Below are 72,089 nucleotides of genomic sequence, written 5' to 3'. Positions count from 1 at the left end.
TCCCCCATCCGGATTTTTTCAAGGATGAGAGATTCCTATCCGCCTGCGGGCTTAGCACAATGTTTCCCCAGGGTAGATCCCTATACTTGAAGAACTTTGCCTTGCTTTCAATAATAATTTTTCATATGTTTTTCTTTGACTGACATTCCGTCTGACCTTGCAGCCGAAGCTAAAAGGATGGTGGATCCGGCAAAGACTCCGGCTAAGCCTGCTGCCCAGCTGCGCAAGGAGCAGCTGATGGCTAAAAAAGTGTCCTTGGAGGCCAAGGATGCAAAGAAAGGCGGGGTAAGACCGCCTGTCCCAATGCTTATTTTAATAAATTTGCTTAAGTACTCTGCCGGCTACTAACATTTTGCTTTCCTTGTTGCAGGGCACCAACAAAGTCATTCCTCGCTCCTTCTCCAAACATGTAAAAAGAACTGGAGAGGAGCTCAAGACTCCGGCTGCCAAGGTCCCCAGATGGACCCCTTCCCAGACAACCTCTGCTGCCAAACCAGATCGTCCCACGACTGGTGGCAAATCCCCCTCCAAAGTGCAAGCTTTGAGCGAGAGCTCAAAGAAGACGGAGGATAAAATGCCGGATGCCTTAGAGGAGGCATCGAAGAGTGGCGTGCCACTCAATGCTGCAGCCGGCACTGCAGCGGCTGGGGAGGGTTCAACTCCACAACCCATAACTCAAGGTAAGGCTACCATCGAAATCCCTTACCCACTTGACTTTATGAGGGTCAAGACTAAGGTAGACCCATCCGGTGGCTCAGTGAGTAGCTGGGGACGGATGAATGCTGCATATGCTGCTTCCCTCTCACCAAGTACTTCTTTTGGTGCAGATGCTACCTCCGGGGCACCTGACTTCCCGGCTTTTGCCAAACGGATGGTGAGGACCCTCACCCGGACAGAGAAAGCCTCAGTACCTGATTTGCAGGTAGTGGACTTTGACCGGATAATGGGTCAACTGGCGGAGGTAAACTGCCTTAACTCTTAGGCTTATATTTTCGTTTCATTGTGTTAAGTACTAACTTTCCCGGCTGGCTTACTCAGGTTATGCTGAGAGTAGACGGGCTCCGAGTGCCCTTCAGGCGGAAGCAGGAAGAGGTAAATGACGCCAAAAGAAGGGCAATTGAAAATCTCAACTCTGCTGAACATGCATATATGTCTGAACTTTCAGTTAAAGCAGTGGAGTTGAAACAAGAGGAGTTGATTCAGACCCTGACGACTGCTAACGAGGCTGCGAACAACCGGGCCAACGACCTTGAGCAGAAGCTGAAGACTGCTGAATCTAGCCTCAAGGAGTTGGAGGGTGCTGACACAGAAAATACCCAACTCCGGGCTGATAATTCCCGGTTGGTGGTGGCGCTGGCCAACCAGAAGACTCAGCACCAGGATGAGCTTGCCAAAGAGATTGCCAAGGAGCAAGCCCGGCTGGTCCAGGAGAATGAGAAAGATACTGAAGCCCGCCTGCGGTTAGCCTGGAAACTCCTCAACCCAGAAGTGGACTTTGAATACTACAAGCTGAGGTACGATTATGCCACGGCTGTGTATGATGCTCAAATTCTGGGAGAGGAAGCACCGCCTCGCTTCAAGATCTGGGCTGATGAGCAAGGATATGATGTCTCCGATGAGGAAGACGAGCAGACGGGGGAGCAGGCAGAAGGTCAGGTCTAAGAAAACCAGCCTGAAGAGGCTGCGAATGCTGAAGCAGACCTTCCCCCGGCACAGGACCAGCCGGAACTCCAACAGCCAGAACAGCAAACTCCCCAAGAGTGATCAGACTCTTGGACTCAGCGGCAGTATGCCAATCAATCAATCTTTCTTTTTAATTTTCTTTTGCATTTCCGGCCTGTGTGCCGAGTAACCGATGTATCCTTTACCGACCATGGGGTCGGGTAACAATGATTTCCTTGCCGGATGTGTTTCCGGGTAACAATTATTTTGGCCTTTTGAGCCAATTTCTATTTATGAAGTATACCGACTCAGTCGGTTTTTCTTATACTTGCACAATTTTTCAATTTTGCAATTTTTTCACTTTTGCATATATGCTCAATATATATACTTGTGAATTTGCCTAACTTATGAAAAGCATGCGGCAGGTACATATCCGGCTGTCCTTGCCCCTGGACGGCTGTGTGGTTGGTTTAATCTTTTAAAAAAGAGGATTGATTGCCTTGGAAACTTCTCATACTTAAAAGAGTATGAGATGTTTGTAAGGCAATCAATCACAATGGTGATTGCCCCAAACCAAGTACACAACCGGTCAAATAACAGGCATACAACCTCTGCCCCAGTCGGCATCAAACCGTCTGGGTATGCTTTATAGCCATTACGCAAAAAAAAGGGGTTTGCCCCAAAAGTACGCAACTTGAAGAAAATTTCTCTAAGTAAAAGACTTACGATGATACTCCGGCTGATACTTGTAGACAGCCGGAGAATTCTCAACCAGAAATTACTTAAGAGAAATAATATGGGCAGACAGCTATGAGTTGACTGTTTTAGCCACTCAATTGTTGCCGCCTGCATGGGCTTATAGAACAAGCAAGGTGACTGTTCTCTGCGACGATTGCACCCGGAGGGGTGTCGCCGGACGCCTATAGCCATATTGGAATAGACGAATTTGAGAAAATGGACAGCCATCTGGCCCTTGGCCTCAGGTCTAGCTGTAGACCGGCTGATAGCTACTAAACGGTTTTGTGCTTAGTTTAAGGATCCGGCTGTTAGCCTCTTTTCACTATAGACTTTTGATTTCATATACTAAGTATCAAACTTAGTTTTTATCTGGCCATTGGCCTCAAGTTATTCACATATTAAATTTGCTACTGAACTTTTCAACATTAGTATGGGTAAACCCAGACGGAAATAAAAAGACAATAAATGAAACAAAAGCATTTCTCATTAATACTTCTTGTTACAAAAACTTTACAATACTCAGAAGTAGTACTTTTTTAAGTTGCCTACATTCCAAGTTCTAGGCAGGCGTCTACCGTCTGGGGTTTCCAGGCGGTATGTACCATCCCTAACCTCTTCATAGATCCGGTAAGGGCCTTCCCAATTAGGAGTTAGCTTTCCAAGCTCATTGGCCCTACCGGTTGCCTCCATTTTCCGTAACACAAAATCGTCCACTTTCAAAGGACGTTTGTGCACTCTTTTGTTGTAGGCTCACGTCATTCTCAGACGGTATATCTCATGTCGCAGGGCAGCATTGCCCCTGCGTTTCGGGAGGGAGTCCAATGCCAGCCGCATGGCCTCCCAATTTACCTCTTCATCATAGAGCATCGCTCTGAGCGTAGGCTCATAGTGTTCAATGGGTAGAACGGCTTCAGCACCATATACCATGAGAAACGGGGTTTCTCCAGTTAACCCCTTAGCAGTTGTCCGGATGGCCCATAAGACATGAATTAACTCTTCAGCCTATAGACCACCGGCTCTTTCAATTTTCTTTTTGATGCCGTCTGAGATGAGTTTGTTGAATGCCTCAACCTGACCATTTGCTTGAGGACGGCCGACTGAAGCAAAGTAACTTGAGATGCCCTGATCTCCTAACCAAGTCTTGAGCTGAGGCGTCTCAAACTGAGGGCCATTGTCAAATACCATAGACATAGGTACCCCAAACCGGGTGATAATATTCTTCCATATGAAAGAGATGACGTCCTTTGTCTTGATATTCTTAACTGCCTCCGCCTCCACCCATTTGGTGAAGTAATCCACAGCCACCAAAATATAGCGCTTTCCGCCTGGAGCAGGCGTATAGGGACCCAATATGTCCATGCCCCACTTAGCAAACGGGACTGGGCTGTGGATTGCCGTCAGATCAGTAGTCGGGCGATGTATTAGCTTGCCAAACCTCTGGCATTTATCACATTTCTTCACAAATTCCTTGGCGTCTGCCTCAAGGGTAGGCTAAAAATAATGCCGCCTGACTCTAACGGCTAGGGACTTGCCGCCTATTTGGGAGGCGCAAAATCCCGCATGCAGCTCTTCGAGTACCTCCTTCCCCTTTTCTGGGGTAACACATTTCAACAAGGGCTTGAGAAAACCAGCCTTGTAGAGTTCTCCGTTCCTCAACTCGAAGTTTGCTGCTCTCTTTTTCATGACGGCTGCTTCCTGAGGTGAATCAGGGAGCGTGCCGTCTGCAAGATACGCCCGGATGCCATCCATCCAAGTAGAACTTCGATCCAGAATTCCAACGGGCTCTTCATAAATACTTTATTTTTCAAGAACTTCCCAAAAGACTGACCGAGGCGTATCATGGCAGGCGGATGATGCCAATTTTGACAGTGCATCCGCCGGGTGGTTATCTGACCGGGGCACTTGATTCAATCTGAATTCCTCTAGTGTCCCAGCCTCATTTTTGACAGCCTGAAGATATTTGATCATTGCCGGATGGGTCGTTTCATAAGTGCCCTCATAGTGGCTAACAACCAACTGAGAATCAAAATGGGCGTCAATCTTTGTTGCCCCTGCTGCCTTACACATGCGGATTCCGGCTAGCAGGGCTTCATACTCCGCCTCGTTATTCAAGGCCTGAAACTTGAACCGTAATGCATACTCATATCTATCTCCTTCTGGAGATTCACAAACAATGTCTGCACCACAACCGTTCTTTGTAGAGCTCCCATCTACATACATCTTCCAAACCTGAACAACATTATCCGGGAGAGCCGGACGGGTCATTTCAACAATGAAGTCGTCAAACGCCTGACCTTTCACTGCTTTCCTTGGTTCGTAGGAGATTTCAAGACTTTGCATTTCAATAGCCCATTTCAACATTCTGCCGGATGACTCCAGAGTGGACATTGGCCGCTTGAGGGGATAGTCGGTGTAGATTACCACCGGATGTGCCAGAAAGTATGGCTTCAACTTTTTGAAGGCCATATATAAAGTAAGACCAAATTTTTCCACCATGGGGTACCGGAGTTCAGCATTTTTTAACACATGGCTAATGAAATATACCGGGAGCTGCGTACCGTCTCGTTCAGCAAGGAGAACGGCACTGAGAGCATGGTCTGAGACGGCTAGGTACATGTAAAACTTCTCTCTTGGCAAAGGACTAACAAGCCTTGGCAAAGAGTGCAAGTGTTCTTTCAATTTTTGGAATGCCGCCTCAGCATCATCCCCCCATTCAAATCTAGTCTTCTTCCTGATTGCTTGGAAGAAGTAAAGGCATTTGTCACCTGACCGGCTGAGGAACCTCCCCAAGGCGGCCAGGCAACCGGTGAGTCTTTGAACTTCCTTGACAGTGCGGGGTGACTTCATGTCAATTACCGCCTGTATCTTCTCAGGGTTAGCCTCTATCCCCCTTTGATCAATCAGGAATCCGAGAAACTTCCCAGACTCAACATCAAAGACGCATTTCTTAGGATTTAACATAACCTTATGCCGCCTGAGTGTGGTGAAGGTTTCTCGGAGATCAGCAAGGTGATCCGCCTGCTGCTTGGATTTGACTATCATGTCATCGATGTACGCCTCTACATTCCTCCCAATTTGATTAATGAAGACTGTATTAATCATCCGTTGGAACGTAGCCGGCGCATTCTTCAAGCCAAACGGCATCACAGTATAACAGAATAACCCCTTATCAGTGACGAAGGCCGTCTTTTCTTGATCTTTTTTCCACAGAGGTATCTGATGGAAGCCGGAATAGGCATCCATAAAACTCATCAAGGCATGACCGGCTGTTGAATCGACCAAGCTGTCAATTTTTGGAAGTGGATAACTATCCTTTGGGCATGCCTTGTTGAGATCTGTGTAATCTACACACATCCACCAGGTACCATTCGGCTTCTTTACAAGCACAACGTTTGCCACCCAGTCGGGGAAATTACAAGGTCGAATGAACCTGATCCAACAGCTTTTTTACTTCGGCAGCTGCCGCCTGACTTCTTTCCTCACCGTGGTTTCTCTTCTTTTGCCGGATGGGCTTCATTTTTGGATCCACGGCGAGTTTGTGGACAGCGAGATCCAGGCTGATGCCTGGCATCTCTTCCACTTCAAAGGCAAACACCTCTTTGAATTCTTTCAGCAGAAGGTGCAAGTCTGCACCCAGAACAGCATTAGCAACCGTCCCAACCTTAACAGTTCGCTCTGGACGGCTGTCGTCCAGAGCAAGATCAATACTTTCACCAGCCGGTTGTGGACGGAGCTCCTCTGACCGTTCACCGGTCAGTGATTGCTATTTCTTTTCTTTCTTCACCACCACCAGCTCTGCAGCTTTTCTCTTTTTTCCGGCTGCTGGTGGAGGTGAAGGAGCATCCTTGACGTTGTCAAGGTCTATTGGTTCCTTCCCTTGGCCGTCTGCGGCCACAGTATCCTTGACGGCTGAGAGGTAACACTCCCTGGCCGTCTTCTGATCCCCGTTCAAGGAACCAACAGATCCATCATCCCTCTCATACTTGATGAGCATGAGAGAGGGGATGATTACAGCCTTGGATTCGTTGAGGGTTGGCCTCCCAAGAATGATGTTGTAGGCAGTCAACTCCTCAACGACCAAGAATCTGACGACTATATGCCGTCCCTGGCCCTTCTCACCCAGCCGGATGGGTAGGTCAATTCTACCGGCTGGATAGACCATCCCACCCCCAAAACCAACCAAGGGGTGGGTGACCGGATGCATGCTGCCGGAGTTGTATTTCAGCTTCTGCAAGCACCGGAGACTGATGATGTCTGACGAGCTGCCGGTGTCGATAAGGATGCGCCCAACCAACTGGCTGGCGACCTTGCATTCAATAACAACCGGGTCGTCATGCGGGCGGCGGACGCTGCCCCGGTCCTTCTCAGTAATGAGGACATCCGGAAAAGTGGAGCTGGCAAACGCCTGCTCCTCATCATCCTTATCCATCTTTCGAAGATGGCTTTTGGTGCCCCGGATGGTAGGGCCACCACATGAAAATCCGCCTGCTATGGTGAAGACCGGATCCCTATCGGTTTCCGAACTACTAGCAGGTTGGGGGGCAGCCTTAGAGGACTGACCCTTGTTTTTCTTCTTTGCCCCGGCTGGGGACTTAGAAATATAGGACTTCAGATGTCCTTTGTCAGCCAGACGGTCCAACGTCCGCTGTAAACTGAAGCAGTCGTTGGTGTCATGGCCAACCTCCTCATGGAATTGGCAATATTTGTTCTTGTTCCGAGACTGGACGGAACTCTTCATTGGATTCGGCTTCTCAATGGACAGCCGGTCCTTTACCTCCATGAGGATGGAGTTACAATCCTTGTTAAACTCGTACCAGGGAACGTACGGTTTAAACTCTTTCTTCTTCTTCTGGGACGGCTGCTCAGAATCACTGACCGCCCAGACTTCTTTTCTTTTCTTGCTCTCTTCTTTTTTTTCTTTGCCGGTTGAGCAGACCGGCTCTCTTTTTGTTTTTCAGACTTCTTAGAGTCTGACTGGCTACCAGGCGTACAGAGGTCGGTTGCTTGTATATAGCTTTTCGCCTCCCTCAGGCCGCCTGTAGCGTAAATGCCCCTTTTCTGACAAGGTCGAACTTAAAAGTCAACCCGTCTCTCAAACCCTTGAAAAAGTCTGTAAATTCTACCTCGTCAGACAGCCCCTGGATCTGAATTCTGACCAGGTTGAACCGCCTGACATATGAGCGTAGCCCTTCTCTCTCTCCCTGCTTAATGGTGCTCAAGTCTAAACTTGTTTTCTTAGCAGGGATGTTCATTGAGAAGTTGGTGGCAAACAAGAAGGCTAGCTTCTTGAAGCAGTCAATAGATCCGGCTGGCAAGTTGCCAAACCATTGCTGGGCAATGCCCTTCAATGTAGCCGGAAAGCAACGGCACCAGGTGGCATCATCCCAACCTTGTAAACACATTAGGTTGGTGTATGCCATCAGGTGATCTTCAGGGTTGGTGGTGCCATCATAAGCACCAACCAAAATGTTTTTAACCTTGGCCGGCTGAGCCGCCTCGGTTATATTGGCTGCAAAGGCAGACGGCTGTTCGCCTAGCCTCATCAGTCGGAGCTGCCAGTCCAGTGGCTGGGCATTAGTATATGCCGCCTGACCTCCGAATGGGGGTGGCTACATGAACTGGAGGCCATATTGCCCATACTGCGCCTGGGGTGCGTATGGCATAGACCCTATCATCAGCTGAGGTTCGGTGTTGACGGATTTACCGCCTGTCCGACTCTCATGCAAGGACATAGAGTTCCTTGCAGAAGCTTCCTTGAAGCTGTCTGGAAAGCTTGAGGTAGAAGCTGACTCAGACTGCTGCTGCCTCCTTCGATTGATGACTTCTCTAGCATCGAAGGTAGACGTCTTTTTGGCCTCCGGCTGGGGTCGCCGGGGCATCAGAATCTTAGACCAGTCAAGTTTTGCGGCTGCCTTCTCCTTGGGATGAGGAGTTGGCTGCCTGTCCTTGGCCGGCTTCTTCTTCTTCCCATCATTGGGAGTCTTTTTAGCCGGCTGACTCTTGGAAGAGCCTGCCTTGTTGTTGATCATTTCCTTGATTTCACCCTTGAAGGAGTTCATGAATTTCATGAGCTCGTTCCGGGTGACTGGAGCTTCTCCTCTAGTCCTCCGGGTTTCCCCGTCTGACCTCCCAGTGGGCCGGCTGCTTGGGCCCGCCTGGTCCAGATTTCGTTCCAGCTGGTCTCTGGAACGGATGGATTTAGAGATGAGAGAACCATCTTTAGATATGTTGGTCTCCACATCATTGTCTTCTTCTTCTTCCTCCTCCTCAGTGAATACCTCTGGCTGAGGCTGAGGTGGAGGCTGGGGGATTTCAAACCCTACCGGCTGAATAACCGGTTGCAGGTCTTCCGGGTTACCCGTTTGAGTACCCGGACGCAGAGAGGTAGAATTGAGAATTGGTACAGAATTTTAAACCATCTTGAGGTACTCTCCCCACAGACGGCGCCAAATATTTTGGGTGTTTTTGTCCCTCGGGAGAGTTACAACTCAAAGACTGGTCCTGCTGGCTTCTGTACCTGCAGAATCAACGAAGACACCGGTTGGGTGGTGCTCCGCCTCCAACGCTCAAGTTAGTAACTTGAAGGAGAGTAAAAAGTGCGGAATTTAAAGTGGGGATCTGCTTGGATTCCAAGCTCAGGAGTTCTTTGATGAGAGAGAAAGTAGGGTGTAATAAATGATTGTGAATGCCCCCAAAATGGGGGAATATCTCCCTATTTATAGGGTCATGGTGGAAAGTGCCCTCCCTAGGTCATCTGACCTAGGGCAGGTGGGCTGCGCCGCAATCAATGCATTTGGGGAATTGGACCTCTGAAAGCCGCCATTTTGAGAATGTATCTGGGGGAGGCCACGTGTCAGCTGGGGATAGGTCAGAGGTGGCCTGCCAGCCCTTGACACGTGGCAGCCCCTCATTGGTCCACGTATCTAGGGTAAAAATCCCCTAAACAGGTTTAATATTAATGCAACATATAATTCTAATTATTAGTGATCACTTCGATTTAATAGTAAGATTAAAAGGAACCTAAGCCGGTTGTCCAACTTATCTTATTAGTCGTGATTTTCAAATGCATATTCCCTTTAAACATGCAATATGGTGATAAAAAATATAGAATAAACAAACATTAATATTGGAAGCAATATAGCAATAAATCTAACAATATAAAATCGTTAGAAAAATAATAGAAATAAAAGGAACATGATTCCTTACTTTGATTTTGTTTGCTTGCTACTATAAAAACAATAAACGCGTTAGTAACTTCAAGGAAAATTAATTAAACAATAATTAAAATAGAATTAAATTAGAATTGATTTGGGGCCAAACCCTCAAACAGTTCTACCTTTCACGCCGTGGTTTAAGGATAGAACCCCGGGTAAAGTACGGACTCCTTGGAGTGCTTAAGGAAGGTATTTTGAAAGAGAGAAAGGTGGGCTAGTGTTTAGGCTAGAGCATAGAAGAGAAATGGGAGAATTATTGATGCCCCGTACATCAGAAATGAGGGGGTATTTATAGAAAAATGTGCTGAGGGAACACACGGAACCCTAAAATGACAGAAACCCTAAAACAGTTTCCCGTGACACGACAATTTGTACCTTGACACGGTAAACTCCACCGTCAGACGGGAGAGAATCCCATGACACGGTGCACTTTTGAGTGACGCGGGATACTTTTAAACAAACGGGGGAAGAAAACGCGTTAGGGTTTACACGGAAAAGACACGAACTGTGCCCGTGTCACATCAGGTTTCCCGTGACACGGGATTCCTTACCGTCAGACGGGAGAGAATCCCGTGACGCGGGAATTCATGCCGTGGCGCGGGACAATTTTTGTCATTTTTCCGTCTAAATTCATTTTTAACCCTAATTTCATTCAGCTTTTAAATGCCGATTGATAATTTCGGGCCATTTTCTGATTTATTAAAATTGGGCTAAAGTAATTAAAAAGAAATAAATAAAGGGTTTGGGCCAAAAATAATAAAACAATAAAATAAAAAAGGGTTTTGGGCTGAAATTAAAACTATGCTTTTACCAACCACCAAGACTGATCCATGGACTATTCAGAAATACGAATCTAATTAAATATGATTTTTAAGCACTCTCGGGATTAAATACTAAACCCGACCAGTAATGACAGTGAAAGGTTGTTCATCATCGGGTTTGGTTTTGGGGAGACATTTTTAGGTGTCTACAGTATGAAATGTTGATACAAACATATTTTATTGGATTGGTTTGTTAATCACATTTGGATTATTAAAGGATTGGAATTGAATGGTTTAAGTGGAATGAATTTATTAATTATTCCACAAGGTTATTATTTATTTATTTATTACTTAATCATGACTTATTAGTATGTTGAGTAAATGTGGATTAAGCCGAAATGGCTAGGTGAGTTGACTATGTTCAACAATTTTGGATAATTTGGAAGTTTAATGGAATTAAAGGTCAATTTGTGATGTGATCACCATTGTCCTAAATAAGATTAAAAGTGAATTGATGTATGATTGTTATGTATGGTCTACTTGAATGAGTCGGATATTAATTAAAATTGTAATCACATAAAGTGAAATATGGATGAGCAATAAAACTCTGGAAAGCGTGCACTTCTAGAATATTGACAATTATGGGTTGGGGTACACGGTGGTAGCCCGTGGCTTTTCGAGGCTTGTTTGATCAACATATCCTCTTCTCTTTTGGTATTTAAATTTTATTTTATTATGAAAGTTAGATGGGATCCTAGACTAACTTTGTGAGAATGGAGTCGCGCCCATTCTTGCATCGCGCTAAACTTTTATTTCAATCGGTCATTTGGGACCAAAATGATTTGGTAGATTGGACAACCTCGTCTATTGCTTACTCCAATTAAATTAATTGAATTAAATATAAAGAGTTAAGTGTTTGGAATTGGTTAGTAAGTATGTTGAGTCAATTGAATTGTCTAAGTGTAGAGTCTTGATTAATGGATTCGTGTGGTATGTTTAGTTACTTCAATTAGTTGAGCATGTTAGGTTTTGTGCGTTGTAGTTTGTATGTACTCAGCTTTGCTGATTGCGTGCTTTTGTGTGTGTTTTCTTTGGTTATGGCCTTCGCCTTTCAATGACCCTGTGATGATCCAATTATTATACTTGTATTATTGGGGAGCAGTATTGCACAGGTTAGCTTGATGATGTGAAGTTCGGGATTTGACAATCGCATTGTCAAGGGATGGTGTGATTGAGTGTATTCGTTCTTTGTGTTGAACTTATTTATGCTTAGCTATTTCGTTTATGTTTTGGGATTTTGAATATTGGTTTGGTTTTAATAAGGGCCTTATATGGTTCCAATTTGTAAGCTTTGACTTATTGATTTTCTAAACTATGTTATTTTAAATAGGAAAATTTCAATTTTAGTACCTTAAAAATGAGGGCAATTGAATTTTAGTACCCATCTAAATTTTTTTTAAAATTAGTACCTCCAAAATGACAAAACTATAGGTTTCAGTACATCCGTTACTATTCTGTCAGATTTGCCGTTTGTGGGCCCCATGTCAACGGCTAGTTTGTTCTTCCCTCTTTTTAAACCACGATTTTCTTCATTTTTTGCCCATTTTTGCTGCTGTTTAAATTGAAGAATCAAAACACCAAAATTTGTGGGATAGAAATTCAATTAGACTTAGGGATCTTGTTAATTGCTTAATTGCGAAGCTGTTGAGAGGATTATTCACGAATTTGCTGAAGGTGTGGTTGGCTGAAAAAAAAGGTCAGGTTGTTCATAATTTTGTCTACGAATTGTTATATTTGAAGTTGATTTGAGTAGAATTGTGTTGTATTTGTGGTTCATATGATATTGACATTGTAGTTTGTACTGCCAACTGTGTGTTTATTTGAATAATGTTGATGTAATTTGTATTTTGATGCTGTAGGAAAGTTAGGGTTCTTTAATTTGGTTAAATTGTGGATTTTTGGTGTTATTGAAATTAATGCTGCATGTGTGTCATATTTCTAAAATTGGGGTTTTTTGTTGCATATGTGTATTTTTATTTGCAGAATGGCTGAGGATAGGGTGGTTTTCAGATATAAGTTCTTGAGTGTAGTGATTGACATTGAAGTAGAAATAGGTAAAGACAACTTGATGGATAAATGCTTAGAGTGGGAAGACCGTTTGTGTGAAATGGACGATCCAGTAGAAGGATCTTTAGATATTTTGTTTCCCAAATTCCAGTACATATATAAAGGAAAATATAGGGATTTAGAGGATGATGGGGATGTGTTCAAAATGATTAGGAGGCTTGGTAATAAGGACATCTACACCATTCATGTGGGCACCACTGATGATCCTGGGTTCTTGGCAGATTGTATGTGGGAATTTAGGCAAAAACAGAATGGGAATTGGCCACCCCCTGGCTATCCCTATAATGGTGCTCAACCACCAGTTTAACAAGGTTTGTATGAGCTTGGTGTGTCTAAGTGGTGTTGTTGTTGTTGTTGTGTGTTTTGTCTAATGCCCCTGTTTTTATTTTGTTTGATGTTTGCAGGAGTCATAATGTCCTGGAATACTGAATCTCCCTCTAAACTGAAGAAGTGTAACTGTGGCTTGCCACTAGCAAGGCTGACATCTTGGACAAGGGAGAATCCAGGGCGCAAGTTCAAGGCTTGCAAATTTTGGGATCCAAACACTGAGACAAGGGGATGCAAATGTTTTGAATGGGTTGACTTAGAGCAAACTGAGTGGCAAAGGGATGTAATCAACCAGCTCACACTTGACAAGAAGTTAATGAAGTCTGAGATGAATTCTTTGCAAAGGGAGGTTGATGATCTTATTGGGCAAAGGAGGTGTTTGCTTAATGAAGTTGACACATTGAAGACTAAATGCAAGGCCTTGTCTGGTGATAGGAAGAAGATGACAGGCAGCAATGGTAGTGGTGATAGGCTTCAGTTGACTGTAGTAGTTGCATTTTGTGTACTTGTTATGGTTTTAGGAGTTTGTGTAGTCATAAAACTTGTTTAGGGGAGGGCGATGAATTCCAGGGTATTATGTCTAAGTATGGTGATACTAATTGTCTTACTCATTATGTATGGTTCTTAATTGTAGTTGTATTTGTGGTTTGTATTGAACTTAAGTTATGTATTGCACTTTATTTATGTATGAATTTCAAAAAATATTGGCCTTCAAATATATGTGCTTCATTTGTCTAATAAAATAGAGTCATACTATATATACATAAATATGTCTACTTACAAGGGACTAAGTCCAAAAAGTGACTACTAAATATATAAGTTCATCAAAATGAATACATAATGGATATTGTTAGAGAAATAGGTTCAACAATGTTCAGAAATTGCACTTAATTTTTTTTCTTGCTTGGCCTGGTTGATGTGGTATTTTTTGCTGTTGTTGTGGTTGATGCTTGGCTGTGAAAGGTATGGCTCAGCTCCTGCACTTTGCCTTGACCTTGTATTAGGCCTTTGAGAAGGTGCTGCTTGTGAGGGTGCTGATGCTCCTTAGATGTTTTTGCTGCAGCAGTTTTTGAGGATGCCTTTGGTCCTTGAGATGCAGCAGCTCCTGCTCCTTGAGATGCTGCTGCTGCAACAGCTTTTGAGGAAGCTTTTGCTGCAGCAGCAACAGCCTTCTTCTTAGCCTCTTCTTGTGGGAACTTTTTATTGGCAATGCTGTTAGGTCTTGCTGATGCTCCAGGAGTAGTCTGCAAAAATTAGGGGATGTATACAAAATTAAGACAGAGAAAAACAAACTAAATGACACATAAATGAGAAAAATTTCAGAAATAACCTTGTATAAAGCTCTTGTAGCTTTGATTCTCCTCTGTTCTACCACCCATGGTGTCTTTACAGCAGGTTTTCCCTTAGAGTTAGGCTTGGAAGAAGGCTCTTTCACTTCTGCAGGCATATTGGAGCAAGTTTTGGCATAGTGTCCAAATTGAGCACATTTTTGGCATCTCTTCTACCTTTTTTGTGAAGTACCCTCAGCTGCGTCTGGTACACCCTCTCCCTTTTCCTTCTTTCTCTTTTTGGATTTAGGTCTGCCAGGCATGACTCTCACAGGTGGTGGTAGTGGCTCCCTTAGCTGAATCTTTTCCCAGTGTTTGGGACCTGGCATAGGCTGTATAGGCAAGTCATATGCCTCTAAATATCTCTCCCTTGTATAATAGTGGTCCACATAATCTTCTGGATCACTTCTCTTGTCTAATATACAAGCAAATCCATGCACACAAGGGAGGCCAGTTAATTGCCAGTGGTAGCATGTGCATGTCCTATTTTGAAGGTCAACTGTGACTTGGTCTGAATTGAGGTTGACCTCATAAGTGTCATCCCTAGAGACCTGCACTATGCAGTGCCTAGCCACCCTCTCCATTCTCTCAAACAGTTTAGTCACATAAGGCATGACTTTTCCTTGAATTTTTTTCACACCCTCCCACTTGTCATTGTGTCTTTTCATTGCATACCTCCTTAACCATTCCATTTGGGTTAGGATAGGTTTGTCCCTAGCTTCTCTAATGCAAGCATTGAAGGTTTCACACATATTATTCAACAGCATATTAGATTTGCAATTAGTTGAAAAGGCATGCCTAGACCAATGTTGGGCAGGGATGTTGTCTAGATATTCATAGGCATCCTCACTAAGGAACCTTATGGATTCCATTGCAATTTCAAAAGCAGCCTACAATAAGTGGTAGCAATTACTTATAAGTATACTGCCAGAACATTTCATATATTAGCTAATAAACTGAGCATTCAATCTGAGCTCCAAAACTCAACAGTCAAACAGAACACACACAGTGCCCAGTCATACTGTAATGACAAAATGAGCATTCATACTGACCTCACAAACTGAGCACACAAATAACACATAGACTGAGCATACATATAGAATAGGGCATACATAAACTGAGAATACATAAATAGAGCAAACAAATAACACATAAACTGAGCATACATATAGAATAGGGCATATATTAGCTAACATACTGCAAGAACATAACATACAAATCAGCATATACCCAAATTAAGCTTCCAAACAAAGTCAGCATACCCATAATAAGCCAGCAAACATAGTCAGCATACCCATATTAAGCTAGATGGTCACAAACAGTTCACAACTAAACTAACTACAAATTTATGCTTATAAACTAATCACAAGTGGATTTACCACAAAAAATGAACTAATACTATGCTAATAAACAAACAAAGAACAGAGCATACCAATGTTGTAGCTCTAGCAGCATTCCAAAACAACTCTTTGAATGTGGACCCTGTGAACTGTAATTTGAAGTTTGCCCATATGTGCCTCACACAAAACCTCTTCTCAGCAAAGGGCACCACCTCCTCAAATGCCTCCATAAGGCCCTAAACACACAAAAATTACAATTATATGTGAGTAAACAAATAAAACATAGTCAATTTAAAATAAATGCCACAAAATATAACTGAATTGTAAGTATACTAACCTTCTGCCTATCTGACATGTAAGTGAAGCCACCTCTCATTGCCAAGTCATCCAAACTTTGCTTCAAACACTCCAAGAACCAGCACCAAGTTTCTTTGTTCTCTACCTCTACAGTAGCCCATGCAAAGGGATAGATGCTGTTGTTCCCATCCTTTCCCACTGCCACCAAAATCTGACAAGGGTAGGAGCCCTTCAAATGGCATCCATCCACCCCTATTAAAGGCCTACAACCTTTCAAGAAACCCCTTACCAGTGGGGAAAGGCACACATACATCCTCAAGAATAGTGGTGGCTCTGGCCTATCCAATCCATCAACCACCACATTCACTACAGTCCCTGGGCTATATTTCTGCACTGCCTTCCCATAATCCCAAGCTCTGGCATACTGTTCAGAAGCAGAGCCATATATCATGAATTTAGCCCTAGCCCTGGCTAACCATGCCTTGTAGTACCCAATCTTAATGCCCAAGTCACTCAACACCCTATCCCTAAAGCTGTTTATCTTCCAACTAGGGTTGCTTCTCCACTCTTCCACATATCTCTCAGCCAAGTACTCTGCTGTAACATTGGCATTCATGTTGCTCCTCATACAATTGTGTTCCAACTTCAGATCTTGGATTTGCCAAGCACTACTCTTGAACAAAGGCCTTGCAATGACCTTATACTTGCACCTCCTCACTTCCTCACTGCACTTACAAATAGGACGCTTACTCCTCTTTGAATCCCATTCACAACCACATCTCTTCCTGCAGAAAGTGGTTAACTTTTCTTTGTTGTTGTGTAGAAAATAGAACTCATATCTATTTTCAATTGCATGAGTTCTTAGTGCTTTCCTAAGCACCAAAATGTTAGTGAACTTCTGATTTTTCACCAACACAACAGGTTTCTTGAAATCTGTATCCTCTCTAAACCAAGGATTGTCATCTATGTCCTCATCAGAACCATGCTCGCTTCTCAGCTCATCATCATCAGTTTCATCTTCCTCAAGTTGTACTTCACCCTGCCCTAGATCTTTCACCAGTTGATCCAACTTATGCTTACTCCCCTGCCCTGAACACCCAGGCTGAACCAATGCCAAACTCTTTTCCACCTCACCTAGGATGTTAGTAGTGCCCTCACCCAATCCCTCATCTTCAGAATAACCCTATTCCTCCTCACCTGGATTCCAATCTATGTCTATGTCACTTAAATCCTCACTAGAAGAACCTGAATCACTCTCCTCATCATCAATGAACAACTTCTTTTGTGCCTTACCCTTCCCTTTCCCCTCTGATTTGGCTATCCTTTTTCCCAACTCAGCAGCTTCACTCAGCTTCCCTTTCCCTTTATCATTTCCCACCACCCTCAATTCACTTCCTGAGGAAAACTTAGGACTCCTCCTCACTAATGGCTCACTAACTGCACTACCAGTTTCTGTTACTGGGTTGGACTGTTGCCACCTTGGGCTCCTCCTCAAAACTAATAAAGTACAAGCTTTTTTGGGAGTGTGTTTACCAGGGCTTTTTTGTTGAACTTGGGGTTTACTTCTTTTTCCAGTAACTGTAGATTGAGGTGGGCTGACATTAGGCAGAGTTTCAGTTTGTTTGGGTGGGCTTATGGTTGGATTTTGACTTGGGCTTGCATTCCGAGCTGGATCTGTTTGGTCAGGGGGGTTTTGCTCACTAACAGTCACAAACAATTCAAAGTACCCATCTTTGTGTTTAGCCTCTAGAAACCCCCTCACACCCTCATCATCCTCTAATTTCCTTTTCCCATTCATCCATGTTTGTCCCTTCTCTTTGTACCACAGGACATAATTGTAAGGGACATCCCACCCCTTTTCCTTAAACCCTTCAGCACATAACCATCTCAAGTAGCCCACTCTTATAAAGGAAAGAGGCACAGCTAACCTCCAATACACAAAACCAGCCTCATACACTTGATACTCACTACCCTTTCTCTTTCTTTTCTTAAACACAAAACCCCCAAAAAGTCTTATTTTAATGTCAACAGTGTTATCAAGCTCATCCATTTGTGATTCTACAAATTAAGGAATAAACAATCTAATTAACCAATAATCTATATCACAAACAACAATAACAACAACTGTAACATTCATTATGACACACCCTACACCAATTACCATAAAGCAACAACACAGTAACTGCAACAACACAAATACCCTAACACATGCATCTGTAACATTCAATTATAAATCAATTTCAATTAAATTGATACTTTAACCCAAACACAGTAATCTAGGGTTTACTTATTTTTTTTCCAAAAATACCCACAAATTCTGAAGGAGTTATGTCTTCGATAAGTGCAATTACTAGATATATCAAAGGATCACAGTTATGGAGATAATAAGTTCATACCATAAGGTTGCCAATGTCTATTGCTAGATATGACAATTGGTCTTTGGGCTTGTCAAATGGTCCAAAGCCTTATAGGATGGATCCAACAAGGTCACACACTAGAGTATTGGGTTAAACAAGTTGGAGGCCCATTATTGGGCCTCATGAGTATATGACACACCTTATGTTTGGGCTTGGATTGTAAGTAGAGTTTAATTAGGATTTGGACATGGTTTTATTTCTAGATATGATCTATAAATATAAACCATGCCTAGGGTTGTATGACATAACAATTTACACACTGTGAATTGTCAGACAAGCAACCAAGAAATCCCAAACCCTAATTCGCTCTCTCACTTTCGGCCCTCCCTTTCTCCTCCCCTTGTCCGTGCGTTCCTCCTCCCTTGGTGGTGCGTGTGGTGGTGCGTGGGTGGTGTAGTGGCGTGCTCGTGACTCTAATCTCCGTTGAAGGTTGATTGAAGCGTTCGGTCACAACTAACTAGCATTAGTGGAGGTTTAATCCGTGCTCGTGGACTAAGTAGAGGAATCACACGTGGGATTCTTTGTCTCCCTTGTTCTTGCTCGATCACTAGTGGAATCACGCTTCAAAGGTATAATTCTTACTTCTTTATGTGTTATGCATGAGATCCTTGGTTTGGTGCTATGTGAATATGATTCATGTTATTTCCGCATTTAGTACCTATAATCTCCTACTATGGTATCAGTTAGCCTCTTGCATTTACATATATTGAGTAATAATTCTTTAATAATCCACAATTTTAATTCAATTAGGAGGGAGAATAATTTAATTATGGGTCAATTGTTATTTTAAATGTGATTTAACAATATAGAATCATTAAAGGTGTTTAATTTGCTCCATATTAGCCTAGAATTGATCCGTTTCTTGCCCTATAAAAATCGAAAAATTCGAACCCCATAAACCCTAATTTCGAAAATTTCGAAATTTTAAGCCCTAATTTGTGAAATTTTGTGTTTAATTTTGATTTATTTCGATGGTAATATGTTTAAGGAATTTAATCTATTTAATTACATGTTAAAATTATGAATTTTCATGATCAAATTATTTAATTTAAGTGTTAAATTAAATTGGGGATTAATTTCATCAAGAACCCTAATTTCAAAATTGAATATGATTTAGTTTTGGAATTAATTGGACCACATAAAGTTTAATTTAATTTTACAAAAATCTGTTTTGTTTTATTTAATTAAAAATCAAAAAAAAAATAATATTTACAGCAGCAACCACCGCGGCTGGGTGGCTCTGCCACAGCGGTGCTGCTGGTGGTGGTCCGGAGGGAGGGGCGAGGAGGGGCAGCAGTGGATCGGAACAGCAGCAACAGCAGTGCGCGCTGCAGTTGCACGGTGCTGCTGCTGCCCTGCGCCGCTGCACAGCAGCGTACACCTTGCGGTGTACGGCAACCGTGGCTGGCTTCGGCTAGCCACACCATGGTGGCTGGCGGTTTTTTCAAAAAAAAAAAAATATTTATTTTTGGATAAAATCAGATTTCAAATTTTAAAAAGATAAGTTTAAATTTTGAAAAGATAATTAACAAAATTAAGGTTGTTATTTTTGTTAAGTTTGGATAATTATGGAGCAAAAGATTCTTTTTGGATAATGATTGATTAAATAATGTGATTATCCCATGATTATTTATGGATAATAATTGATTTAAAATATGTGATTGGTTAGTAATTAGGATAGAATTTCCTAAATTAATAAGGATAATCACGGAAAATAAATATGATTTATCTTCCATAATTCAAATAAGATTTGATTCTATCTCATACCTAAATTAAAATATATGATATTTTATGGTTGGTCATGAATAATATATAATATTATCTAATTACAGTAATTAATTAAAATATAAGATATTTATAGCCATGTTTCCTTTATTATGATCATTTGATGTTATAGTTTAGGAAAGCATGATGAGTGATTTATTATATGACACTTTATAATATATGATATTGTTTATTGCTATGTATAGACTAGTATGGCCCATAGATTCTAAATACGATGCGCATCGTGATGTATTTTTGTAATCTAAATACGGTTTGCGTACCGTTAAGTATTTTTGTAATTTATTTTATTTTATTTAAGTAGTAGATAGAGTAGAATAAAATTACAGGTTGCAGTTGATCCAAAAGCCAATGAAGTGAAGGCCCAATGGAGCAAGATGGATGAGATCCATGAAGGTTCAAGTGGGAGCATTTTGCTTTATTAGTTTTCTTAGGATTAAGGGGCCATACTATGTCATGTTTTATTGCATTAGTAGATTATGCATGTTTAGGTTTATTTATGTTGCTTGATGATGCGCTAGAGTTCACTATATAATCACAACATAATAAATCTAGATCCCAGTAATATTGAGGCAGCTTTTCCAATTAAAAACCCGATGAAACCTTTGACATTTGTGATGGGTCATGCCAAAGCTGGGCATCATAATTTTCATTGGGGAGTGGGGGTAGGACAAATTCTACACTTTTAATTGGTTATACTCAACAGGGTTACCTAAAGATAAAGTTTAGAACCTTGAAGCTAAGGGTAATAATTAAACATGTGATGATTAATTATTCAACCAAGAATTACAAGAGTTGTAATCAGTAAAGAGTTTACTCACCTTGAAAATGTAATGGTTGATGGCAGGGCCAAAGTCCGGTCAATTATTGCACAAATAAAGGATCTTGGAATCATTTTATTCAATAGGGATCATTTAAAATTGAATAAATGCTTTAAAGTTACCAATAAATTCTGAAATTGCTTGTGGTACTTTAAATTTGTTAAACATAATTATTGAATTTTGCCTCCTTTTGTTTTTGTTTGTAGATGAATAACTTATATGACAACACAGATTTACCAATGAAACTCAATTTAAGGCTAAATCTCAGAAATTACAGGCAATGGGAGGACGAATTGAGAAATATTCTCACAAGCCATAAGCTTGAAGCTCGTCTGTATGTACCCATTGGAAACAAGTGTGCTCTTAGTCAGGATCCTGAAAAGCATGCGAAATTAGTTTCGGATGCACAAAGGGTCAAATACCTAATATTGGAATCTATTCCAAACTGTTGGTATAATAGGTTCAGATGGTATGAGGTGACCAACTTGTATCAATGTCTTCGTGCTATCTGTAGAGGTGGCATAGGGGCATTGGGTAGTGGAGGAAGCAACGATCCAAATGTAAGAGAGGTCGTTAACTCGATCTCTCAGATTTACTGTTCCTGGGCTGACAGTTTAAGGTATGAGACTTACAAGATTCATGGTAAGATAATGGCGAAGAAACTCTTACCTGGTCAGTCAGTGAAGAACCATGTCAATGAATTGATTGATATGATCAATCAAATGGATGTCCTTGGGAAACCGATCGATGATGACTCCGCGCGTGACATTATCTTGTTCTCGCTCCATGATGGTTTTGACATAGTAAGACTTTCTCATAATGATGAGGGATCATCAGCAAATTTGATCAACATCTTACTTAACCATGCAGAAGAGTACCTGATAAGGAGAGATTGCCATTGCTTCTTTTGTGGTGGATGGCAAGTCCATACACCAGGGTGTCCCCATTACACACCAGTGAAAACAGAAGGTAAGGAGTTACTTGATGTTTTTGTTGTAGAGATTAATCTTACTTCATCTTCCACTTGGGTTTTTGATACTGGTTATGGTGCTCATATCGTCAATGACGTACAGGGCTTGAAAGGAAGTAGGAAGCTAGATCCAGGGGAAGTAACACTTCGAGTAGGAAATGGAGCAAAAGTTGCTGCAATTGCTATTGGGAGTTATCATTTGAGACTTCCTTCTGGACTTATTTTAGTACTTAATAACTGTTATTTCGTACCCAGCATTACTAAAAACATTATTTCAGTTCCAGTTTTAGATACTGAAGGATTTTCATTTGAAATAAGAGACAAACGTTGTTTTATTTCGAAAGAAAACATGTTATATGCTAATGCTAAGTTAATCAATGGCTTGTATGTCTTAGAATATGCAACTCATGTCTACAACATAGATCATAAAAAGCAGAAAACAGATGGTTCAAACCCAACTTACCTATGACATTGTAGGCTTGGACATATTAACCAAAAGCGCGTCCAGAAATTACAAAAGGATGGACTCCTATCTTCTTTTGATTATGAATCATTTGAAAACTGTGAGTCATGCTTGCTTGGGAAAATGACTAAGTCACCCTTTACGGGTATAGGTGAAAGAGCTAGTGACCTTTTGGGACTCATACATACAGATGTGTGTGGACCAATGAGTTCAAAAGCTAGGGGTGGATATAATTACTTCATTACTTTCACTGATGATTTAAGTAGATATGGTTACATTTACTTAATGAAGAACAAGTCGGAATCCTTTGAAAAGTTCAAAGAATTCTAGAATGAAGTACAAAACCAACTTGGGAAAACAATTAAGGCATTGCGATCTGATCGTGGTGGTGAATATTTGACCCAAGAATTTGATGAACATCTGATTAATTGTGGACTACTTTCATAATTAACCCCTCCAGGGACACCTCAGTTAAATGGTGTGTCAGAAAGGAGAAATAGGACCTTACTAGATATGGTTCGGTCCATGATGAGCTTTACTGATCTTCACATATCATTCTGGGGATATGCATTAGGAGTAGCTGCGAATATACTAAACAGAAGCCCATCCAAAGCAGTTGAGAAGACACCATATGAGTTATGGACTCGAAGAGTTCCGAAATTGTCTTATCTCAAGATTTGGGGATGTGAGGTCTATGTAAAACGTTTACAAAGTGACAAATTACGCCCAAAATCAGACAAGTGTTTCTTTGTGGGTTATCCTAAAGAAACAAAAGGGTATTACTTCTACAATCGCGAAGATAACAAAGTGTTTGTTGCTCGCAATGGTGTCTTTCTAGAAAAGGAATTCCTCTCTAGAAAGCCAAGTGGGAGTAAAGTGGTTCTCGAAGAAATTCGAGACAAGCAACAAATGGATGTGGATAACACCACGTCAGAGGCGAGGGCGCATGAGACGATTAATCATGCATCGGAGCAAGCTAATTCCACTAGCGAGACTCCTATCGTCCCACTTGAATCTAATTCTTGCGAAAATCTTCAAGGAGTTGGAGAGAAAATTTCTAATGTTGCTCCTACCCCACGTAGGTATGCCAGAATCAGAAACAAACAATTTGTTGAGGTTCTGTTAACTGAGGATTCTGAAATCTTCCTATTGGAGAATGAGGAACCCACAACCTACAAGAAAGCTTTGGTGAGCCCCAACTCAGATAAATGGCTTGAGGCCATGAAATCCGAAATGGAATCGATGTCTGAAAATAAAGTGTGGACCCTGGTAGACTTGCCTAATGGGGTAAAACCCATTGGTTGCAAATGGGTCTACAAGATCAAAACAGACAAGGATGGAAATGCCTACATCCATAAAGCAAGACTGGTTGCAAAAGGGTACAGACAGATTCATGGTATTGACTATGATGAAACCTTTTCCCCAGAAGCAATGCTTAAGTCCATTCGGATTCTTCTAGCGATTGCCGCATTTTTCGATTACAAAATTTGGCAGATGGATGTCAAAACCGCCTTCTTAAATGGGTTCTTGACGGAGGAAGTGTACATGACACAACCTGAGGGTTTTGAAGATCCAGAAAATCCTAGAAAGGTATGCAAGCTTGAGAAATCCATTTATGGATTGAAGCAGGCATCCAGGAGTTGGAATCTTCGTTTTGATGAAGCAATCAAAAGGTTTGATTTTCTCAAAAGTGAAGAGGAACCTTGTGTATACAAGATGTCTAGTGGGAGCAACATAGTTTTCTTAGTCTTGTATGTGGATGACATACTTCTCATGGGAAATGACATACCAATGCTTGAATCAGTCAAGGAATGGTTGAAAAGTTGTTTTTCCATGAAAGACTTAGGAGAGGCCGAATACATATTGGGGATCAAAATCCATCGAGACAGGTCTCGAAGGATGATTGGATTAAGTCAAGAGACTTATATTGATAAGGTTCTTGATAGGTTTTCCATGAAAGACTCTAAGAGAGGATTTCTTCCCATGTCTCATGGCATCACTCTTAGTAAATCTCAGTGCCCTAAAACGGTAGAGGAGATGAGACGAGTAAGTGATAAACCTTATGCTTCGGCAATAGGATGAATCATGTATGCCATGATATGTACAAGGCCGGATGTTGCATATGCTCTAAGCATGTGTAGCAGGTTTCAGGCAAATCCAGGAGAAGCGCACTGGACAGCTGCCAAGAATATCCTTAAGTACTTGAGAATGACTAAAGAGATGTTTCTAGTGTATGGTGGCGAAAAGGAATTGGTTGTCACAGGTTATACTGATGCGAGTTTCCAAACAGACAGAGATGACTTTAGATCCCAATCTGGGTACATTTTCTGTCTGAATGGAGGAGCAGTGAGCTGGAAGAGTTCGAAGCAAAGCACTGTCGCAGACTCTACGACAGAATAAGAGTATATGGCTGCTGTTGAAGCAGCTAAAGAAGCAGTTTGGGTAAAGAAGTTCCTAATTGAACTAGACATTGTACCAAGTGTTCAAAAGGGAATCGAGTTGTTTGTGACAATAATGGTGCTATTGCTCAATCAAAGGAAGCTAGGTCACATTTCAAATCCAAGCATGTAGAGAGGAAGTATTACCTCATTCGAGAGATCGTTGACAGAGGAGATGTCAAGATGTGCAAAATTCATACGGATGAGAATATCGCTGATCCACTTACTAAACTCCTTCCAACTCCAAAGCATGAAAAACATGCTAATGAAGCTGGATTGAGGCGAATGATGTAATTAGAAGTTGTTTTTGTTTTGAGAAAAATAAATTACATATGTAATACATTCATTTGCAGAATTATGTTTAATCGGAAATTCTATTATTTCTCTTATTTAATTGTGGTTTTAATATTAAATAAAATGTCCAAAATAATTATGAATTGATGGGCTCACTAGGTTAATGACCTTTTGAATGAAACCCCACAGGTGAACAAAATTCATACATTATTTAAGTTCTTAGTTCGGAATCATTAAAGTGGACATAAATGATTTCAATTTGGACTAGCATGTAAGATTGATTGGATAGTGCAGTTTCATGGGCTATGGGAGCACAGTGATAATGCTCGGTCAATCACATGGATATGCATGAATGATGCATGATCGAACTATAGAACTACTTTGAAGTTCAAGTATAGAACTTCCGGATATATTAGTGGATTCCTTTGACATGAGTGGAACACTGATTCTATTCAATGATTGTTTTGACTGTGGTACATTCAAACGTCTTACCGTAACTGGAGATTATAAAGGATGTTTCTCGTTCACTTCATGAATTGAGTGGGAGCTTTTGTTGCCACAAGATTGGATTGAGTCTTACCTATTGACTAGGAATATGTCTTGGCCCCTTGAAGAGGGAGAATTCAGAGAATACATGGTCGTGCTCAAATGTGTTACATAGTAACCGTTTGTTTCGTAATTCTAACTCAGATTTCAAGAAAAGATTTGTAGACTAATATGATCATGACATGAGATGCAATCATATTATCAAATCGACACACATTGACTTAAGGAATTTGAATATTGTGCACTTGTCTCAGACAAGTGGGAGATTGAAGGAGTTATGTCTTCGAAAAGTGCAATTACTAGATATATCAAAGGATCACAGTTATGGAGATAATAAGTTCATACTATAAGGTTTCCAATGTCTATTGCTAGATATGACAATTGGTCTTTGGGCTTGTCAAATGGTCCAAAGCCTTATAGGATGGATCCTACAAGGTCACACACTACAGTATTGGGTTAAACAAGTTGGAGGCCCATTATTGGGCCTCATGAGTATATGACACACCTTATGTTTGGGCTTGGATTGTAAGTAGAGTTTAATTAGGATTTGGACATGGTTTTATTTCTAGATATGATCTATAAATATAAACCATGCCTAGGGTTGTATGACATAACAATTTACACACTGTGAATCGTCCAAAAAGCAACCAAGAAATCCCAAACCCTAAATCTCTCTCTCACTTTCGGCCCTCCTTTTCTCCTCCCCTTGTCCGTGCGTTCCTCCTCCCTTGGTGGTGCGTGTGGTGGTGCGTGGGTGGTGTAGTGGTGTGCTCGTGACTCTAATCTCCGTTGAAGGTTGATTGAAGCGTTCGGTCACAACTAACTAGCATTAGTGGAGGTTTAATCCGTGCTCGTGGACTAAGTAGAGGAATCACACGTGGGGTTCTTTGTCTCCCTTGTTCTTGCTCGATCACTAGTGGAATCACGCTTCAAAGGTATAATTCTTACTTCTTTATGTGTTATGCATGAGATCCTTGGTTTGGTGCTATGTGAATATGATTCATGTTATTTCCGCATTTAGTACCTATAATCTCCTACAATTTCATCTAAATTGCGCAACAAACCATTAATGGAAAGTACAAAAAGTTGGGGGAATCATACCTGTTCGTTGTCAGAAGAATCTCCCACTTCTTTCAATGGAGATGACGACTCCAAGCTTCACCTTTCCCAGAAGCTTGCTGATGTGTGCTTCGAGTCAAAAGAAGACGCCTTTGAGTCAATTGCAGAGGTACAATGAAAATAAAAAAAAAAAATTACAGTCTAGCAATTGCCAGTGGAGAGAGAAGGAAATTGTGGTTGAATTTGGGCAATGGAGTTATTGCATGTGGTTGAGCATTTGATTATGGAGGAACAGGGCAATGAGAGAGAAAGAGAGTAAAATGGAGGGAATTGAATTAGAATCGAAGAGAGAGAAAGAATAAAGGGAGGGAAGTTTGGTAGCTGGGGCCCACAAACGGCAAATCTGACAGAATAGTAACGGAGGTACTGAAACCTATAGTTTTGTCATTTTGGAGGTTCTAATTTAGAAAAAAAAATTTAGATGGGTACTAAAATTCAATTGCCCTCATTTTTGAGGTACTAAAATTCAAATTTTCCTTTTAAATACTTAAGTTTGATTTTTCCGCTGCGATACTTTGATAAAGCCTTAGCATTTAACACGTGGCGGTAACATGTCAATAATTCTCCACTATTTTATTTAAAGTAAGTAGTTTGGAAAAGAGAGAATTATTGGGGTGTTACATAAAGCAACGCCGACGCGGCCAGAAAAGGGAACGGGGGACGAGGCCGAGGCTGGGATCGGGTTTTCGAGGGGAGGGGTGAGGGGCTGGGATCGAGGGGGTTTTCGAGGGGAGAGAGGGGGCTGAGATCAGGTTTTCGAGGGGGCTGGGAACGCGATGTCGGCGCCGACAGGGTGGGTGGTTGGAGTCACGGGGTCAGTGTTGCTGCGAGAACGAGGAAAGGGAAGGGGGTTCGTTTTGGTGGCTGGTCGGCTGCAAGAAAGGGGTTCGCTGGTGGCTGGTTTGGTTGGAGTCACGACAGGGAGTCACGGACGGCTGGCTGGACGGTGAGTGGTGGTTACGGTGGTTTGATGTTGAACAACGGCGGTGGATTGACAGCTGGTGGGTGAGAAGAAGTGGTGGGTGGGAAGGAGTGGTGGCTGGAAGGTGGTTGGGTGGTGGCAACGGAAATAGTAACGGTATTTGTCAAGTGGTAGTAATTTTTAAAAAACTCTGATTTAGGTGGTAGTAATATAAAATAAAAAATTAAAGGGGTAACAAATATGAAAACGGGTGCTTTCCCTTGTAGCAAATGTGAAATTTTCCTTATATTTATTCTTCTTTTTTAAAATGTACAAATTATAAAATTTAGATTTAATATGCTTCTAACCTAGTTGGTAGTTTGGTACTCTAATCCACGGCAAGCCAGCGGTAAAATTGTAGCGTAGATTGCGGACTCAAGAATCCAACCAAATTTTCTTGGCGCTCATCAATGGAGGTGGTCACTGCAACTCCAACTTTACGCTATTTGTCCTTCATTAAATCATCAATCAATGGCGATTTCTCTCAAAATGTTTCCACTAAACATCGTCATTCTCGGCCGTCAATTTCATCTGTTCATCTCAGTGGCTTCAATTTACGTCTCAAAGGTCGATTCTCCCAACGATTAGTCTCTTATAATTCCCTTCAGAGCTCTACTGATGACGCCTCATCTCATCGAATTGCTGTTCTTCTTGAAGTTGATGGGTAATTTTTTTTTTAGTACTCATTTTAAATTTTGCTACTGTTTGTTTAGAGATTGTCTTGAAATTGATGAATTATCACTTCCGTAATTCTGAATTTTTCATTTTTGATTTTGCTATGGTTTGGTAAGAGTTCGATTATGTGAATTATTGGATTTTAGTATTTGGGTTGCCGATGAAATCATGAAATGAACAAATGGAAAATAAGAAGAGTGATTACAGAGCTACAGCAGTTGTAGTGTTTTGGTAGTGTGGGACTGTGGGCTGATCATTACCAGATACAAATATTTTCTTCCCACTATATTCATTATATATATACTTACATACATATATATATACATAGGGGAGGGATCCGGTGAGAATAGCTTCATATGTGAGAATTCATACTTATATGAGAACTGATTTAAAATTTAGAACATGTGAGTAAAAATTTAGAACATGTGAATAAAAATTTAGAACATGCGAGTTAAAATTTAGAACATGTGACTCAAATTAAAATTTTGAACATATGAGTAATAATTTAGAACATTTGTGTGAGTAATAAGTTTAGAACATCTGATTTAAGAATTAGAACAAGTGATTAAAAATTTAGAAAATTTTGCTTTATGAAATTTTAAACATACTAGTAAAATTTAGACATTTAATTTAAGATTACGAACAAGTGAATAAAATTTTAGAACATCTGATTTAAGATTATAAACATATGAATAAAAATTTAGAACAAACTAATATAGAATATAGAAAGTGTGAGTAAAGTATTTAGAACATACGAGTAAAAAAATAAAACATATGCTTTGAAATCTGGAACATATAATTAAAATTCTTAGAACACATATGTTTTAAAATTTAGAACACATAAGTTAAAATTTTGGAACAAGTTATTTAAAATTTATGACATCAAACTTAACTAATTTATGGTTTAGAACATGTGAGTACTAAATTAGAAAATTTGATTTAATTTAGAACACCTCAAAAAAAGTTTAGAACATCAAATTTAAAATTTAGAACATATGAGTAAAAATTTAGAACATAAAGAGTGTTCTCACATATGAAAAATTCTCACATAAGAAAAATTCTCACGAGAGCCTTCCCCTATATATATATAATAGGTCCATATGTGAGAATTCATACTTATATGAGAACTGATCTATAATTTAGAACACGTGAGTAAAAATTTAGAACATACGAGTAAATTTTAGAACATGCGACCTCAAATTTAAATTTAGAGCATTTGAGTAATAATTTTGAACATATGTATGAGTAATAATTTGAAACATCTAATTTAAGAATTAGAACTTCTGATTCAAGAATTAGAACATGTGAGTAAAAATTTTAAAAATCTGCTTTATGAAATTCAGAACATATGAGTAAAATTTAGAACATCTGATTTATAACTTAGAACATGTCAATAAAAAATTTAGAACATATAAGTAAAAATTTAGAACATACAAGTAAAAATTGGAACATATACTTTCAAATTTAGAACATATAACTAAAAACCTTAAAACACACAATAAAGTTAAATTTTAGAACAAAAAAGTTAAAATTTTGGAATAAGTCATTCAAATTTATAACATCTAACTTAACTAATTTATGGTTTAGAACATGTGAGTATTAATATAGAACATTTGATTTAATTTAGAACACTTGGGAAAAAGTTTAGAACATCATATTTAAAATTCAGAACATAAGAGTAAAAATTTAGAACATGCGAGTAAAAATTTAGAACATAAAAAGTGTTCTCACATAAGAAAAATATATATATATAGGGGGAGGCTCTGGTGAAAATTTTTCTTATGTGAGAATTTTTTTTATGTGAGAACACTCTTAATGTTCTAAATTTTAACTCTTATGTTCTAAATTTTAAATCTTATGTTCTAAACTTTTCCTTACGTGTTCTAAATTAAATCAAATGTTCTAATTTAGTACTCACATGTTCTAAATCATAAATTGGATAAGTTTGATATCATAAATTTTAAAAAACTTGTTCCAAAATATTAACTTATATGTTCTAAATTTTAAAATGTGTGTTATAAGATTTTTAATTGTATGTTCCAGATTTTAAAGCGTATGTTCAATTTTTTTACTCGTATATTCTAAATTTTATACTCACACTTTCTATATTCTATATTAGTTTGTTCTAAATTTTTATTCACATGTTCATAATCTTCAATCAGATGTTCTAAATTTTACTCATATGTTTAATATTTCATAAAGCAAATTTAATAAATTTTTAATCACTTGTTTTAATTCTTAAATCAGAAGTTCTAAACATATTACTCACACTGATATTCTAAATTATTACTCATATGTTCTAAATTTTTTTTTGAGTCACATGTTCTAAATTTTTACTCGTATGTTCTAAATTTAAGATCAGTTCTCATATAAGTATGAATTTTCACATATGAGCCTATTCTCACCGGATCCCTCCCCTATATATATATATATATATATATAGACATACACATATATAGACATACACACACACACACACACACACACACACACACACACACACATATATATATATATATATATATGTGTGTGTGTGTGTGTGTGTATATATATATATATATGTATATATATATATGTATATATATATATATATATATATATATATATATATATATATATATGTGTGTGTGTGTGTGTGTGTGTGTGTGTGTGTGTGTGTATGTCTATATATGTGTATGTCTATATATATATATATATATATATATATATATACCGCAATGAGTAACCTTGATAATTTTTCCACTTTAGTTTGTATAATTGCATGTACAACAATTTGATGCACCATTTGTACAAAGAGGTAGGGCCTGTTGTGTGTAGCATAATTTCAATTCATTTCAGTTTAGCTCCAATCAGTTCAGTTCCTAATTTCCTTCTCTCATAAACAACCATTTTAGCTCAATTTAGTTCTGTAAGTACTGCTGCTTGAGTTGTGAACATGATAGCACCCTCTTGGCCTAAATCTTATGGTCAAATGCGCCCATAAGACTAGCCACATTCCTTAAACATGATATTTATTACTAATTTGGTGAGAGCTACTTATGATTACACGTCAACAAAGGTCAATAGTTGACTGCCCCCACTGTACAGGCAAGCTTTAGCATGACAGTAACTTGAAGTCATTCAGAAAAGCGTTAACAAGAATATGAGAAAAAGGCCCATATTATAAGGCCAATAGACATAATTTGTTTTCGGTGATTGTTAAGATAAAACTGACTCAGGTTGTCTGATATTAACAAAGTACAAAATTTGACCAACAATGGTTGCTTTCGTTATTTCAGGGTCCTCATTGACGCTTATCGATCAGGGAACCGGCAGGCCTTCAATGTAGGTGCGAAAGAGGCAACTAAGAGTATTAGCTTGGTTTTTTTGAGTTGGTGATGTAAATCCTCACTTTCCTATTATACTGATATTTGTCAGCTTTTCAAAAGCTCGGACTGGACTGTGCAAAATGGACAGAGCCTATATATTCAGACCTTTCAAGGTATAAGCTTGCTCTTTCTTTTGGTTTTTACTTCAGTTTTTTTGGTGGAATGTGTCTGGGCCGTGGGGGTAGCATGGCTGGTCATGGTAAGGCAGTAAGGTGTGGTCTTTGGTGCTGGGAAGGGAGAGGAAGCAAATTGCTGTTAGTTGTCCCAGATTCCCAATCCCTGGACCAGGTATAAAGGAGGGGGGAAGGAGGGGGGGGGGGGGGGGGGGACACTACTGTATATAACTGGCTTTGGATGCGGAGTTGGTAGTTGAAGTTAATTAAGTTTTTAACTGTGCATATCCAAGATAAATGTGCTCTACTTTTCTGCTGTTTAAGATTTATGAAAAAGATTATTCAGGATTTCCTCAAGAATATTGTACCATTGACAGGAAGGGTGTTGGCGATGAAGAAAAAATGCTTGCTTTATATTTTAATCGGGTTAGTAATACTCACTTCCTTTAAAAGAGCACGTGTTGTATGCGATGTGTGTTGATTTTGTATGTGGTGGTGCTGCTCTAAAAAGTTTTAGATAAAGTGATAATCCTCTTGTAGCGAACTGGTTTTTGGTTTGTGTGGCGTTGTTTTCGAGGCGGCCGTAACTAAGAAGTTTAAAGTTTGATGCAAAAGAAGATTTTCCAATTGAAAATCCCTTACAACATGAACTAACCAAAATGATGCAGTTTTGTTTTTACACCATGTTTAAAAGTTAAAATTAATTACTGGAATTTTGATAGCAGCAATTATAGGTGATATTAGTTATTTATTTATTATTATTTTTTTTTGTATCATGCCTCCGTTTTTAATAGTTGCTCCACTTTTCTTTTTCGGCCGTTTTTAAATACTTGCTCTATTTCCTTATTCGGAATACTTTTACAATATTTAATTCGTTTCTCTCATCTAGTGGACCCAACATAAATCATATTTTATTAATTTTATGTTCTCTCTCCTCCAATTCTCTCCATTTCTTTTGCTTTTTACAATATTTTATTCTACCACCTACCCCACTACCTCCATATTTTATTACTTTCTCCAATTTCTCCTAAAACTCCATGCATGGAGAAATGGAGCAAGTATTTAAAAACGGAGGGAGTACTTAATACTTAGTTTATATCAGTTATTAAAATATCAATATTAGCTATATCGATATTAGCTATTGAATTTGTGTTACTGTTGTGTTTATCAATTGTTGATTGATAAATATTTCATAATTTATTAAATCTTGATATAAGCTATCTACTTTTTTATATTAGTTAATAAATTGTCGATAAATCAAGAATTTTATTATTAGTTAATAAATTGTCAATTTGAGTTATCAAATGATGCAATATATGCTAATTCCATATCCTTAGATGCTTGTTTAACTGGATGCCTTAGGTCGGCATGATCAGTGTAATTAAAGGCTCGCATTAGGCACATCTAGGCACTAGGCAATTAGGGTAGAGCTCCTTGTTTTTTTGCTTCATAGAGGCGCACATTGGCAATTTTCTTATTGTGTGCTTTTCTTCAAAAAGGCGCACCAAAGCGCGACCAAGGAACGCTTAGGCGCGCTAGGACCTTCATCGCCTCATTCCACCGTTAGCCTTTTTATACATTGGGAATATTGGTAGTTTTCCTCTCCAAAAAAACTTTGACCAATGTCATAGGTTACCGGCGAACTGCCACCTTTAGAGATCTCCCTTGCCGCCTTAGTTTCAACATGCTTATCTTTTTGCTTTTCCCTCCTTCTCTCTATTGGTATTATGGTAGAGGTGTCAATCATTGCCCTTTGCGGTCACTAAGTGTTGTTAGCTATCCCAAAGAAGTGACTTTAGGGTCCTTCTGTGAGTATTTGTGACACCTTACTAAGTAGGGGTCGAATAGAATTAGCCAAATACACCACGCCGGTCGGCTACTCCAAAGATACCACTCTACTAATTCCTAGATACACATACACTACTAGGTTTAATTGAGAGAAACCTACATAGATTGTAGGGAAATAGAGTCTATATTGTGGAATTTCACGAATCATATTCACACAACTAATAAGGATTTACAATCATAACACACAAAGAATCACATAATTCGTACCTTTGAAGCGTGATTTTCACGATGCGATGGACTATCAATTAGGGAGATAATAAAGCCCTAAGCGTTGCTTCTGTAATTAGCTCACAGAATTTGAATGAGCCGTCCACCAATGCTATATTGGTCGGATGAAGGAGGAATGCATCACGATCACCACCTTTACGGACAATCGACCACCACAAACCACCACCACCCCCCCTTGCACTACCACCGACGCAAGGAGGAGAAAGAGACGTGTGAGAGAGGGGTTGGTTTGTGTTTGCGGATTAAGGTTTGATGAACTGATCATTGAATGTTATGTTCAACCCTTGACACCTAGTCTATTTATAATCATATTATAATTAGACTAGGAAGCATAGCCCAAACCCCTTAAGACTCCTCATATGGACGACCACCTAGAGGGAGAAGGCCCGTCATGGGCCTCTTCTTCTTGTGGTCAATCTAGCCCCTTTGTATGATCTTATAGGATCCGTTCAATTGGGCTTTGACCTTTTTTACTAGCCCAAAGACCGTTAGTACCTCAAGCTATGATAAAACGATGACCCAAATGAACGAACTTAATTATCTCCATAATTTGATACATTTATATATCTAGTAATTGCAATTGACAAAAGACATAAAACCTTCAATCTCCCACTTTGATGAGACAAGTGTACAATATTCTAATTCCTTAAGTCAATTTGTGTTAATTTGAAATATAATTGCATCACATGTCAGAGATCACATTAATCTCATTTCTTGAAATTTGAGTTGGAATTGCAAACATATGATTACTATGTAATCTATTTGAGCACGGCCATACATTTTCTCAAATTCTCCCATGACAAATTTCCTAATTAAATAGGTAGACTCAATCCAATCCTTGTAACAACCAAAGCTTCCACTCAAATTTTGTAGTAACAAAGGAAACACCCTTGATAGTCTCCTTTTACGGCATGACGTTTTGATATCCCATAGTTAAAACAATCATCTAATGAATACGATGTTTCACTCATGTCAAAGGAATCCACTAATATATCAAGAATAGTTAAATCATGCATCATTCATACGTATCCATGTGATTAACTGCGCTATCAATCAATCTTACATACTAGTTTACTAATTGAATTAATGATTTTGAACTAGGAACTTAAATAAATGAATTCAGTTCACCTATGGGGTTTCATTCACCGAATTAAGTATTTGAAGATCCCAACAATTCATATTATTTTGTTCACGGTTGTCGCACAGCAAGCGTGCAAAACTCTCTGGATTGGATTTGTTCTTGAGCTTTGGCTGTGCGGGTTCTGACAGGGGCGCGCGCCCGCACAGCTGGACGCGCGCTCGCACATTGGGCGCACGGAAGTCGCACAAAGTCCCCTGCTCAACTCCTTGAATCTCCCCTTTGCGCGCCTTCTCACAGGCTGCGCCCGCACAGACCATGTGTGCTCTCGCCTTGGCTTAATGCTTCCTTCTTCTAACGCCATGGTTCCTACAAAACACAATCGACAAAACTGAACTAGAAAATACACAAAAAGGAGAAAAACTAGAAAAGAAGACGGACAAAAGAAAAGAGAACTAAAGGTAAGAAAGAGGGGTACAAACAAGCTACAAGTATGAGGAAAACCATTAGAATGAGCTCTTGATCGTGGCATAAATGCCACTCATCAGTTTTAGTTAAGAGGGTAGTAGCTTTACAAAGTTGATGTGGGAAAGCAAGTTATGAGGCATTGTAGCTTGTCATTGGCTCTCTCATATTCAGGTTGTTCTATTCTTTCTTTCTTAAAGTCATTGCATGTATCATTTGTGAGTGGTTATGTGTTATGAAAAATAAGCTGCGGTATGTTGGGAATTGTTGTTATTGTATTATTATTATTATTATTTTTTTCCATTACAAGTAATATATGTTAGTGGATATGTGCTGTGAAAATAATTTCCTTTTTATTCTAAGTAAATTGAATTGAGTACGTAGGAAGATCAAAAGCTTGACATCAAGAGTTTGGGTGCTTAATACAGATATAAAGTTTCTTGGTTGTCTCTTTAACATATATGGCATGGTTACTGGTTAAGCTGTTTGTCCCCTTTTCTAATTTTTACTTTATCTTATATTTGTATTTCATGCCTTTTTTTTTTTTGACAGATTGGATGGCCTACATCTCTGCCGACCAGTGATAAGGATACCTTTATGAAAAGTGTTTTACAGGAAAAGGTGCTTTTTTAATTTTTTTTTTTTTTTATTATTTTTTTTAATTATTTTTTATCTTTTATTATCCTACATATGTTTATGAATGGATATGATCTATTTGCTTGAAGTTTCATGAGGTTGCCCATAATTGTTACTTTAAATCTCTTTGCTCCATATATGATGTAATACTACGTATATAATATTAGCTTTTTACACACGCGATGTGTGTGTAAAATTTATGGAAATCAAAATTAAGGAAATGATAATGTTAATGGTACTCAAATATCACTTGTAAAATTGGCATTATATATTCCTCTCTTTCCTTTATTGTTATGTAAGACGTATATAGACGTGATACATGTGCTAATTGTAGGGTTTAAAATTATTTAAAGTTATTTTCAAATGCGCTGAGATTGATTATTTAACACATTTTTATTCCAATGGACGAAACATGTTATAAATTATTAGCTCTTAGTTGTAAATTGTATTGTTAGCTGTATATGCATGTGATACATTTGTTAATGTGTGAAGTTTGAAAATTTTTAAAGTTATTTCAAAAGCGTTGAGATAATTATGAAGCACATTGTTATTTCATGATATGAAACATTATAAAAATTAACATCACATTGTATGATATATTAACATCTAATTTTACGATCATACTAGTTGTTTTCTAAGCAACATGGTATTCCCCATAAATTTAAGGGAACTTCTATATGGTGGCCTCCTAGAAACAAAAATTTTATTTGGTAGACAAACTTTTTCCAATTCTATCAAGTGACACTCTAAACTTGAAAAATTAAGCATAGTGCCCTTTTTTTTAGTTTTATGGCTAAGCTTTATAATTAAAATGGTAACCTTAGTTTATTTTTTAATAAAAAAAAATTAAATTATTTTATAAGCAATAAAAAAAGGAAAAATCACCACCACCCCACTCTCCTTCCCAGTCACCATCGCCACCTTTTCCAGCCACTATCAATCTTCCCCGCCCTGCCACCCCCGCCGGCGACCCACCCCCTCCCTTTTCCCTTTACCCCAACCCTCCTCTCCTCTTGCCGGTGATCCCGAACCTCTCACTAAACCCTAAATTTTCCGCACCTCTTCCCCCACCGAAAAATCTCCCCTCCCTTTTTCTCACCTCTGAATGGCAAGGGAGAAAGGAGGTGGCTGGCCGGTGGGGGTGGGGGGATGGTGGGTTTATTTTTGTTTGTTTGAAGGAAGGATTAATTTGAGGGATGTTAGTCTTTTAATTACTTTAGGTTAGATAATGGACCATTTAAATGTTGGTTAGTCGATTTAATGACAATTAAGCCACTTTAGTGAGTTAAACGAAGCTAGAGTGCCACTACAGAGAACTTAAAAAAAGATTTGTCCAAATAGAACATTCACTCTTGGAGGTTACCATGTAAAATTTCTCAAAATATAAATATCATATATCTAGATATAATAACTTTTAGGCCTGCAATCAGATCTTAATCCATCTTTTAAGGTCTTCTCGAAAGTGAAATTAGTTTATTGACAAGTTGAGACTATGTTCCATTTCGATATTAAATGAGTGATTCACGTGGATTTGATTGATGAAATACTTTTATGATTTATATTTTGATGATTTGCCTTCTTTGGAGCCATGTGAATTAAATGCAAGAGATATCTTAATTATTATGGGAAAAGTGTTTATTATAGTAGTGTTTAAATAACAATGAGGGGCAAATAAGTTTTTCTAGGTGGACACCTTCACCTCCACTTCAATTATATTGAGATAATAAAACATAATGAAGTGGTGGAGTATTTGATCAAAGTAGATTAGGAGTTTTAAGATATTGCTCCAATGCTGTAATAATACTACTGTATGTATATTTTTTAAAAGTTAGTATTTAACATAATAGATCGGAAAATTTAAGTCTTTGTTACCATTTATCAAAATCTGTCAAAGTGCTCTAGTAGTTAAGCTTAAGTTTTTGGAATTTTAAGGTAATCATACGGCCATTTTTATTTTATTTATTTTTTTTTATCAAGTGACTTTTAGTTTACCATACGGCTTAGTTGTTTTGAGTTAGTTCATAACTTGTATTTGATAAAATTTTCAGCTTCACACATAATGAGATATAGTATACAGTTGTCATGATAACAATTGAAGAGCCAAAGGATTTTTTTGTCCTATTATCATGGGAAACACTAGATGCTGTTAGTCTTATGCTCATGTATATTTTAATTTGCTCCCTTAATATATAATTATTTCATGTTGATTGCAACACATGCTGAATATGATATTTGCTTACAATTCACAGAAGAAGGCGTTGGCTGAATTTATGAGTTCAAAGAACACACCTTTACGACCTGGGGTTGAAAAGTAAGCATCTTAGTCTTTTGATTACATCTTAAATTCTTTTGAGTGAATGTCAAAATAATGAATCCATGCTAGATGTTAGCTTAAGTTATGTGAATATGTGAATTAGAGATTTGAAAGCAACTCCTAATGTTTCTTTTTAGAGGATAATACTCTTTCTGGTTCCTTATATGTTTTGTTTTGTTTTATTTATTTATTTTTTTTTTCAGATTTATTGATGATGCATGTGACGAAGGAATATGCGTTGTTATTTTGACAGCATCTAGTAAGTTTGGGGAAGAGACAGCAAGGTCTGTTTTCCATTCTTTATAAGCTTTGTGGAATCTTTAAGAGCTTATCGAGTCAAGATTGATATTTCAAGAAGTCATTTTTGTTGTCTAGATTGTGCATAGACTCTTAGAGCAATGCCAGAAACTTTGAAAATGATGTACTCCCTTCGTTTCATAATAATCGCAACACTAGGAAAGGCACAAAGGTTTAGGAGAGTTATAGGATGGGGACCAAAGGAGAAATTATATATATATATATATATATATATATATATATATATATATATATATATATATATATATATATATATATATATATATATATATATATATATATATATATATATATTTTTACGGGAGAAATTTTATTAATATAAAGTAAAGTTAATGGAGTATAATTAATTGTAAATAGAAGAGAGAAATAATAAAATAAGTAGTATAAGTGGGGTTGGTAGGAGAGAGTAATATTAAAATATTAGCGGGTCCTTACCAAATAAGGAAGTGTTTCAATTATTATGAAATTCCAAACGACGATGAGGCTAAGTGAACAAAACGGATAAAAAAGGAAAGTCGTTAGAAACTGTATATTCAACTGTAGAAGAACATTCACAATGTTTGGTACTTCAAACTATATGATTTGTCTACCAATTAGATAGGTATAGTTTCTTACAATTAATTTTCAATGTTTTCAAGCAGCTTGCTCATGACTTGATCTTATACTTTGTATTGTTGTTGAAGATTAAATTTCAGTGAAGACCACGTAGTTAATCATCCTTGCCCTTTCATCAAATTTAATAGTGTTTTGTATTCACCTAGTCTTCACTGTGTTCTTTTTCTTGGTTAGCCCTATCTCTCTAGCTTCCCCTTACCTCACCCTCCATGCCCCGTTTAATTACTTTTGTTTCACTTTCTTGCTGTATTCTTTGTACATGCTTATTCATAGTTTATGAATGTAGATCACTGCCTTCGTTCTAGTATAATGGTTATTCTTTTTAGTTTATAATGGTTACACTCTCACTTTGCTTATCCCTTGTTACTGATTTCGGCAAGACTGTTTTGTTCCAAACCTGGGCTAGACCTTCTCGTTTGCCAATAGAATCAGGGGAGGGGGAAGGCCTTGGATCTTAAGTCTAGCACTCCTGTCCGGAATATAATCAGGGGAGGGGGAAGGCCTTGGATCTTCATTTTGGTATTTGACCCCTATCCGCAGTCTTTCGGGGGGAGTACCCCCCTCGTTGTTCCTCTTGTTCATATTAAAAAACATGATCTGAACATATATAGCGTCAGATGTTATGAAAGTAAGATAATCTCCGAAAGCGAAGAAATGAAATCAAAGCACATTGGAATCATCAAGCATATAACATGTGTGCCGCAAGTGATCTGTCTGCGCTAAGGCTGAATAGTAGGTTGGCTTATCTTGCCTCTATCTTCCGGGGAATCCTAGGCTCTTTAAATTGGTTCATCTTCAACAACACTAATATGGTTCATTTTTGTGTTATTGAAGACGAAACTTCTGTGTACCCAAGGTAGTATTAGTACACAATCATCCTTATGAAACCAAAATGAATAATCAAACCATTTTAGACCACTAATATGGTTTGTACAATTGTTGTGAAAGATGAATCAATTGCTCAATTCGACACAGATAAGTGTCCAAGCCGGCTATGTATTGGAAAGTTTCCATGATTGAATAGAATGACGTGTCGGAGGGTCATATCCATGTCCAAGTGGCGAGGGTCTGACACGGGTACTTGAGGTGAAATGAAGGTCCGAGTAACTTAGGATAAAGTTACCATACATCCATTATAAATTTATAACCATCACCATGTAAAAAGAATTATTATAAAAGCTATCTTTGTGGGATTTATTTTTTTATTTTTTAAAAATGTGATTAAACCACTAATTGGCCCTCATTGCACCAAATCAGTTTTTGCTATGTGATTTGGTTTAAAAAAACCTCAAAACATATTTTTACGAATTGGTTTAGTTGGCAAATCGTACCAAACTAGATCGTGAACACCCCTAGCATGTCTCTTGCTTTGTGTACACACTTTTGAAATGTAGGTAAATTATTTCTCTGCTAAGGTGCATAATTTTTAAGTTGGTTTCATCATTTTTAGGGTGAATAAGTTCTGAGCTACAAGTGCAGAAACTGTTTAACTTTATTTTAGAAATATTCAAGTTAACCAAAAGAGTACGCAATTGTAGTTCAAAAATTACACATTTGAAATGAAAATGATGAATCTGTTATTTGAATACCATGACCTACTGTTTATGACTCCCTAATGTTGATAGTTAGTCTTCTTATGACTTAGAGCAATTGTTGAGAAGCTTGGCCCAGGAAGGATGTTGAAGGTAAAAGTTATTGGGAAAAAAGAGATAGAGGAGAGTTTGTATGGGCAATTTATACTTGGTTTGGGAAAGTTCTCGGGTCTGGATGAGGAACTTGCTAATGAAGCAAGTAAAGCAGGTGATTTCTCCATTTATATCTCATGTATTAGTTTTTGATGTTTGCATGCTTAAGTGTTAGCGGTCTGCTGTTGAATAGTTGCTGCAGAGAAAAAAAGGATTGTTGAGGATGTAGCATCCATGCTGAAGCTGCGCGTTGATATCAACACTGGCACACCCGAAAGGTTTTTATTTATTTATTTATTTTGTAAAATTCCTCTCTATGTACACACACACACACACACTCATTGACACACACTAATTAAGGGGATAAATATGTTGTTGCCATTCACACAAAGAGAATAATAAGAAAAGAAGGCTAACCAAGGACAATCTCACTACGTAAGAGGCAAACGAGGAACCATGAATGTAACAAAAGCATTACACCTTGTGGATCCAATCTATGCTTTCAATTGTATCCTACAAAATAAGATTAGAAAACACAAAGAATTATCTTAGTAAACAAGAACAAAAGAACGAAAACTATAAACAAATAGAAAAAGAATGAACAAGAAGCTATCCACAAGTTTGGATTAAGGGGATTTGGATTATGGAGAATTAAATTTCAATGTCAAGAAAGAAGGAAATACATCAAACCCATCATCATCATCACATCAATACAATTAACGCTTCATGGAATACCTAACAAACATTCACCAACCACATCAAAACAATTATCCTATAAGCAAACATCCTCATGTGCAAAAAACTATCTTACCACACCACATTCCCTATTAACATTTCAAGCGATCATGAATATCCTCTTGCGTCAACATTTTTCTTGTGGTGATTGCCATCGAGTTGACGTCATAGATTTCGTAATGGATTATTTCTATCATATGCATTTGCATCATACTAATGATCCCCTTAGTACATACAAAGTGAACACTAAGTGCATATAAGAAGGAACTAGATGAGAAGATGGAAGAGGATGTTCAAGAGCTCACCATCCACGATCTCTACCAAGTAGGAAGCGCCAAAGGTATACTTTAAATATTTGCCTGAGGTATGTGTTTCTTGAATCCAATGACACTTATCCCATCATTCAATGTTTTGAGGAAGCAATGTAAAGCTTTGGGCCATACTCTTGATGGCATCAAAGGTATTAGTCCCGTGCTTTGTATGCTTAGAGTCGATCTAAAGGAGAGTGCTCAGCCGTGTAAACAAAGGCAAAGGAAAGTTAACCCTTTCTTAAATAAAGTTGTGAGGAAGGAAGTTTCCAAACTACTGATGTGTGGATCATATACCCAATAGCTCATAGTGATTGGGTATCCCTGGTTCAATTAGTGCCTAAGAAGGGTAGTATGACGGTAGTGGAAAATAACAAGCATCACATGATCCTAATACGAGTCGAGTTGGAGTTGGAGAATGTGCATTGACTATTGTCAATTGAACACAACAAGAATCAGTGAAGCTCAGGCATTAGGTGGAGCATGGCTAAGGAGACAGGAGTGCCCGCTTTGTTTAATGGTGGGCACTTCTTTGGGTATTCTTTAGCTTAATCAAAACTACAACTCATCCTTTACACCTACAAACACGAGCAAACACACAAGGATGGAAAGACTAAAGACACTACTATTGTATCAAAATGAGTTAGAAAAGGGGTTAAATAAGAATAAAGACTATGAAAACGAAATATATACACTACTTAAAGTGGATTAAAAATTCACCATCAAATCCCCCCGGCTAGCTTATGGGATTAAGGCTTTGATTGATTGAAATCTCCTAAGCTAGCTTATTGATTGTCCTAACAAGAGGAAATAAGATAGTGGTTTCCTCATAAAATCATTTATCTAGAGATTTAAAAATTTTCCAAAAGAAGCAAGTAGAGCATAAATCGAATGTCAAAAAATTAGCATAGAACATACTAAACCCCAAACTAACAAGTCAAATAGAGTGATGCTTAATCTCGATTAGTGCAAACATTTCTTTCCCATGTTCAAATCGGCCCTCGTAAGTGACATTACGAGTGTCCCATTGGGAGCTAGAGTACAATGTATTTATTGTAGGATATTGGAATAGAGGAAAATATGGAGAGTAGAGAGGATTTGGTGCATCCTAACACTCACTTATCCGGTTATCCATGTGTAGTATAGGTACACCCTCTCTTGATCCTTGAAAGCTTCTCCATGTTGGATTTTTGTGTAAAAATTTGACCATTACTAATCACAAATGTAGTAGCATTTCATTTTTCTAATGAAAAAGTCATGTGTATTTGATTTATGTCTAACAATGTAATATTACATGATGAATTTACATTTTTTTTCTTTTCATATTACCATTCAAAGTTTGACATTGAGGTCCAAGGTGGGCACTCTTTCAAAGACGGTGGAGTGTGCAACATCAGATTTCTGTGTCAATCAAAATTTTTTATTTTCCTAAGGGTTTAGGTTTTCCTTCTCTCTTTTAAGTTTGACATGAAAACTATTGTACTTAGCTATCATGTGCTAATAAAAAAAGCGCCTTTGGATTCCTTAGCTATTCTGATATGATGAGTGTTAACCAGTTTGCGTGAGGTTGTGGCTGCACTTCGAGCAGGTGCTGAAAATGCAGAAGCACCTGTCTGCAATTGTGTGCTTGTTACTGGAAGTCAACCTTTAATTGCTGCTGCTGAGTCTACAGGCATGCCATGCATTGTTCTCAGAAACAGGTATAGTGTTTTCTTGGCTTAATGTCCTGTATTGAAAATACTCATGACTGTGGGTTATCATATACTCTTTGGTAGCAAATTCTAGTTAGTAGGAATGGTTTAGGATAAAGATAACCATTTTATAAAATAAGATTTAACGGATAATCTCTGTGTCAATTCTGTTTAACGATTGAAGGATGCAGCTTCAAAACACGTTTGATTGCTGAAAGTGAAAATAAATAAAATAAAGGGAAATTATCAATGATACATTCCAGTTGTTGACTTTTATCAATGATACACCTCATTAAACTTTCATCATCAGCAGTACACCTAAACTTTTCCCTAATTAACTACAGTAACTTAAACGTTAAGCAAACGTTAATTATGATTAGTTGACAGCGTTTTAAAGGTTATGAGGGTAAAAGTACCTGATTGCCCCTCCCATTCAATTTCCCTCCAAATTTCCCTTCCATTTTGCCCTCCCTTTTTGTGAAAATTCCCCTACTTATAGACCTTCCTGTTTATATTGCGTTTCCATTTCCCCTCCCTTTTTTCTTTCAATTTAAACCTAAGTTAAACATTTAAAAAGTAGCATTGTTCCATGCAAACACAAACACAATTTCCCAAACAAATGTAGTTTTATATCTAACAAAATACAAAATTTAGCACGCAAATATGATCATATGGAAATCGAGCATAATTCAGAGCAAAATCCAACAACAATTACAAATTGTACTCAAAATCCAACAAACTACACAAAGATGCATACGTTAACTTAAACCTAACAATTAAACCAAAAAAGCCAAAATTCAAAACAAAAGTAAGCAACCTTTTAAAATCCACAAAGAATCGCTAAATCTCCAAGCTCGAGCGTCAATTAGGGTTTTAGAGAAGAAGAACAGGAGAAGGAGATGGAGATGAACGATAAAAAATTTTGTATTTAATGATGTTGGTTGGGCTTGGAAGGACTCTTAATGAGTGGGGGGGGGGACATTTTAGTCAAGCCAAGTCAGACCAAAATCGGCGTTGACTAATCACAATTAACGTTTAGGTTACTGTAGTTTATTAGGGAAAAGTTTAGGTGTACCGCTGATAACGAAAGTTTAATGAGTCGTATCGTTGATAAATGTCGAAACCTAGAGTGTATCATTGATAATTTCCCTAAAATAAATGCCGTTGTCGATAGGAGTGTCAGCGTAACCAGTCGAGGCACGCTGCGTATTCCTCTCAGCCTTTTAACCAATGGAAATTAGCCTGTTTAAGTTGTAACTTGTACATTTAAACAACTACATCTGAAAATAATTCTAAAAATTAAATTGCCAACTGTCATAAAGGTTTATGATTTGTATATAGAGACCTATTCTGCCATACTTTGGCAGTCTTTAAAATCCACCTTACCCGGTCTTTAAATTTGTGTTTACACTTCCATTTTCTAATAATAATTATCAATGGTTTACAGCAAAAATCATGTGAACTTGCACTGCCTTCATCTCCACGTGTACTGCCCCTCCTATTTTTCATATCTTCAATACCCTCCCTCCAACTAGGCATGGTATTAATCATGCCAAGATTGGACAATAATTCATTGAACTGGCTTGAACACAGGACCTTAGTAAACACATTTGCTGTCTAAGCATGCTCCCCAGTGAGTATGCTTGTAATTTTGCTAAGTTAACATCACTAATCAGGGTATGCACTAAGGCTTTATCGTGAGGTGTGAAGAATGCTAATACCAGGCAAAAAGGAGTTAGACTCACAGGCCACGAGAGTTTTACATCTGAAGGTCTACCTTGATCACTGGGTGTGAAGAATGCTAATACGAGGCAAAAAGGAATTATAATCCGGATGAGATAAACATTTGTCACTCAAACACTTTTCACATTTTTGTTTTTATAGTACGAAGTAATCAATAAGTAGTCCCTTAGTGAGAGGATCATGGTTGGTGAGTACCAGAGATTATTTGGTTCATGTGAGATGCAACTAAACCCCATTTTTGGATGAAGGCTTTGGTGGGATTTCTGAATTGGGATATCGTCCTCGTGCCCAAGAAGGATGGATGGTGGTGGTGATTGTTGTTGTTATTGAGTAGTCTCTTCAACACATCACTTCAACAATAATGATATAGGAGAAGATCTTTAATGACCCATGTGTGACACACTCCTATATAAGTCATGTCTAGATTTTCATCCCAAAACTTAAACATCCACAAATAAATCCTTTTATAACAATGATTTCCTAATGAAAATCATAATGTGGAATTTGACGAATTTGTCACGAATCATTTACCGACAATATTGTTTCCATAGCCACAATTTAACAACCCACACGTCAAAACAATAAAGTTGGTTTTACTATGCTTCAATAATATATTTAGTGATGTCATTTTCGTCATTGTACTGGTTGAAGTTATAAAATGTTGTAATGCAGTTTTAATAACAGTGTAATAATATTTAAAGTTTGCTTTTAAGTAAATAATACTAGTAATACTAAGTAGTTTACATATGCACAACTTAAGATATTATTGTTCAAAGATTTACATTGACATGCTTGAAAAGTTAAAGTTCAACCATTATATGGAAACATGCGAAGCTATGAATTTTAGAGTTTGGAATGAAATTAAGAACTTCAGACAACTTTCTCAACTCTCAGATTTGGTCGTTTGAGTACAGTTTTGTGAAATGTTAAGTATATTTAGACTCATTACTGATTTGACATACCTGAGTGTATTTCATTTTTCATTTCAGCTTGACATACAGAGCAGAGTTCCCATCAGCAGTTGCTGTCATGGATGGTTTCGGAGATGCAGACCTAACAGTACCTAAACTACGAATGACACTTTCAAGATTGTCCCAATGATGACACTTCTCATTGCAAACTGTTGCATCTTGCTGCTGGCTTGATTATCTTTACCAAATATTACATGTCGGCACATCTTCAACATCTTTGCCTTCCTAGTTAACTGGTTTGATTAGCAGGAATAATGAAGGTTGTTTATAAATGAATATGGAGTAATAATTATCGTGACCACTGATGCAGCCATATAGGTTGTGTTATTATGTTAATTGATTATTGCATTTTGAACTCAACTTTTGTGGTAGTAGTAGAAAGAACTAGATATACGAGTGCTAGATAGATTTTTGAGCAATTTTGTTCACAATGAGGGAAAAGCGATCCCATTCACATGAGAATGGGTCTCAAACTCTCAATGTGAAACTCATTTTATGTGAGAATAGATCATGTCATTGGATGATTTAGGATGATTTATGATGTAATACGTTGTAGCTCACATAACTACCTATTTAATGGCAATTTATAATTCTTGATAAAAAAAATAAAAAAAAGTTAGTCTTGTGTAGCCACACCTTGTGACCACTTATGAAAGAACAAAAAATCTTTATGAGGTCTCTTGAGTATCTCATTCAAGGTATGAGATCTTTTTTTTTTTTTTTTTTTTTGGTGTTTAGAGAGCCACAAGGGCGGGGTGAGAATCGACCTCAGGATCTCCTGGGATCGGGAGAGGGAAGATCTAACCAATTGAGAGGTTCTCACTTTCAGGTATGAGAACATCCTATGTCGGTTCATAATTTTGAGAGGTCTCTTGAGTTTTTTCCATTTTATTACTCTATTTCAGGAAACCCTTTAATATTTTATTTTTCTAAATTCGTTTTGTTTGCCATTTTATACCAAACTACCAGTGTATTTGTTTTCAAAAAAATGTCAAGCACATGAGGCAAGCTATGACCATTTATTTGTTGATGATAGTGATTTTACTAGTACTTGTATTGTTAAGTCTCCTACATTCAGACAAGTTGACGCTGATGTCCAATCCAGTTGTGAACTCTGGCCGACAACGCTAGGTAACTACAATTGCCACAGATCTATGATAAAGCATTTCAGTGAATACGGTACAATTTATATTTAATTAAAAAAACCAGTTCTTCAAATGTTATGCTACATGCAGTTCCCTGAAATTTTGCTATGTTATATTTACCTGATTCTAAATTGTGCAATGGCAAGTAAACGCAATAAAATATAATTTATACAACGACATCATGAAAGTGCAACATCTAAAGCAACATTGTTGCAAATTTTTAAAGACCTTTTTCTGATCCTCAAATTCATAAAGTTATAAACACGGCACTCTCGACAATAAAGTGAGACATCAGTGCAGGATCAAGGTCCGTTTTGGAACACAGATGATCACGTAGTTGCTCCATTAACCACTGTACTCTGCATCAACTAAGGCATAACAGGGTGACAGTCTCAATAAGGGCCCCATTAACCGTCATGCAAACAGCATTTGATTAGTGCAGTGGAATGAAGCAACCAACTTCTGTTGCTGGGAAAATCACACACCAGCATTTGCTATGGACTCTATCAAAAGCTGGTATCCTTCAGGGACAGCTGTCTGTGAGTGTACACACTGGGTTAACGCTGGAATATCGGCATTTATATCCAGAAACCTAGCCAAGGTGAGCAGCAAATGGAAATCAGATATTCTCTTCACAAACGGAAGAGATTTAGTTCGCTCAAGGTGAGTCTTCACAGCCTTTGTTGTGACCGGAAAGTTCCTGTTCTCTATTGGGAATGTTGATGAAAGCGGGCCCTGCATACCACCATAAGCAGACATCAATACACAAGTTTCATTTCAACATGTCATTACAACTCTCACTCTTAAACACGCAATTTGAAAGAGCATCCATTCAATATAGTCATTCTCGATTGGACATATATCATTTGTCATCAATCTAGACAAACATTACAAGTTCTACTTCATGCGTATAATCCTCTAGGTCCTGAAGGTGTAATGTATCTCTTTCGACCAGTCTAGTCAATAATTTCAGAAACTTTTACAGGCTAGTAAAACAAAGAGCCAATAACCTACGCAGAGGTTCTATGACATGTACCAAAAGAAAAATTAGTCCTTAAACCAGTGGAGGACTTGATGAACTAATAACTTTCTGGTGATGGACATCTAGACTATAACTATACAAAATTCCATTCAGAGTTAGAGTTCAATAAGCAAGCCGCCATGATATGAGGGAGGCGGATATATCTCACCAGTTTAGACAAAATGAATACAAGTATCAGATACAAGTTTGGTACAAAGTGTACGACACGTTCCTTTAAAATAATTAGTGCATGGGAAACAGCATTCATAGATTTTAAAATTAATTTATATCTATAGTAATATTTAATATAAAAAAGTTAGCAAGAAATAATGACATGCATATCCTTCATGTTTCATTCCCCTAGGTTCCCTTTTTTATTACATAACAAAAATAGCAACCCCTATCATATTCAGTTATTCACCCTCTTTCCTTCAAACTATAAAATATTTTTTTTTAGCCACTTCCTCTTTCCCTTAGCAAGCAGATGAATAAGTTTATCAAATTCATTTACAAATTAAAGATGCAACAATGCATTTTCTTATTAAAACATTTTGGGAAAAAAATAAGAAGAAGAAGAAAGATAAATATGATATGAAAGAATATGATGCTAGTTGGCTGATTGCACAAATATTTTAATATTCAAACTATGCCAAGGAACCAAAACTAGCTTCAGATTAAAATATATCTAACAAGTAACAACAATTGTTCTTTGGTAAAAAGTGCATTTTTTTAGGGGTAGTAATAGTGTATTCAACACTCCAGGTCACTGAATATGTTTTTTATTTTTCTACTGTTTACCTTGCACCATTAATGAGTACATGCAATCATTTTTGTTATCATTGGGAGATGGTAACGGAGACTATTATTACCAAAAAATAATGAAAAAGAAAAGGTTGAATAGAGAGGAGAGAGAAAGTAATAATGAACATTGAAATTAGTACCCATCTAATATAAAATTGGAAAAAGTACACTATCACATGCAAAATTGAGGGCAATATGAGATAATAAAAAATAAAGTAAGGGTAAAGTAGTCCAAATTTTATGTCTTAAAATAGAAAATTCTTAAATGTAAAGAATAAATAGGAACACCCAAAATGAAAACATAAAAAACAAATGGGAACGGAGGGAGTAACTTTCTGCCTTTCTGGTTGTAAAAGATGCAAAAATTCAAAATTGTGAGTTGATAAGACATAAGATTTTTTAAAAAGGGAATAAGTGTTGAGGGAGTTATATAAGGAAAAGTTGAAAGTTGTATTATACCCCATGAGGTTAGTATAAGACATACCTCTTTGTTCCTTAAAGTATACAAGTAGAAGATAAACTAAGAGGAAAATGGAGTAGGTTTCCCACTTAAATTTACCTCTCCTCTATTATCGATGGAGAAGCTGGCAAGATGAGCCATTATGATGGAAATCAACTCACTCTATAGGTCTAATTGTATGTGAGTGCAAATTGCCAAATTCAATCCATATTACATGTAGGGGTATCAACACTAGTACTCTGGCTCTCAAGACTTTATTTCACCTCAAATACCAATGATGTCGTTTCCGTTTAACATGGTTTTCATGAATGATTTAAACACAGATCTCAATAATGCAGAACATTTTGCCACCAGCCAGCTAAGAAGTCTTTTCAAGTTGATTGTTAATAAAAGAGAAGAGGGTGAATTTGGTAGAGAGAATTTACATTCACCACATTACCCTCATCATTATGTAAAATTTTTGATGAAAACATTAAATTATGCCACTGCAGTGAGACATAATGAAATATAACCTCAGACAATTTGATGAAAAAAAACTGAACTTGGCAACAAACTTAAGTTCCCCACTTATTGACTCTTTCAAAGGTAAAAAATAAATTTTTTTTAACCAAAAAATAAAAAGGCAAGGCTTTTACCTTTCTACTTCCCCCACCCCTGAAAATCCCCCAACAAATCTTTAAAATAAGAAAGTTCCACACTTCAACACAACCCCACTATCCACCTCCATTTCATCACATAGCAAACTCCATAATAGTCATTTGACAACTTTGTGATAGGTTGATTTAGCATCAGCTGAGTTCAAAGGTTAGGTAGGTTACAGTGAGCAGATATAATCTTTTCTTCTCCACAAAGGTGAATTTTGCAAGGGTATTGTATGGAAAAACAATAGGAAATTCTGGTTTGAATTATGTGTTTGAGACAGGTAAGTGAGGTAACATGAAGAGTCTACATAACACAATTACACAGGTTAGTTGTCAATAGTTTTTCCTGCAAACTCTTATAGACACCTTTATGAGTTGATTTTCCCGTATTCTATTTTTCAAAATTCAATTTTACATTAGCTCGTTTTTCCTGTATTTTTCTTCTATTTTCTCAAGCATCATGAATATTTCAAAGATATGATATTTTAACAAAGAAACTCGTAAACGGACACCTGCGAGTAAAATATGAGGCATGTATCTTATTATCTTTATGGTGTTCCCTCTTATGGTCAATCATAGTGCACAAAATATTAAATGCTCTTTCCCATTATTAGACTAATACTTTTTCTTTCCTTTTTTTCAATTATGGTTTTCAGTTCATTCCAATGTATTTGCATATGTGCATAGCTTTTATATTTGTAGGTTTTTAGAAGTATTTAAGTGTGCTAATTTTATCTCAAGATTCTAACCTTTTCCACCATCACAAGTACATAAAGTTATTTAATTTATAACTCATAGATATAGTATTATTTTTTTTATCGCCTTCGTACTAAATATAGAGGAAATTTTAAGGTGAAGCTATTGTACAATTTAGAATTTCAGATCATATATTTAGGGCCTGTTCTCATTGACTGAACTCAGCTGAAGTGAACTGAAATGAACATTTTATAAGAGAAGGAAATTAGGAGTTGAGCTGAACTGAGCTGAATTGAATTTCAACGCAAGAGAACAGGCCCTTAGTAGTTTGCTTTTGTCATTGACCTCCACATGCCTATAAGTTCCTTAAAATTTCTAAGATAAATTAAATAGATTCCCTTGACATTTTCTAAAATATTGAACCAATATTATTACAACACTTGAAAACTTATAATAAGGATATTCATTATATTCACAAGCTTCTATAATTACCATATGTAGTTTTAGATACCATAAACATTCACAGATTCCCTGTCCACTTATATGTGATACATTAACCTTATACATCTCATAATGCCAAATGGTTAGATATGATTTTTTGCATATAAGAATGAATAACACATAACTATTCACACTAAAAGAAAAGAAAATACAGGAAGATAATAACTTCATCATAGCAAGTAAACAACCAAAGAATTATGTACTGGTAAAAGAAAATTTAAAACAGGATTGAGTTAGAGGCAAAACCTGATGATCGAAAATCGAGACGACAACCAAGAAGAAATCATTATCCACCTCTCTAACATCCTTCCCACCAACAACAACATCCTTCTTCATACGGGATACCTTAGAATCAACCTCTTCCCCCTCCTTGCCACGCTCGAAATCAAACCAATCTTCCTTAAAAAGGCGAACACACATATCACTCATCTGAAAGGCCTCAAAATGCACATCAGCCACACCATCATCATTAACCTTGAGCTTCACTAAAGCTGTGACCCACTCCTTCAACCCACTCTCAGCGTGCAACTCCACAGCCTGAGCAACCTCCAAATACGACATCGTATAATCCTTCTTGTCCTGCCCAATAGCCTGAGTAAATATAAATCCAACCTTTCTCATCCCCAAACCGGTGGCAATCGCATCGACGAGCTTCTCTTCCTCATTATCCCTCATCAGCAGCAACCTTTCCTCCTCCCCCATCTGCGGCGGCTCATAAATAAAATCCACCTCCACTTTCCCATCCTCCGAAACGGTCCCATACATAAACCCGCCTCGCTTCACCGCAAACGCTAGGGTTTCATTCACATAACTCTGGAAAGCATTAGCAGCATCCCTATCAAACGACACAAGCTGTGAATGGGGCGCTTCCTGGCGTGTCACCCTCATCTGTTTCGCAATCAAATCATCCATTGTCATCTTCTTCCCGAAAGACCCTGCCGGAGTTATACTGGGACGACGAGCAGCAGCAACAATCTCACGCTCACCATCATACGATAAATAGATAAGGGATCCATGCCCGATACCGAGAGACGACAATCGAATATCAGGATTGGCCATATCAGAAAACCGCGATCGATCGGCGGGGGTTTTGGCCAACAACAGATTCTGTTGGAGCGATATTGTTTGATTTGAGAGTGGTACATGAAGCTGTAACTCAATTAGGGTTTTGAGTTCGGCGATTGTAATGTTAGGGTTGTCGATTGTAAGCCTCTCGACACCGTCACGGCTGCGAACTCTGATCATAACCATATTTTCCGGCGAATTCACAAGTGATTTGGTGGTGTTGAAATTTGATTGAATTATTGATTAATTTATTAAATGCTTCTTTGCACTCGCTTTCTCTCTCCGCAAAGTTTGTGTTACTGAGGTGTTAAAGAATAAACGAAAGACATAAGGGTCTACACCAACATTATATAGGTGTTTGGGTTATCGGATGGAGTACCACCCAAGACAGGACATGTTTGCTTGGGTTTTACGGGAGGAGTAGTTTACTTTTGACTCAAACTAGAGTAAACCACACAACTGCTCCCTAAACTTTTTTTTTTTTTTTTTTTTTTTGAAAATGCTCCCTAAACTTCCTCACATGATTTTTTTTTTTTTTTTTTTGAGAAAATCATTACAAAAAAAAAAAAAAAAAAAAAAAAAAAACAACAACAATAATAATAATAATAATTATTATTATTATTATTATTATTATTATTATTAATTATTATTATTATTTTATTAAAAAACGATTATTATGTAATAAAATTCTAACAACAGCTACATATATATACTCCAACAACTATAGTTCAATATTTTTGGTTTTATATATATATATTTTTTGTTTTTTAATTTTTTTTTTTGTTGTTTTAGTTAGAATATTTTATAGCCACGTATTAATATAAGTAAACAACCGCGCGCTATTAAGCTATCTTAATTTCAACATCACAAAAAAATTCTAAACTTTTTTCTAGATCATGTTCGTTTCACAAAATTTGGAACTTTAAGTATTTTTTTTAATAAACGCACGCAACTGCAAATTCATACGACAATGAGAGTTTTTTTTTATAAGGAGGCGATAAGGGTTTTTTAATACTAGGTTCTCTACTAAAGTCTGCTAATTATAAATTTTGTTGAGTTTAATGTGTATAATAAATCAAACATTCCAACATTTTTTTTGAAGAAAAGACAACCAAATTAATTAATATGTGATATATAATGGCACACAATGAATATGCTCATCTTGTTCGAAGAACAATGATGCCTAATTGTTTGATTTAGTAAATCATTCTTTCTACTCTGATGTTAATTGGATCATCTAATTTTATTTTATTTAAAAAAAAAACGAACCAAACTAGTGCAAAGGAAAAAAATGAAAAAATATTTATTTTTCCAAGTTAAAAATTTAGTTAGTTCCCAATAGCTTACAAATGTATGATTATATTGTTAAATTTAAAAAAATATTTTTAAAAAATACCAAAGTTTAGGGAGTTTACCTACTAGTATAATAGTTTAGGCAAAGTTTAGGGAGTTAACCTGCTATATCAGGTTACTACCCGAAAAATGACCTCCAGCCACCTAAGTAGTGAGTAAATTGCAACTTTTAAGAGTTTAGTGAGTAAGGTGCAACATTTGGCTAAGTTTAGGGAGTAGTTGTATGCTTTACTCACTCAAACTAACTCCCTCCGTCCTCTTTTGGTAGTCCCTTATGGACAAATTTTAGTCCCAAAATATTCACCCCGTTTGTTTTTTCCGACATTCATTAATATTAATTTTTTAGCAAAATTCCCTCCAATTTACAACAATACTTGTGCAAATAGTAGTGGTAGTATTAGTACCTTCGTTTCACATAATGTGCAACAAAGTGGCTTGCACAATCCCCAAAGCAAAATTTCTTAAGCAAAGATTAGTAAACAAAGGGGCATGTGATTAATTGGATGAGAGAGAATAACCCCACCCAACCACCCAAAACCCAGCCAGCCAACCAACACCACCAACACCACCCGACCAGCAACACTACCGCAACCAAACCAACACCGCAACTAGACCACTAACACCACCCGGCCACTAACACCACCGCAACCAGACCAACACCACCCGACCACCAGACCAACATCGCAACTAGACCACTAACACCACCGCAACTAGACCACTAACACCACCAGACCACCAACGAACGAAGCCCCACCTCACCACCACCAATCAACTCGCACCACCACCCAAAAACCATCCAGCCAACGAACGAAGCCCCACTTACCACCACCAACGAACCCACCCAACCAAATCGCGCGACCAACCGACCACCAACACCACCTTACCTCCTCCAACAAACCGAAACCCCAACAAACCACCACTATTTTAGATCTAAAACCCCAACATCCAAAATTCTCGATCTATAACCCCAACTTACCACAACGAATTGAAGTATAGAAATCAAGTGGTGGTGGTTTCGTGGTGGTTGAGAGGCGGCGACCTGGGTTTTCTACTAAGGCGGCGACCTGGGTTTTCTATTGAGGGTGGTCTTGGTGGTTGAGAGGCGGCGACCTGGGTTTTTCTCTAAAGATGGTGGTGGTGGTTTCGTGTAGTGGTGGTTCAGATGGAGGAGAGAGAAAAAAGAATAGTGTTGTTTGTGGTGGTTAAGAGGGAGGAGAGATAAAAAATGGTGATGGTGGTGGATGTAGCTGTGAGGGAGCAGAGAGAATGTAGGTTAGGGTTTTAAATATGGATAAACTAATTTGGATTATGAGGTTAATATGTTGTTTATTGAAATTAAGTAAAATTTAGTAAGGGTAAAATGTAAAACCATACAAAAAAATTTGTTGTATTAGGAAAGTTTGGTTTTTATTGCACATGATGTGAAACTTCCCTAAATTAAATGGAAATTGTTGCAGATAATGCGAAACGGAGGTAGTAGTAGTAGTAATAATAATAATAATAATAATAACAACAACAACAACAACAACAACAACAACAACAACAACAACAACAACAACAACAACAACAACAACAACAACAACAACAGCAACAACAATAACAATATAATAATAATAATAATAATATAATAATAATAATAATAATAATAATAATAGCAATAATAACATAATAATGATAATAACAACAATAATAATCATTATAATAATAATAACAATAATAATATAATAATAATAATAACAACAATAATAATAATATTTATAATAATAACAATTATCATAATAACAATAATAATAATAATAATATAATAATAATAATATAATAATAAATAATAACAACAACAATAATAATAATAATAATAATAATAATAATAATAATAATAATAATAATACATATTTCACGGGTTGTTGGTGCTAGCGGCTTAGGTAGTTTTTGGTGGTGATTGTGTGTAGCTATGTCAGCTGCCCGGGTGCAGTTTCATTGTCCCTTTGTGGGTCTTAGTGGTTGTCAAGATGGAAAAGACAATGGCCTTACTAAAAGTTCTCTTATCAAGCATCTTAGTGATAGCTATTTTTGTATTGGTGGGCGGGATGCCACACGACATTCTCTTACTTTTAATTTGACCGTTTATACTGAGGCTGAAGTTACTTTTTCGCGTATGGGGATTTGGTTATGTGGGGTTTGCTTCAGAATGCATACGCATCGTACTAAGTGTCGTCATAGTGCGAGTGAGTTTGTGTCACCCCCGGATGAAGGTGATGGTATTGTTCGTTTTGTGCTTCATGGTTTCTCCAAGCCGCTAGCTCCCTCTTCTCCGGCTCAGCTTGGTCGTTGATGAGTGGCATTTATGCCACTTTTCCACCCTTTTTCTCTAAGGATTCTCCCCTCATTTGCACTTGTTTGAGCCTCTTTAAGAGTTTTTACCTTAGATTTGCTTTTCCCTTTCCTTTCTCGTGTTTCCTTTCCTTTTTCCCTTTTTGTTGGTTTTTCTAGCGTCTCTCCGTTGTTTTGTAGGTTTTTGGCCCTTTCAGATGAACCCTTGGATGAATGACGAGCCATGGAGAGGAAATTTGATGCTCAAGGAAGGCACTATAGCAATGCACAGAGCCGCGGATGTAATACCCCGTATTTTTATACGTGTTTTATTTAAAGTATGTAATTTATAAAATATTTAAATAGTTGTAATTATTTTAATTATAGTATTTTAATTAATATTATGATAAAAGGAAAGTTTATTTAATTATTTTAATTATAAAAGTTGGGGTTTTATTTTAAGAAAGTTTAGATTTTAACAAGTTTTATTAGGGAAGGAATTAGGAAAATCTAAAAGAGGAAATTTTAGGGAAGAGGGTTAGTAGAGAAGGGGTATAAATATCCCACTTGTGAGGCAAATCAACTTTGCCCAGAGTGGAAAAAACCCAAGGTAAACTTTTCTCTCTCTCCTCCTTATTTTTCTTTCTTTTTCTTTTCCCCTTCCCCTTATTTTTTTTCGGCTGCCCCTTTTCCCCCATCGCTGCAAGCCGCCGGCAGCAGGTGGCCACCGCCGCTGCCAGCGGCCGGCAGCCGGTGGCTGCCGTTTTCCTCCTCCCCTTTTTCCCCTTTTTCGAGTATATAAATAAATAAAAAAAACTTAGCTTTCTTATTTTAATTTAATTTATGCTTAGATCTAATTGTAATTTATGAGTTTTGGGATTTAATTTTGATGTTTGATTGTTGTAATTATGCTAATTAATTTTCAAATTTGGTTTTGAATTAAAAAGCCCCAATTTTTGAAACCCTAGGTTCTTGATTTATGAATTAATGAAAGAATATGATGTATTAATGTTTAGATCTTCAATTAAAGTGTTTCAAGGGTAAATTACAGCAAGTTTTAATTAAAAATAAAGTGCTGGAATTTTATGTAGAGTATTTAATATTGTGTTTTTGAAGGAAATTTAAATTACCCATTAAGTGGGACTTAATTATGGTGTTTTAAACATAATTTCAGCTTACTCTAATTAATTTATGAGGGGTTTTAAAATAGTATATATTGCTGGAAATTTGTTTAGAGTGGATTTTAATGCTCTTTTATAATTTTAACGTGTAGGAGACTTCAAAGGAAGCAATTTTTACTAGTCGTGGCGATTTTAAGATTGTATTCAAGGTACGTTTGCGTACTTAGTATAATTATGTTAATGTAGTAGCATGCTAAATGTGTTTGATTGATTATAAATAATATCATGCTAGGTTTGGAATAAAAATTTGTGATTTGAATGTAATTAGTGATTGAATTGAGAAGCATGATTTATTTGTGATGGAATATTGAATGGAAATTTATAGTTTGGAATATTATTTATGAACCACATGTTTATTTATGGCATGATAGAGAGCATGTTTAATTAAACTAATTGTTTAATTATGTTTGGAATATTAAAAAGGAATTTTATTATGGTTCATATAATTTTTATTGATGTTTTAAGCATGAGGAAGGAGCTATATAAGTGTCTATGTACACGAGGAATAAATAGTATGTTGGTGTCTTTGTGCAATTAAGGTGTTTTAACACCGAGGGATAGGATTTTTGGCGCTCTATGCGTTTAAGGTGTCTTTGACACTGAGGTAGAATTAAAAAGGGTTCAACATTAAATATTATGTGGTCACTAAATATTCAAGAATTAAATTGGTATGTTTGATTGATTGAATTATTATTGTTGATTGATTTATTATGCTTTGAGAGTCGTCACCAAGTCCAATAACATGTAAATAACGTAAAGTGAATGAGATTACGCACCAAAACTCTTGGAATGTATATACCTTGAGTATGAACAAGGGGGGGAGTTATGGGGTTTTATATTTAAGCATAACTTCTAATGGAGTACAAGACGCTGTACATTCCTTTTTTTATTTATTATTATGCTCAGGAATTCCGCCACCTTTGAGTGGTTTTGTCGCTGGCACGGTTAGCTCCCGTGTCAGTTAACCTCAATTTATTTGGGGGAGGTATAGTTGGAAACCCGTTCGATGCGTAATCAACGCTAAATGAATTATTTAGTGTCTAGTTAAAATGTCTTGTTGATTGTTGTGTGTGCTTGTAAACAAGTGCAATGAGGTAAGTGTGTGATGATAGGAGAAAGCATGTTAGTGTGTTTAATTACGCTTATGTACTCAGCTTTGCTGATTGTGTGTGTTGTGTGTGTTTGGCCATGTCTTTATCTTGGCCCTATGATGACCCATTTTTAATGGAGAGTAGTGGGGGCATGTAGAGATACACTTTTCAGGTATTGAAGCATGTTCATGACGGGGCATGAGTGAAGAGAGAATCATGCTAACTTCCATTAGATTACGATGTGTTTTATGCTTTGATTATTGATGATGTTTATTTTATGGACTAACGCAAAAGTTTGGTTTGACACGGTTTTGAATAAGGACCTTCAATGGGTCCAAGTTGTAGTGGATTTCATTTGACTTTGGTTTGTTGGTTTTTAACTTACTTTTGTCGGTTTGGCTTTTGAATTGATTTATTTAAATAGTTTTAATTAATAAGTCTTCCGCTGTGTATCTTTGATAGTTGCCTTAGCCGTTTTCACGGTGGCGGTAATGTCTTAGATATTCCTAAAACGTATTTTAAAAGAGCAAAGTGTGTATTTAAAGGAAAGGAATTTCTAGGGTGTTACAAAGTGGTATCTGGGAACTTTGGTTGAGATTTTAAATTACCACTAACCCGAAAACATTTTTTATTATGATTTAAACTTGGCCTAGTCCTAATTTGATTATACAATGTTAATTTCATTCCGATTTTATTTTATTTTATTTTTTTTAAGGAGGGCCAAATTTTTTTTTTGTTTTTATTTTTTTTAATTTTTTTTTATTTTGGTCCGATTTTTTTTAGAGGACACTCGAAATTTTTTTTAGTGTCCGAAATTTTTTTATTAGGGTCGAAAATTTTGGCCCCCTTCCCAATACTTTCGAAAATTTTTTTTAGCAGGGTAAAAGTATTTTTTAGTTTGTTAATTTTTCAGGGAGCAAGGATTGATGTAAGAATATTGTGTTATAAGCTTTTATTAACATGTTGGTGAGCTTGGGTAGGAAAAGAAAGGGCATATAGGCTAGAATTTAATTTGTTCCCTGTGTGTATAAATTTTATTTTAGAGTGTTCAAGCATGTTGTATGACTAAATGTTGTTGATGAAAGCATGCAATATGTGTATTATTTTATGTGATTCTTCAAAATTGTATGATTGAACACCGAACTTAATTTCTTACAAGAACTGTAGTATTTATTTTATTTCTTTGGGAAGGGAATTCTTTTCTAAGCCTTTTTCCTCTACAGGATGCCTAACCTTCCTAGCAAATTTACACAAATGGGATCACTAGTAAAGAAAAATGATGAACACCCCTATGATTTTGTAGAAAAGATCAGATAGATAGTTTTGTTCCTACATGAGCAATGTTTTACGAGACAAAATTTATGACACCCCTGATCGTATTTCAGCTATGATTGTTCATTGTCTGCCAGAGGAGCCTCCCTACATTGCTATCAAAGAAAGATTTTCTGACTTTTACCTTCCAGGAGACATCCTAAATTATTATAAGTACAAAAACTATTATGGCTAGTGGTATCCAGATTATGCTTACTTGACTAATTACATCGTAGAGTGGAAAGAGCTCATTACCAACGTTTAAATCTTCCACTACAAAAAAGAGCCTATTTCCAATGGCTTAAATCCATCGGAAATTGCTCAAAATCCGTCGGAAATATGATTTCCGATGGTTTTCCGTCGGAAAATGGTTATCGAAAAGTCCCTCATCGGAAATTTACACTTTTTCGATGGAAAAGCCATCGGAAAACTTATTTCCGATGGTTTGAAATGGCCATCGGTAATTTCCGATGGTCAGATAAGCCATAGGAAAAATCCGATGGCCAGGCCATCGGAAATGCCTAAAGAAAAAAATAATAAAAAATTGCCGCCGCTCTCTCTTCCTCCACCCTAACCCTAAACCACCCATTCAACCGCCCATCTACCTACCCTAAATTTGCAACCTATAACAACCTAAACCCACTCACCATAAACCACCACACCAACCACATTTTTTACCATACCCACCTCGGCCCACCCTCACGCAAACCCAACTAACCCACCGCAACAACCACCGCGGCAACATCCATACCCCACAACGCCAAAAAATTCAAAAAAATATAGAAAATAAACTAAAAAAAAAATCAAAAATTCATGCCCAACAACATTATACCGACAACAACCACCAGAAAATTCACCAACCATAATAGAAAAAATTCAAAAAAAAAGTGGGAAAAGAAACTAGCATTAGAAGATAGAAATTTACAAAAATAAACACTTACCTTCCAATTTCACCTCGAATTTGGTTTTATGAGGCCAAATTCGACCACAAAAACTCTAGATCTAGAGTTTTCATGGTCGAATTTGACCTTAAAAGCCTTGAATTTGTTTAACATAAAAAAAACACTAGATCTTGCATTTGTTTCATGACAATAGCATCTTGCGGAGAGAAAAGGAGGAGAGGAAATGAGAAGAAAGAGAGAGAAGACTAAGATGAGAGTGATAAAATGGAGCCATGGAAGGGAAAAGAGAAGAGAAGAGAAGAGGAGAGGAGAGAGAATTGAGAAGATGAGAATTAAGAAGAGGAAATGAGAAGAAAAAAAATGTAAGGAGCGGCTGGTGAATTTGTATAAGGTTAGGGTTTTTTTTATTTATTAAATTAGATTCCGATGGTTTATTTCATAAAAGCCATCGGAAATTTCCGATGGCTTTTAAAACCGTTGGAAAATTTGTATTTTCCGATGGTTTTTTCCCATTGGAAATTTCCTATGGCCTTTTAAGCCATCGGAAACTTCCTATGGCTTTAAAAACCATTGGAAATTATATAATTTCCTATGACTTTTAAAGCCATAGGAAATTTCGATGGCTTAAGCCATCGAAAAAACCATAGGAAATACGGTTTTCGATGCTTATCACAGCCGTCGAAAATTTCCAACAGCTTTATCCATCGGAATTTTTTTGAAAACCATCGGAAATATCCGATGGCTTTTAAAACCATCGAAAATTACGTATTTTCCGACGGTTTTAGGTGGCCATCGTAAGGAACCCATCGAAAATAGCGTATTTTCTTGTAGTGTTCCCTACCCTGACTACTACTACGATAACCCAGTAGGGAACAACCCACCTCCTAATCAACAACCAGAAACTTCTTCTTCTACTTCATCAGGGGGTAATCAAGCAGAAAATGGAGAACAACAAGAGGGAGATAGTTCACTTATGGAGATTTCTGATCCTAATCCACCTCCAACTCTAATTATTATAGACATTTCATCAGATGAGGAGGAAGAAGGGGAGTTCATACAAGTAGAACCTGAACCTGAGTCGCCTGGACCAATGGAGGATTCAAATGATCATGACTTCGATCCTTCAAGCTACAAACAATCTACTGATAAAAGGGACAATGTTCGAAAGGATTAGACTACTATAATTTCTATTCATTAGGAACTCTTAGTTTATTTTCAGCATTTTCATTATTTGCAGCTTAAGTAATAAATGGTATGCCACAAGGATTCAGTGAGCTTATGAACATTCATAAGTGATTAAACTCATTTATATTTCAGTACTTATTCTTTCTTTATATCAATAAAATTCCACTTTCTTCCTTTACTACTTTCTATCAATTTATTCATTTCAATCACAACAAATAATCCCATCTCCAAATTATTTCAACTTGCGTGGCCATCTCAAATCTACAAACCTTACTCCATTAAATCTAATTCTAGTTTCAAACCTCGAGGGTTCATGGGAATTATTTTATTTATTTATGCGATGCTTTATTCACTACTAAAATTCGGTCAAATTGCGACCGCCTCAAACGGTCGCAAAAATAGCAAAAACGGTCGCAAAAAATTGCGACACGTCAACGGTCGTAACATGGCGGTCGTTATTCTCGTGGTCGCAAAAAAACAAAATTACGACCGTTTGACGGTCGCGGATTTTTTGCGACCGTTTTTACTGTTTCAACGACCGTTGTGAAAACGGTCGCAAATATTAATAATTGCGGCCGCTTTATGAAACGGTCGCAAATCTTGAAATTAGCGACCGTCATAAGCGGTCGCTAAAAACTTTTTTTTTAAAAAAAAAAAGAAAAAGACCCATCACCCACCCACCCTTAACCCAGATCCACCGAAACTAGATCCCATCCAAACCACCGCCATCGCCCACCCTAAACAACCACTAGCCGCCGCCCGCTACCCACCATCACCTTCGCCCACCTGCAACCACCAATACCCACCACCACCCACCCACCCTTAACCCAAGAAAACATAAATTTATCAAAATAAAATTAACCCAGAAATTTAACCAAAAATCAAACCAAAAATCGAAAAAAAAGCAACATTAATTAAGCAAAACAATTTAACCCACAAATAAAATGCACAAAAATTAAACCAAAAAAGAACAAAAATTAAATAAAAAATGAACAAAAAATTCGAACACAAATCAAACCCACAAACACTAAGCAAAATTTGAACAAAAATTCAACTTACAAAAATAAAACCTACAAAAAACCCACAAAAATTCGAACAATCACACAATTTCGACAAAAATCGAACTACTATTCAAACAAAATCAACAAAAATTCGAACCAAAACTCAAACAAAAACACAAACAAAAATCGAACCAAAACGCAAACAAAAACATGAACAAAAATCGGAAAAAAAATCGAACAATCATGGAAATTAGAGAACAAAATCAAACAACAAAAATTGAAAATAAACAAAAATATAATAAAAATTTAAAGAAGAAACACATACCTTTCACAAAACGTCTTCCTCTTTAGGTTTATATGGTCAAATTCGACCATAAAAACTCCAGATCTGGAATTGTTATGGTCGAATTTGACCATTAATACCAAACTTTGACGAAAATACAACACCACAATTTGTTGGTTGAAAAAGATAGAATGAAGAAGAAACAGAGAGTAAAAATCCTAAGGAAATAGTAGAACTAGAATAGAGAAGAAAATGATGGAAAGGGAGAAAGGAAAAAGAAGAGAGATAAAGGAGAGAGGAGGAGCAAATCAGGGAAGAGAGGAAAGAGAATGAGAGGGAGAAAGGAGTGAGGAGAGAGAAAGGAGTGAGGAGATATGGAGCGGCGGTTTGGGCTAGGGTTAGTTTAGTACTCCTTTTATACGATTTTTACAGAAAAAAAATATTAACCCTGTTGCGACCGCCTTAAACGGTCGCAAATTGCGACCGCCTTAAACGGTCGCAAATTGCGACCGTTTCTAAAACGGTCGTAATCGTCGCAATTTGCGACCGTTTTTTGCGGTCGCAATTGATTTGTTTTTATTTAGAATAATTTTTAACATGTATTTTATTTTTAAATACGTTTGCAACCTTTAAATAGCCTAAAAACGGTTGCAAATCTGCGACCGCCTTAAAAACGGTCGCAAATCTGCGACCGCCTTATAAACGGTCACAAATATTATATTTTGCGACCGTTTTAATGACGGTCGTAAAAAAAACGGTCGCAATTTGACCGAATTTTAGTAGTGTATTAAATGCATGGTTGATTAGCAATCATAATTAATTGATAAAGCTATGAATTTTGAAAATCTTAGTTTTTACAACTCAAAATTCATTAGCTTCAAATGTATTGTGCAAGCTTTAAGGGTTTTGAACTTAGACGAGTGAATGCCTTAGGAGCTAACCTAAACCATGTTTAATTTAGAACCTGATTCTTTTAATTCAGGAGAAGAAAAATGGCAGGAGGAAGCAGTACTAACACTGGAGGAAATGAACTTAGTGAAGTAGTAAGGCAATTGGCAGCAGTTGCCCAACAACTGGCTAGAAACTCAACTGGAAATGGGGATGCTCAGGGGGAGCTCTTTAAGAAAGTAGCACAGAGTAAGCCACCAACTTATCAAGGGGAGCCTGACCCTACCATTTTGGAAAACTAGTTGAGGGAGAATGAAAAGCTATTTGGGGCTGTAGGATGCCTTGAAAACTCAAAAGTGAGTTGTGCTATTTACTACCTGAGGGGTGAAGCTGACCTTTGGTGGCAACAAAATGAGACTACCATTAGGGCACTACCTGGGTTCAATTGGGCTAAGTTCTAAGAGAAGGTGAGGGACAAGTTTTACCCTAGCTTTTTACGGAAGCAGAAGGCCGAGGAATTCACGAACCTCAAAATGGAAAAGATGTCAGTTACGGAGTACTATACTAAGTTTATGGAGTTGTCATGTTTTGCTGAGGAGTCTGTTGCTACAAAGAAAGCAAAGGCTAGGAAGTTTGAGAGTGGTTTAACTACTGATCTGTAGTTAAAGCTGTGCGGACAAGTATTTGAGACCCCGGATGAAGTGTATGGAAGGGCCGCACACCTTTACGCATTGGAGGAGAAAAAGAAAAAAGAATTAGCTGAGATAGAAGGAAGGGAGAAGAGGAAAGAAGTGGTGCAAGTTTCTGGTAACCAGTACGGAAACCAGAATGGTTTCAAGAAGTAGAAGTACCACCACAACAATAACTTCCCCAATAATAATAATTTCCAGAGTAATAACCGTCAAGGAGGACGTAACAACAATGGAGGGGCTATAACCAGGGGAATAATAAGAATGGGAGGATTTATTTCTGCAAGAGGTGTAGAAACAATCACCCTGGAAAGGATTGTGAGGGCAATTTGGTTGCTTGTCGAGCTTGCAATAAACTGGGGCATAGGGAGTATGAATGTTTCTCTAAGAATGGTAATGGGAACATGCAGAACAACAACAATTCAGGAGGAAACCAGAGGAGTTTTCAAGGGAACAACAACAACTTTACTGGGAGTAAGGGAATACAACAGAATGAGGCGAAGAACAGTAACATTAATAATAACAACAACCAACATAAGGGTGGAGCTGCTGGGAAACTGAATGTACTGAGTAGTGTAGACACCTAAAAATGTCTCCCCAAAACCAAACCCGATGATGAACAACCTTTCACCGCCATTATTGGTCGGGTTGAGTATTTAATCTTTGGAGTGTTTAAATCCATGTTTCTACCCAATACATTTCATAAACCAATCCATTTCCTCGCTCTTTTCCCTAAACCATAGCTTACTTTCCACTTTCCATATCCACATTACAAAACCGAGCTGAACTGATTTTATGTTTATATAATTTTGATCCAATTATTATTTTTTTATATAGGCCTTTCAATAAGCTTTATAACCATATATTATAAGCCCAATTCCGAGCTATAACGAAAAAGATATGAGCAAAACACTAAACTCGGCCTAAAACCGACACCCTTCTATTAAAACGGCCATATCATAAAATATACAAATTATTTTGACCTGATTTTAATTGAGTTGGAAAGTATACTTGATAAGCTTTCCAACGATATATTATATGCCTCATTCCAAGTTACGGATCAAAAGTTATGATGATTTTAAAAACGGGTAAAAACTTGGAATCACCGTGCACAGTGCAATTCCACCATGTCACGGGAAATTGCACCGTCTGACGGTGTGAATTCCCGTGACACGGTGCCCCTGCTGTGACACGGGGCCATTCCGTGTCTTTTCCGCGTAAACCCTTCACGCGTTTTATTCCCCGTACCCTAATTATTTCCCGCGTCACACTATAGTCCACCGTGTCACGGGATTTTTCCCCGTCTGACGGTGGGATTCCCCGTGATACGGTGCCTTCTACCGTGTCGCGGTAGCTTTTTTTTGGGGGTTTTTATCTTTTTAGGGTTCCGTGTGTTCCCTCTGCTCTTTTTCCCTATAAATAGGACCCCCTTTTCTGCAGTTCGGGGCACCAAATATCATTCTCTCTCACCTTACACCTAAATAAAATCATTCTCTTCTCCCTCTTTAACCTAATTTCTAGCCTTCTTATTCTTCCATAATAATTCCCCTAAGCACTCCAAGGAGTCCATATAATACCCGAAGTTCTATACTGAAACCAAGGCGTGAAAGGTATAATTAACTGAGGGTTTGGACCAAATCAACTCTACTTTTATTTAATTTAATTTCCATTTGATTTATTTTTATTGAAGTTACTAACAATTTATTCATGATGTAGCAATTTTAAAGAGCGCGCGTAATGTGAGTAATTAATTAATTTAATTACTTATTATTATTTTATATTGCTAATATCATGATTTTTATTATTATTATTTGATTTGACTAACGCTATTATTATCGAATTGCTTCCAATATTATTGTTTATTTATTCTATTATTTATGATCTTGAAAATCACGACTAGTAAGATAATTTGGACAACCGGTTTAGGTTCCTTTAATGTTGTTGTTTAATCAAGTGATCACAATATTTTAGAATTATATGTGTGCATTAATATTCAACCAATTTAGCATAATAATAGTTTGGAGCGAATTGAATTTTTTTTGTATGCCTTTGAGATCACAGGAATACTTTTCACAATAAGAATCGAGTAGAGGCCAATACGGGCGAATGTGACTCTATGACTCACTTCGTACCATCATCCCCGATCCTCTTTTCGTGGTTCCAAACCACATGGAGTTAGTAATCTCATGGATTATGAATGGGGTGTAACCTTCACGGGTCAATCGTTGTTGCCTTCGTTGTCCCTTAATCGTGGTTGCCTTATAATGATCCGTGAACGGTTTACAAGTTCCTTAAAAACTTGTTGGCGGCTCCCTACTTTCCTTGTCTCTAATCGTAATGTCAATTCCCACTTTCTATGAGTGCCAAGCATATTCACCACATGCTTTTACGTAGGCGCACTTCAAACGACGCCTACAATTTGGCGACTCCACTGGGGATCGAACGCAGAGTCCACCGTGGCACGGGAAAGCTCACCGTGTCACGGGAGAGTCCATCGTTGCACGGGAAAGCTCACTGTGTCACGGCAGAGTCCACCGTGGCACAGTGGATTTCAGCAAAAAAAAAAAAAAATTCTTGCCACGTCATCTTCCACCCGTGTCACGGGAGAGTCCACCGTGGCACGGGAAAGTTCATCGTGTCATGGCAGAGTCCACCGTGGCACGGTGGATTTCAGCAAAAAAAAAAAAAAAATTTCCGTGCCACGTCAGCTTCCACCCGTGTCACGGGAGAGTCCACCTTGGCACGGGAAAGCTCATCGTGTCACGGGAGAGTCCACCGTGGCACGGTGGATTTCAGCAAAAAAAAAAAAAAAATGCCGTGCCACGTCAGCTTGTGCCGTGACACGGTATAGTTTGCCGTGTCACGGTGCCTAGCAAATAAGTCCAGTTAGTTTTCCTTTAGTCTTCCGTGTTAATTTGGTCCTTGCATCAGTCATTTTGGTTACTGTTCACATGTCTAGCCATACGATCATACCACGAGTCTTATGACATCACTTAATCACTCACGAGTCAAGAATAGTCCACACACTTTCTTTATGTTCCGACTTGAGTCGTGCACCATGTCGTTTATGATCGTATACTAGGTTCATGCACCCCCATTTTCGTCATAAAAAAATGAGTGGAGTTTTCTCACTTGTTTTCAAATGTCTTTTTTTCCTTCCTTTCCAATGAGTCAAACAATTAAGTGATTTTATTTCATTTCACAGCACTTGGTCAAGAAGCAGGGGTAGACTGTTATGGTTTGAGTTGCTACCTCAACAACCTCTTATACCTAAGAAGCGTACAAGAAAACCACCACAAGCATCCCCACAGAATCCATCTCCCATTTACATTCAACCAATGGCCACTAAGGAAGATATGGAGAACATAAACTAGGCCATCGAAAGGTTGTCTACTATGATGGAAGCACTCACTAACAGGGTTATCACGGTAGAGCAAAACAATCAAAGCAATGCCACTGTAGCTGCAATAGACAAGATCAGAGAACAGATGAGTAAGATCTCTAAAGGGTTTACCTATGTAGAGCAACCTGCCACTTCTATGAACATAAGGGAGAGGCTTCCTGAGAAGTTTTCCACCGCTGACATTCCCAAGTTCAAGCCTACTGATAACCCTATGTTTCATTTGAAGGCTTTCTCTGCAACCATGGCTCTAAAGGGATTGGACGTAACACTCTTCCCTACAGTGTTCCCTCTCTCCTTAGAACATGCTTTCCAACAACGGTTTTATTCCCTAAATGCCAAGCGTACTGCGACTTGGCAAGATGTCACCGACAGTTTTATGAATCGTTACAAGTGTAACATTCAAAGTAAGACTTCTGAACGTGAACTCTCAATTCTCAAATAGAAAGAGAATGAAGGCTTCACTGCTTATCTAAATAGGTGGAGGGAAACAACCGCGCTCTTGGTAGATCCTCCCAAAGAAAAAGAGATGATTCGCCTCTTCATCCAAAATCTGACTCACAAATACAAGCAACATCTCAAATTTCATCCGTTGAACACTTTTGAAGCTGTATATGACATTGGCATCAATATCGAGGACGAGCTAATAAAGACCGCTGGTAGTAACAATAACAACACTTGGAAAAACAAGAAGAACGACCTTCCTTCTTCTTCGTCTTCTAAGCAGGAAAGTACTACCAACAATATAAGCCAAGTTGATCTCAATGAAGTATTAGCTCTTGATTCTCCATTGCCCAAGAAAAGGAGAACCTACACTCCTTTAGGAATGACTTATGATGCGACCTTTGATCGCCTTTACAGACAAGGCTTGATCACACCTATTGGGCCATTTCCAGAGCCTAAACCTGAAGAAAGGAGCGCCAAATGGAACCCCAACGCCCATTGCAATGCAAGTTCCATCAAGGAAGGGGTCACTCTACCGAACAATGCTGGAATTTGAAGGATGCTATTCAGGATCTTGTTGATGCCAACAAACTTCCAGTCCCTCGAGGTGGTAAAAAGTGACAAGCAGCAATGAAGACAAGGCGCGCGGCGAGCTCCTCGTGCAAGATTTCATGATTTTTTCCCTTTCCCCCTTATAAGTCTAGCATAGATATCCCTTCCTAAGTTTAGTGTTTAGATTTCCTTTTTCTATAATTTGATAATTTTGTTATCTTATTCACCATTTCCATCAATAAAATGAGCATTATTCCTTTATATCTCGATCATAGCAATTTTCAATTAAAAAAAAAAATTTGCCGAACTAAACACAAGGTACACCCATGATTTGAGGCACCTTTGCAACCCATTCATTCCTTTAAAACATTATTAAACACTCATTCCATTCTTCGTCAACCACTTTGAGCCTCGTCTAACGATTGACTTTGTTTATTCAACCCACATTCACTTAACCCAGGGATGGAAAGATGTGCAATTTGTGTAACAGTAAGAAAGCAAGTTCAAATAAAAAAAAATAAAAAAAAAGTAAACAATAAAAAACTATGTCTAAAGGAAAGTGTTCCAATGTCTTCGATATGAACACGTCTCAAATTGCGTCTCTCATCGAGTGCTTGGTACCATGGCTGAGAAACATGAATGCTAAGTGAGTGATGAACCGCATGATCTGAGATTGCCTACATTGATTCAAAAGAATAAAAAAAAGAATAGAAAGAAAAGAATTTCAAAGCAAAAAATATGTGAAAAATAAAACTTGCAAATTCAAAGTTTTCAAATACAAAATTACACATCTCGGGGGGGGGGGGGTTTCTCTCGGGTCTTGAGCCTTTTATCCCTTTCTTCCTTAAACCATCAACTTAACCACATTACAACCCTTGAAAGACCTCTTTGAGGTGTACATACACTTGTGCAAAGTTCGGTTAGAGCTACGTTCGGCCTGATTCCTAACGGATACATAGGCAACCTCACATTGAGGTGCGGCCACATTCATATTCATATCTATGCATGATTGAGTCAAAGAATATCCAATGCTTATCCCTTACCATTTAGAACTAGACTTGGGGGCTTGAACCCACATCACTTAGCTTACCCAACCTAACGAGAGTCATCATCTTTGACTCTTCTCACATCTATTTCCATCACCACAACCTTTGCAGCCAACCTTAGTATCACTTTCACACACTTCACTCACACATACATAGCCTTATCATCCTTCCCTTTAAGAACCCTTTATCATGAAATCTTGTTTCAACACTGTGCATGTCATCATCTTTCAAGACAACATTCTTTAGAAGAAACATTGTTTAATTGCTTAGCTTCCTGACCTGAGCAATGTTCATTGTTTCACGCATCGCATAATGCGTTGAGTAACATTTATATGTCAATAATTTTTAATAATACAAAGCATATCGTGCTTAGCTCCTTGATCTAAGCAACGTTCATTATGCAATAATCACTTCATCTATATACGTGCTTAGCTTCCAGACCTAAGCGACGTTCGAGATCATTTCTTTACACCATATATGATGCTTAGCTCCATGACCTAAGTTAATTCATCTATCGTGTCACATGATGTAATTGTCCTTAGCCTCCTGGCCTAAGAACATGTATCATGCATACATTATCTTCAAGACGAGCAGTTCAATCTGACAAGAAGAAAATCCATGCGATTTGTTTCGCTTTGCTTAACAACGAAGTTTTAAACTTCTTTTATTTTTTCGTATTTTTCTTTATAAGAAGTTCAAAAACTTTTTCGAAATTTTCTCATTGAGGGAAGTTCAAAAATAAAATCTTTTTCATGTCTTTCTTTTTCGGGAGAAAGTCGGTACCCTCCACTCATGACAAAAATGACGGAAAATTTTTGCTTTTGCATTTTCGGTTGCTTGTGTCTGTGCACACACTCACTCAAACTATACACACACTCACAAGTCATACACATGTCATGTCATGTCATGTCAAGTCATGTCAAACTTGGTCAAGTCAGTTGGTTAAGTCAATCATAGTCTGTACGAGTCCCTTGGCAAATTTTATTTTGCAGGTCTCAATTTACATCCCACGTCCGGGGACAAGCGGACCATCTATAGCCCACGTCCGGGGACAAGCGGACCATCTACAGCCCACGTCCGGGGACAAGCGGACCATCTACAACCCACGTCCGGGGACAAGCGGACCATCTACAGCCCACGTTCGGGGACAAGAGAACCAACTACAACCCACGTTCGGGGAGAATCGAACAACCATCATTCACGGCGCAAGGTTCTCAATACAAAGAGACTTGCAATTTCATCATTAGACAAGTTTTTCCTCAAGCATGGAAAATTGTCATCTCTCGACTTTCCTCAAGCATGGAAAGTATCTCAACCAGTGGGTTTCTTCAAGCATAGAAAACTGCCAACATCATCTTTCGACTTTCCTCAAGCATGGAAAGTATCATCCGGTGGATTCCTTCAAGCATAGGAAGCTACCAAACTCATTTGTCACCGATACACTGGTGTCAGATATGCATTCTATCCCTTTACTGTTTTATCTGTGGAACTAACATTTTTCTGCAGGTATCGGCGTATACAGAGTGATTTAGGATCGCATAACGTCTTAAATCATTCTCCGTCCCTATCGACTACTTTGACTATCGTTTTCGAAACTGACGTTTCTACAAACTCAGTCAAAGTGGGGGCTTCTGTAGACACCCAAAAATGTCTCCCCAAAACCAAACCCGATGATGAACAACCTCTCACCGCCATTATTGGTTGGGTTGAGTATTTAATCTTTGGAG

At 37.8% G+C, this 72,089-nt stretch overlaps 2 protein-coding genes across 3 annotated transcripts; one reads left to right on the top strand and one right to left on the bottom strand.

Annotated features, from left to right (window-relative positions):
- Window positions 1-27,911: 27,911 nt before the first annotated feature.
- Window positions 27,912-47,025, top strand: LOC145610334 (CBBY-like protein). 2 transcript variants are annotated; one of them, XM_081665661.1, is made up of 11 exons: window positions 27,918-28,269; window positions 31,559-31,608; window positions 31,698-31,761; window positions 32,139-32,187; window positions 35,933-36,001; window positions 38,266-38,327; window positions 38,534-38,614; window positions 40,909-41,063; window positions 41,142-41,226; window positions 43,548-43,691; window positions 46,415-47,025. In XM_081665661.1, exons 1-11 carry the CDS (start codon window positions 28,016-28,018, stop codon window positions 46,524-46,526), a joined length of 1,125 nt encoding a protein of 374 aa, XP_081521787.1. In that variant the 5' UTR covers window positions 27,918-28,015; the 3' UTR covers window positions 46,527-47,025. The 2 variants fall into 2 exon arrangements, with proteins under 2 accessions (XP_081521789.1, XP_081521787.1); XM_081665663.1 differs by lacking the exon at window positions 43,548-43,691 and having other exon boundaries at window positions 27,912-28,269.
- Window positions 47,026-47,631: 606 nt separating this feature from the next.
- On the bottom strand, window positions 47,632-53,058 carry LOC145612282 (NPL4-like protein B). The gene is made up of 2 exons (XM_081667656.1): window positions 51,908-53,058; window positions 47,632-48,276 (listed from the first exon to the last, which is right to left on the bottom strand). Exons 1-2 carry the CDS (start codon window positions 52,910-52,912, stop codon window positions 48,019-48,021), a joined length of 1,263 nt encoding a protein of 420 aa, XP_081523782.1. The 5' UTR covers window positions 52,913-53,058; the 3' UTR covers window positions 47,632-48,018.
- Between the last annotated feature and the right edge of the window lie 19,031 nt (window positions 53,059-72,089).

Source organism: Chenopodium album, chromosome 24 (genome assembly GCF_948465745.1).
Source record: "Chenopodium album chromosome 24, dcCheAlbu1.1, whole genome shotgun sequence".
NCBI lineage: Eukaryota > Viridiplantae > Streptophyta > Magnoliopsida > Caryophyllales > Amaranthaceae > Chenopodium > Chenopodium album.
The sequence above is the reverse complement of the archived record's forward strand: the minus strand, read 5'-3'. Positions and strand labels throughout refer to the sequence as shown.

Bases quoted from the DNA above. Each gene is read 5' to 3' on its own strand.
- LOC145610334 (XM_081665661.1), top strand. From the start codon at position 28,016: ATGGAGGTGGTCACTGCAACTCCAACTTTACGCTATTTGTCCTTCATT. The intron at 36,002-38,265 runs GTGCTTTTTTAA...TACAATTCACAG, and splicing joins AAAGTGTTTTACAGGAAAAG to AAGAAGGCGTTGGCTGAATT. The intron at 38,328-38,533 runs GTAAGCATCTTA...TTTTTTTTTCAG, and splicing joins TTACGACCTGGGGTTGAAAA to ATTTATTGATGATGCATGTG.
- LOC145612282 (XM_081667656.1), bottom strand. From the start codon at position 52,912: ATGGTTATGATCAGAGTTCGCAGCCGTGACGGTGTCGAGAGGCTTACA. The intron at 48,277-51,907 runs GTTTTGCCTCTA...GGTGGTATGCAG, and splicing joins TCTCGATTTTCGATCATCAG to GGCCCGCTTTCATCAACATT.